At 37.7% G+C, this 71,512-nt stretch overlaps 2 protein-coding genes across 2 annotated transcripts; both read right to left on the bottom strand.

Moving 5' to 3' along the window:
- Nucleotides 1-19,360: 19,360 nt before the first annotated feature.
- Smp_130230 (rac gtpase, putative) lies at nucleotides 19,361-41,664 on the bottom strand (the record flags this gene model as incomplete). Its single annotated transcript, XM_018792400.1, has 4 exons — nucleotides 41,532-41,664; nucleotides 41,212-41,476; nucleotides 40,914-41,146; nucleotides 19,361-19,456 (listed from the first exon to the last, which is right to left on the bottom strand). The coding sequence occupies exons 2-4, from the start codon at nucleotides 41,387-41,389 to the stop codon at nucleotides 19,361-19,363; spliced, it is 507 nt and encodes a 168-aa protein (XP_018644134.1). The 5' UTR covers nucleotides 41,390-41,476; nucleotides 41,532-41,664.
- Nucleotides 41,665-55,760: 14,096 nt separating this feature from the next.
- On the bottom strand, nucleotides 55,761-56,606 carry Smp_139870 (hypothetical protein; the record flags this gene model as incomplete). Its single annotated transcript, XM_018792398.1, has 1 exon — nucleotides 55,761-56,606. The coding sequence occupies one exon, from the start codon at nucleotides 56,604-56,606 to the stop codon at nucleotides 55,761-55,763; it is 846 nt and encodes a 281-aa protein (XP_018644220.1).
- Nucleotides 56,607-71,512: the final 14,906 nt, after the last annotated feature.

The following is a 71,512-nucleotide window of genomic DNA, read 5'->3' as shown; positions in this document are numbered from 1 at the left end:
ACAATAGGACGAAACGGCCGTCCAGTGCTTCCACGTTTTCCATGGTGGTCTAACTTCAATTGACTCATGATTTCAACTATGAAAATAATGAAATCTGCACAAAACCCCTACTAAATACGAATCTGATAATTGAATTATGAAGACAATAAATGTTGCAGCAGCCCCTGCATCAATAGACATCAACATATACAAAGGAAAGGGCAAGATCCACAAATACAACACGAAAAACACCAAAGCAGTCACACTTGATGGAGAAACTTTGAAAGAGGTGGAAACATGCACGTACCTGGGAAGCATCGTTGATAAACAAGGAGGATCGGATGCAGATGTAAAGGCAAGGATTGACAAAGCAAGGACAGCATTCCCACAATTGAATAATACATGGAACTCAAAACACCTGTCAACCAACTTCAAAGTGAGAATCTTCAATACGAACGTCAACACAGTCCTACGGTACGCAGCTGAAACTTGGAGGACTACTAAATCCATCATCAAGAAGGTACAAGTATTTACCAACAGTTGTCTACGCGAAATACTCAACATTCATTGGAGAGAACAAACCAGTTTCCAGATGAAGAGGAAATTATAAAAAGATGTTGAAAGTGGATGGGAAATACAATAATGAAATCACCAATGTGCATCACGAGGCAAGCCCTAACTTGGAATCCGGAAGGGAAGCGGAAAAGAGGAAAGCCAAAAGACACATTACGCGTAAGTAATAATTGAATTCATGATTTGAATAAAGCTAGACCACCATGGAAAACTTAGAAGCACTGGACGGCTGTTTTAGCCTAGTACAGGATTTCTCAGCAGTGTGCATCCATGATTCTACAACAAAAGGGACTCGAACACAGGACCTTCGGTCTTGCGTGCAAATGCTTAACCTATAGACCACTGAGCCGGCATCCAATGGTCCCATACTAGGAAGAAACGGCCGTTCAATGCTTCTAAGTTCTTCACGATGGTCTAGCTTTAATCAACTCATGAATTCAACGATTAAGTGACTTAAGTTAAATATCACAAATAACTACATAGTAACCCGTATCTTGTTAAGTTCAACATAATCAACTGTTCTCAGAGTCCTTTCGTGAGAAGAAACGCTGGAACAGCTAGTAGCTAGATATAATTACCATTTGAGTCCAATCGTAATAGCGAATATATCCGAAACAACAATTCTTAGATTACATAAAATGTAAGACTTTGGATATCAGATATCATAAAGTGTTGGGGCTATTGTTAATTTTGAAGTATCACAATCTCATTGCATTGACAGTCCCAACCAAGTAGATTTTTAAGGTATTTACTCAGTAATGGAATGATAAAATAGCCAGACGGTATCACGAATTGATAGGAGTTGAAAATGTTAATCATTGGATTCCAAATCAGTAGTCTAAGGATTAAGCGCTCACAAAGATACTCGAACGTTGTAAGTGGCGAGGGATAATACGGGTCTTCTTGTTGTCACGAGCGGCATCGCCAGCCAACTCAAGGACTTCGTATTAAACGTTAAGCGCTACACACAAAATTTTCGTTTCATTTAATTGTGTGAGTGCTATGATACTGCCCGGGTGCTCAAACTGAAGCAGGTGGTTTTCTTAGAGAGCCACACCCAGAGACTTTGACCTAACGGTCTGATCCACAAGGCAGTGGAGCATCGTAAGGAGATGATATCTTATGGTAGCCGGTGAACAACGATTGGTTCATACTCCATTTGTTCCCTCAGGATCACCCCGTAGCCAACTTTTAGCCCCCAAATGCCCTGGTACGGCCGAGAGTGGAATCATGATTTTCTAACTCCCCTAGATGGACTTTCCTTGCCCACCAACCCGGTTAAAGCACTGGATATTTTAGCTTTTCGTCCTCTCAATTTCGTAAACAACACTCCCGCCACGAGAAGGCAGTGAGTAGGACTTTCCTGACGGTGGCTATATACGCGTGGCTGTGTGAGAACATTTCGAGAGAGGGTGGGCCTCTCCCCACTCTCGGCCGTACCAGGACATTTGGTGGCCAACTTTTGTTCTATTAACTTTTACCTTATTAACTTATCTCATTTTCTTTTTTCACTTTTTCATTGTAGTTGGTGGCCACTTACCGTCACAATTTGTGCTGTCGTCTTGGTACTTATTATAATTTTCTTCTGTCTATGTTGTTACGGTTGTTGTGGTTGTTTATTTGATATTTTATGTTGTTGTTGCGGAGATTAGAAAAAAAAATGGTCAACAATTTTCGAATTCTTATCTTTTATAACACTTCGTTTAATTACCTGATTATATGTTTGTATGTATTTATGTATGTATGTATGTAGGTAGGTAGGTATGCATGTATGTATGTATGTATGTATGTAGGTAGGTAGGTAGGTAGGTATGCATGTATGTGTGTATGTAGGTAGGTAGGTAGATAGGTAGGTACGTACGTAGGTACGTATGTATGTATGTATGTATTTATGTAAGCAGGTAGATAGGTAGGTAGGTAGTTGGGTAATATGGATGTATGTATGTATGCAGGTAGGTACGTAGGTAGGCAGGTAGGTTGGTATGTATGTATGTATGTATGTATGTATGTATGTATGTATGTATGTAGGTAGGTAGGTAGGTAGGTAGGTAGGTAGGTGGGTGGGTGGGTATATATGTATGTATGTTTGTGTTTCATATAATTATTGATTTTTGAGATTTTTTTTATCAACAAATGACATTTTATTATGATTTAATTGTTTGTGTTTATTTTTAAGTTCCTATTTATTGTTATATTTGCTCAATGGATAGAGAGAAAATGTTTATGTTTTTATTTGTACAACTATTTAACTGAGTTTTTCTTTTCATATGAACTGTTATATACATGTGTAATTGAAAACAACTTCAGTGTATTCTTTGTAGGGATTCTTAGGCATTTAGATCACTGTCTAGATCTCTAACCTACGGATCAGTTTTAGAATTATTGGATCTGAATATATACATTACTGTTACTCAGTTCTATATTCGTTTGTTTCAGTTTTCATAGAAATAACCTACAGATTGTATTATTTTGTTGAAAAAGTTTAACTACTCATAAGTAGTTTGACTTTTTATTTAGAATTAAGTAGATATTGGCTACTTAAGAAGATGGTTGAATTTTGAACTTTACATCAACGAAATGGTTGCAGCTAGGCAACAACTTCTTACTGCATGCACACTGCTTTGAAGTCTCATACTGATACGAAGTAGATGCCTAGCTATCCATTGGTTATCCAAGTGAATTAATTCCCTTATAATGAATTTCATATAAATAGTTTGCTTTTTTATTTTTTACTGAATTTAGGCGTACGTGTAGTTAGGAAACTGAAAACTATACACATTATTAGCAAAGATGGATAGTGGCTAGAAGTGGAATCCAGTTTGACACGCGTTTCGTTCTATTTAGGACTCGTCAGGTGGATGTACCTGTATCTCAGAGTTGATGTTCACTCTGGGACTCGAACACGCATTATTATTGGCAGTAAAATTCAGGAAAACATTGAACTGCCACTATAGTTTTAAGTCTATAATTATTGCGTTGAAATAAATAAAGGATGAGTACGCCGTGCGAATACAACTTCAATTTTTTACACCTAGGAATTTAAAAGGTTTGATAAACTGAAAGGAATTACCTGTAAGGATGGCTTGTTGGTAAACTCTAGGAAGCCTCAACAAGCCCCAGAAAGAGCCGAAGACATTCCATCCAATCACTGCTAGGGGAATATTATAGAATGTTGACGTGTAGCTTCCCTATTGGATAGATAAGAATGACCCCCTATGTGCCTATTGGTTGTCCGAAATGATGATTTACTCTCGGCCAAAAACTATAAATACATGAGATTTCTGTACTCTATTTTGACACTGTTTGGGGAATAAAATTCCTACTTACTAGTCTTCTCTCTTCTCTCTTGTGACCTTGAGGGTTCGATCGTTCAAGTAGTCTAGTAGTACGCGGCATAGTAAGAATCAAAGCTCTAGATATAACATTACCAATGATAAAAAATGAATAAGTAGAGTTCATATGTCACAAAATGTAAGGATTTTGTAGTTGTAAGCTTTTTAATATTGATAAAAGTAGTTTCATGGGTTGTGGGAGAGAAAAAACGAACAAATGAAGAGGAAATTAGAGAAAGATGTTAGAAGTGAATCAGACATACATTAAAGGAATTACCAAACTGCATCACAAGGCAAGCCCCAACTTGGACTGCTGAAGGTAAACAGAAAAGTGAAAGATAAAATTATACACCGCGTCGGGAATTGGAAACAGACATCAAAAGGCTGGATGGGAAACAGAAATCATTGTCGAAGACAGAGTTGAATGGAGAGTGCTGGTGAGCGACCTATGCTCCTTCACGAGGGGTAACACGCGTAAGTAAGTAGTTTCATGCGTGCATTTGTTACTGTACATCAGACTAAACCGATTACTTTTGTATATGGAAGCAACCAGGATTCCGTACAATCTTTTAATTAGTATATAATGATTCATAAGCTCAAATTAGTTGATATAATCTCATACGATGAAATATTTTCTTTCAATTAAGCCGTCGTTTTCATGATCGTACATCAGTCCATATGTTTTTTTATGATAATAAAATAATTATGGTCAGAATAGGGTTTGTGGAGATTGTAGTGATTTTATTAGAAGTTCCATACTAGGACGAAACGGTTGTTCAGTGCTTCTAGGTTTTCAATGGTAGTCAAGACTACATCGACTAATGAATTCAACTATTAAAACTAATACAATCTCCACAAACCCGATTCTGATCATAATCATCATGTCCTCATTAATGACTTGCTCTAAGATGATTTCTTGGAGTTCTAGTGAGAAGCCATGACCAGTGGAGTTCGATTCGTGTTGGGTAGAGATAAGTATTTACCTCAGAAAATAGGTGATTGGTTGCACAGCCATTAATGGATCGATTAAAGTTAGACATTAACACCACTGGATGCCGGATCAATGATCTTGAGGTTAAGTGTTCATGTGAGAGTCCGAAGGTTCAGTTTTCGATCCCCCTTGGTGTTGTATCGTGGATGCTCACTGTTGAGAAGTCCCATACTATGCTAAAACGGCGGTTTTTAATGGTGGTCTGGCTCACACTGACTCATGAATCTAACTATTAAAATAAAACAATTAAGAATTCAACGGTTGAATCTAAATTTTGTCAAAGAATCAATAAAAGCACCATTCGAAATCTGGGAACACTGAAGGAATGTTTCATTTTAATCGGGAATGAAAGAGATACCGACGGATAGGATTAGATGATTTCGTGCTGTATCATGAATGAATTGACTTGAGAGGTATAAACTACTGAATATGACTTCAGTGGTTTAAAAATAATGCCTGAGTGGTAGTCCTGTCAACACATACAGATATCAATAAACCTTAATCAAAATTATCAGTATACATTAACCAGGATAGAGTAGATAGATGATTCCTGGTTGACGTCTTATGCTCTACCAGATGTAACAAACGTAAAGAAGGCAATCAAAATCCACCACTATATTTAAACAACAGGACAATATGAACCGTTAATAGTAGTACCTAAACAAAGTACTAACATTCATGTTGCATATCAAATTATCATTTCACTTCTGAAGCATAACAAACTATAGAGCCAATCAGAATTTTTACATCAAATTGCCTTGATTCTAGAATAAATTATAAATGCTAAAGAGTATTCATCCTCTTATCATTTCCACTACCACTGATACTGTCGTAGTGTATGCTACTGATATTGATAGATATAAGTAGTATGTAACACTCATCGAAAGTGTAATGTCTAATAGTAGAAGGTTAACATGATCGAAAAAAAGGGAGAATGAGAACAGTGAATGATTGGTGTGTATGCAGGTTGATAGGTAGGTAGGTAGGTAGGTGGGTATGTATGTATGTTTGTAGGCAGGTAATTTTGTAATTTTGTACTCAAATACACTCGGTTGTACCTATTTGTGTTCTCATTCACTACATTGTTACTACCATTTATCTTGATCATTTCATCTAGTCATGATGATATAATGTAGTCATTTGAACTGATCCACATATGTTCCAGATTCTACATTTCAAAAGAATGTTCTATGAAAAACTAAAACAATGTCCTGAATACACTTACTTACGCCTGTTATCCCTAATGAAGGAGCGTAAGCCCAAAACCAGCACCCTCAATCCAGCTCTTTTATCGAAAATCCTTTCCAGTACTTTCCAGTTTCTATTCATCTTTTTCATGTGTGCTTTCAATTCCCAACATAGTGTGTTCATTTGCCTTCCTAACTTCTATTTCCCTTCAGTATTTCAAGTTAGCTTTTGTCTAGTAATACAGTTTGATGATTTTCATAATGCATTTATTATCCACTTTCAACATCATTTTCTAACTCCCTCTTCATCTGAAAACTGGTTTGTCTTCTCCTATAGTAGGTACTTGCTGATGCTATCCCATCAACGAACATTCAGTAGTAGTAGTAGTAGTAGTAGTAGTCGTAGTTGTAGTAGTAGTAGTAGTCGTAGTCGTAGTAGTAATCGTAGTAGTAGTAGCAATCGTAGTCGTAGTAGTAGTAGTCGTAGTTGTCGTAGTAATAGTATTAGTAGTAGTAGTAGTAGTCGTAGTTGTCGTAGTAATAGTATTAGTAGTAGTAGTAGTCGTAGTCGTCGTAGTAATAGTATTAGTAGTAGTAGTAGTAATCGTAGTAGTAGTCGTAGTAGTAGTAGTCGTAGTCGTCGTAGTAATAGTATTAGTAGTAGTAGTAGTAATCGTAGTAGTAGTCGTAGTAGTAGTAGTAGTAGTAGTAGTAGTAGTCGTAGCATTAGTAGCAGTAGTCGTAGTAGTAGTAGTCGTAGTATTAGTAGCGGTAGTCGTAGTAGTAGTAATCGTAGTAGTAGTCGTAGTAGTAGTAGTAGTAGTCGTAGTAGTAGTAGTAGTAGTAGTAATCGTAGTAGTAGTCGTAGTTGTCGTAGTAATAGTATTAGTAGTAGTAGTAGTAATCGTAGTAGTAGTCGTAGTTGTCGTAGTAATAGTATTAGTAGTAGTAGTAATCGTAGTAGTAGTAGTAGTAGTCGTAGTTGTCGTAGTAATAGCAGTAGTGGTAGTAGTTCTCTACGTTTCTGCTCCATGCATTCTTTAAGTTCCGTTGAATATATAAGGCCTAATTTATCTACATATGTTTAGATCATTCCATTAACCTAGTATAAAGCTTATTATTTACATAATGAATAGTTTAGTTTATTTAACTCGCTATTTCTATGGTGTCTATTTAATGTTTTTACATGAAATTACGAAGTACTAGTGTGAAAATTTGGAACATTTGACAAAGTAGCCTAATTTTAAACAACAAACTATTATGGGAGACAACAAACCAAATCCCAGCGGGGGAAGAAATGAAGAAGATGCGCTGGAAGTGGATAGGATACATATTGAGGAAAGCATCCAATTGTGTCACAAGACAAACCCTTACTTGGAATCCTCAGGGTCAAAGGGGAAGAGGGAAACCAATGAACACATTACGCCGAGAAATCGAGACAGATCTGAGAAGAATGAACAGCAATTGGATAGACGTAGAAAGGAAGGCCCAGGGCAGAGTAGGTTGGAGAATGCTTGTCGGCAGCCTATGTTCCATTATGGGTAACAGGCGTATGTAAGTAAGTAAGTTGGAAATTAATAGTCTATGTTCTGAACAACAGCTGATCTGTGATATAAAACTATCTTGAATAGCTTTTGAGTAAGTAAGTATCTAACAAGAAAGAAATAATTCTCAATTATCTTTTCAATTATATCAACTCAAATAGAAGCAGATATGAAAAGAATGAATGTTAACATGAAAGAACTGGAAAGGATTGTTTGGGACAGGGTTGGATGGAGAATACTGGTGTGCGGCTTAAGCGTCCGCTGATGAGGCCAAAGGCAATTGGTTTAATTCCTCGTAGTTGGGTTGTGAGTGTTCGTTGTTCAGGAATCTCGCACAATTGTACAATGTTTCTTAGTTTTCAGTAATTGCTTAATCACATTTAGTTTATGATGTTACCGATGAAAAATATAAAACTCAAAAGTCATTTATTTTCATTGATTAATTATCAATTGAAGCTAGACCACCATGGAAAAACCTGTAAGCGCTGGACCGCCGTTTCGTCTCATTGTGGGACTCTTCAAAGGCAGTGCGCATCCACGATCACATCTCGTGAGACTAGAACCCAGGAACTATCAGTCTCGCTCGCGAGCGCTTAACCTATAGACCACTGAGTCGGTCGTCAACCAACGGTGTTAATAACTAACTTCAACCAATCCACGAAATTGTGCTACCAGTGCGCATCCACGATCCGGCTCAGTGGCCTAGAGGTTAAGCTCTCGCGCGCAAAACTGATAGGTCCTAGGTTTGAATCTCGTGAGGCGGGATCGTGGACGCGCATTGCCACTGAGGAGTCCCACAATAGGACGAAACGGCCATCTAATGCCTCAAGGTTTTCCATGGTGATCTAGCTTCGATTGATTCATGATCTCAACTATTAAAATTACTATAATATCCACAAAAACCCCTTCTGATCTTAATTATCAGTTAAACATTCATTCTCTAATCATGTGTTCACATTATTTGATAGATCTAATAACGAGAAAATAAGAATAATTTGTCAATACTAGTCATATGATATATAATAGTATAATAGATAATCAACTAAACACTAGACTAAATAGTAGACTATACATACCAGATTATGATATTAGATAATTAGGTCATCATTATTAGATCATCTGATATGTAACTATACAGTATCTGATCAATAATTGAAAATTACATTATAGAGATAGAATAATGATTGACTAATAATGTAATATCAAAGAGTATAGGACAATTAGATTAATGGTTTGAAAGAGTTGACAATGCTATTTACTTCAATTGGTATTGTTTGTTTGAATCTTCCCATCAATGTGTTAGGACTGCAACTGGTCAGTCTCTTATTGGCCATATGTGCATACTGTGCGGACTGCCTCGATAGTGCCTGAAATCACAAGCATTATAAGAGAAGATGGATGGTGGTTATCAGTGGAATCCAGTTTGACACTTGTTCCGTCCTATTTGGGACTCGTCAGGCTGTATTGAGGCAATACGCAGAGTATGCACATATACCAATTAGAGACTGACCAGTTGCAGTCCTGAGCATCAATGAAAAGATTCAAACAAACAATACTAAATGAATATAAACTTCACCTCATTGCACAAGCAGGTAGCTATCAGGACTCAGTACCTGAGTGGATAACGCGATAACGTTTAAAGCGAAAGGTACTGGGTTCGAGTTGTGGAGTGAATATCAACTGTGAGATGCAGGTAAATCTAGCTGAAGAGTCCCAAATAGGACGAAATGCACGTCAAACTGGATTTCATTGCTAGTCACTATATGCCAATAACAGACTGATCAATTACAATCCTAAACATCAATGGGAAGATTCAAATAAACAATATTAAGTGAATTTAGTGCTAGACAGTTGTTTCATGTTGTTATGAGACTCTACAGAAGTACAAGCTGATATATGGTACATTGGGAACAGAAGATATGGCGGGTATAACCAAATTCATTGTCAAATACAAGATTACAGAATCTCGTCATAAAGTATGAGAAATATACATTAAGTACTTCATTTGCAAATCTTCGATCAATCGTCCTTCACATTTTGTATGATTCTACCGAATCACCATTCCTTTCTATATACCTTTCTGTTTCGTTCAACAATATCTTCATAGCCTTCTACTGTCATTCATTCCACTTCTAATTAGTATTACATACTACTTATATCGATAGACATAAGTAGTATACACCACAAACTGACTTTAAGTTTCGTTCGAAATTTGTACATATTGTGCTTAATTTCAAATCTTAGTCTGTTCACAATAATATTCAATGCATTAGATGATGAATGTCCAAATCTTATTCGGTATAATTTTCTTGTAGAACCTTTAAAATTCACCACGAAGCAAATTATTATCAACAAGGAAGATCTGATGCAGACGTAAAGGTAAAGAATGGAAAAGCAAGGAAAACATTTCTACAATAGAAAAACGTGTCGAACTCAAAACAACTCTCTGTCAACCAATATCAAACTCACAATCCTCAATACGAACGTCAACACAGTTCTGCTGGAAGCATTTATTTATTTAAACACATAAATATCGGTGCAAGGAAGCACCAGATAAATATGCGCCACACAAATCTCATTTGATTTGTGTGAGGGCTATGATACTGCCCAGGTCCCCAAACCGAAGCACGTGGTTTAATTAGGGGGCCACAACCGGAGCCTTTGACCTGAAGATCTAGTCCACAAGGCAGTGGAGCATCGTGAGGAGATGCAGTCCCATAGTAGCCGGTGACCAACAATTGATTCATACGCCATTTGTTCCCTCAGGATACTGGAGCCAGCCCATGTGCACCATTGGTTTGGAATCAGGGTTTTCCAACTCCCCTAGGTGGACTTTCCGTGTCCATCAGCCTAGTTAAAGCGCTGGACATTCGCTTTTCGTCCTCTCAATTTCATAAGCAACATCCCCTTTGAGAAAAGGCAGTGAGTAGGACTTTCTTTGCAGAGGCTATATACGCGTGACCATGTGAGAGCATTTGGAGAGGGAGAGCGGACTCTCCCCACTCTCGGGCGTACCAGGGCATTCGGGGGCAGTTCTGCTGTATGCAAATGAAACTACCACAACCATCATCAAAACGGTCTACGCAAGATACTGAATGTTCGTTGGTCGAATACCATCAGCAACAGCCTACTATGACAAAGAACAAGCCAGCTTCCAGATGAAGAGGAAATTGGGAAAAGACATTGGAAGTGGACAGGACACACATTGAATAAATCATCAAACTGCATGATGAGTCAAGCGCTTACTTGGACTGCTGAAGGTAAACAGAAAAGTGAAAGACGCAAGAACGCGTCGTGTGAAGAATTGGAAGCAGACATGAAAAGTGTCATGTCCCGAAGAGAATTATGAATGGTAACTTTTGAGAACTATTTCTGGACCAATATAATACGCATATTTCCTATTGTATAATTGTCAAGTAACTTAACTATTCCTTTTATTATAATCTTTATTTTGACCCATAGACTATTACTGTACGATTTACCGTACTTCAGTTATGCTCCAGTCTATTAATTACTGTTCCCCTTATTCACAGCCACATTTGGCTGAATCTTGTGCAAATGTTATTTTCCTATTTTATGGTACGATGTGGTCTGTTTGTTTGGTATATAAACCCAGTATGCTTGAAATAAACGATTCATACCGCAGAGACTGTTATTGATGTTCTGGACTTAACTGACTGGGCTGGGCAGAAAGCAGGACTGACAAGTACTGTAGACTGCTCATACGAGTTTCGTGTGTCATTGGTCCGATTGATAATTCACTGTATTCTAATTGGCGGCATCGTCAAGTCATTTATTAACTGGGCACTCAGGCAGGCAGGCTACAAGTTATCACAAAAAGGATGAATAACAACTAGAAACAAGTGGAGATGATTGTCAAGGATAGAGTTGGATGGACAATGCTGGTGAACAGCCTATGCTCCTCCATGAAGGATAACAGGCGTAAGTAATTAAGTAATTAAGTAAGTATACGGTTTAACATTTCTGTTGAACAGGTAAAACAATGCCTTCTACTTTTCAATGATATCCCATATGATGTCAATTCATGATAAATACCAACTTTTTCAAAGTATATTAATCCCTAATAAAATCGATTAAGTAAAAAAGAAAGCTACTTACCTACCTTCCTACCTACCTACCCACCTACCCCCTGAATTTATGATGCAATTCATTTACTTAGTTACTTGATGTATGACATAATAATTGTACAGTATGCGAATCGATTGATTCCTAATAAATTAACCTTTTCAATATCAAGTTATTCTATTCGGTATATTACTAACTAACAAAGATATAAGTAGTACTGATTAGTATCATTCCTAATAAACTTTCATTATGTAATATAAATGAATTATAGTTACCTATCTGTTTGTATATGTGTTTGTTTGTATGTTTGTATGTATGTTTGTTTATGCATGGTGATTAAATGTAGCGTTGTATTTAAAAATGAATTGAATATTGAATTGATAGAAATGGTACAGTTTATGTATCCATGATATTAAGCATTCAGTTATGATTTCCAATTATGGAATGGGGGGGTGGTATTATGATTATGATTATTGTAGTATCACCTATCATCTTGTCGATTATATATGGGGTATAGCAAAAAAAGTAAAAGATGGATTATACATATAGTTTAGTGGGTTTAGTGGGTTACTTAGAGGGTTGATTAGTGGGTTTACTTTCCTACACTTGAAGTGTATATCATTTGAAATGTTTATTAGTAAAAGAATCATAATCATATTTATGATAAGGCTACTTTACATTGATTAAAGATACTTTTATCAGATATATAACAATGTAGATTGATATAGAAACATGGTAAGATGAACTTATTGATGAAATCAACTTAGTCAGTGATAAGTAAAGATGGATAGTGGCTAACAGTAGAATCCAGGACGTAGGTTTCATCCTATTTGGGACTTGTCAGTTGGATGTACCTGCATCTCACAGTTTAATGTTCACTCTGGGACTCTAACCCAGTACCGTTCGCTTCAAACTTCATCGGTGCTGAGTTCGAGTTGTAGAATGGACATCAACAGGTACATCCAGCTGACGAGTCCCACGTAGGACGAAACGCGAGTCAAACTGGATTCCACTAATAGCCACTATTCATCTTTGCTTATAATGCTTGTGACTTCAGGCAATATCGAGGCAGTCCGCACAGGATGAATCTATTAGAGTTTTCTACAAGTTAATCTGTCATTTAAATCGATAAATCACTGACATACACATTCGCCCAAATATATGTAGATTAACCGTATCCTAGATCCTTTATAAAAGTACTCATAACAAACTAACATTAATTATAATACAGAAATTCAAAAGGCATCATGTGATTAGTTCGTTCACAAAATATAGTCTCACTTGGTTAAAGTTTCTTCCTCATTCTTATGGTGATTGACTGGATTATGAAGACCTCGACATCTGAGGGGAAGCATGGAATACAATGGACATCTCAGAATCAATTAGATTATTTGGACTTCGCAGATAACCTAGCCATCCTATCTCATACACACCAAAAAATACAAACGAAGACAACAAATGTAGAAGCAGTCTCTGTATCAGTAGGTCTCAACATACACAAAGGAATGCACTATCGATGAACAAGGAGCATCCGATACAGACGTAAAGTTAAGGATTTGCAAAGCAAGGAAAACATACAGAACTCAAAACAATTGTCTATCAATTAATATCAAAATCACAATCCTCAATAAGAACATCATTACAGTTCTACTGTATGGAAATGAAACTTCTAGAACTACCACATGCATTACCGAAAATGTACAAGTATTTATAAGTAGTTGTCTACACAAGATACCGAGTGCTCGTTAGCCGGATACCATCAGCAACAAACTGCTGTGGGAAAGAACAAGCCAGCATCCAGATGAAGAGAGAATTAGGAAAAGATGTTGGGAGTGGATAAGACATACATTGAGGAAATCATCAAACTGCATCATGAGGCAAGCGCTAACTTGGACTGCTGAAGGGAAACCGAAAAGTGAAAGACAAAAGAACATACTACGTCTAGAATTGGAAGCAGACATCAGAAGGATGAATGAGAACTGGAAATGATTGTTCATAACAGAGTTGGATGGCGAATGCTGGTTGGCAACGTATGCTGTTCCACGAGGGGTAACAGGTATAAGGTAGTAATGATTATAGATTTTTCACATTTCATAAATACCCTCTTTTAATAACAACCTGTCTCCTTAAAATCATCTAGTCAAATATCATAACTCATTAATTTCTAACAAAGAACTTTCCACTGAACTATGATATGTATATCTGAGAGAGGTAGTTTAGTGATTAAGGCTTTGGACTTTTAGTCACTAAATCCCAGATTCTAGCCCCACTCTAGCTACTTCGATTTGGACAATCAGGTATTATCATCAGCCGTCACAGTTAAATTGTAGTTATTACTCAAGTACCTAGTAATTGAGATAATTACAGTTCTAAAATATACAGATATGTATATTATTTTACTTACTTACTTACCTACTTACTTACGCCCGTTACCCCTCATGGAGAAGCATAGGCCGCTCACCAGCATTCTCCATCCAACTCTGTCCTGAACAATCCTTTCCAGTTGTTTCCAGTTCCTATTCATCCTTTTCATATCTACGTATCATGAACTGATCTTAGTTAAATAAACACTGAAGACCAGGAAACATTGAGTAGCCGATTACTTCAAACTATGTATGTCAACCAACACCAAGATCTGAATTTTCAATACAAATGTCAACACAGTTCTACTGTATGGGACGGAAACCTGGAAAACTACGAAAGTCATCATCCAGAAGATAAAAGTGTTTATTAACAGTTGTCTACACAAAATTCTTCGGATCCATTAACCAGACACTATCAGCAACAAATTACTGTGGGAGACAATGAACCAAATTCCAGCGGAGGAAGAAATCAGGAAGAAGCGCTGGAAGTGTATTGGGCCCACTTTGAGGAAATCACCCAATTGCGTCACAAGACAAGCCCTCACATGGAATCCTCAAGGCCAAATGAGAAGAGAAAGACCAAAGAAAACGTTACGCCGAGAAATCCAGACAGACATGAGAAGAATGAACAAAAACTGAATTGAACTAGAAAAGAAGGCCCAGGACAGAGTGGATTGGAGAATGCTGGTTGGCGGCCATTGGGGGTAACAGGCGTAAGTAAGTAAATGTATGTATATCTATAATCAAACAACATATCTAATCCATATCTATATCCAATCAGTCAGTTATATTACTCAATCATTATTATCTCATTTCACCTTACTCCTGATTGGAATGATAATAATCTTTCCCCTACACAAAGATTATTTCATTCAGAAGTTTTCTTCTATTTGAATCGGGATAGGATCATAAAAGTTTCACATTACAAAAACATAAATAAATGAAATATTACAAATAGAAATTGTATTTTCATAGTTAAAATCCTCAGCACTGCTGAAGAGTCCCATAATACGACGAAATGGCCGTCAAGTGTTTCCAGGTTTTCCATGATGGTCTAACTTCAATTGACTCATGATTTCAACTATGAAAATACTGAAATCTCCACAAAACCCCCTTCTGAAATAGAAATTGATCGATAGTATTGTTTATCTTTACACACACACACACTAAAATATACTTAGTGATTATTCAATGAAACATGACATGTAACTGGTTGATTTTGTTTACATTTAATTATATAATTTGAACTTAGTTTTGACAATGAAATATACATTATAGAACTATATTAAGTGTCCAGTAAAGATTTAGTTTTATAATCGATATGATATCCTGTAAAGTCTCTATGTCTCTCTGTCTCTCGTACACATACACACACACACACACATACACATTGTTTGCTTATTGTTGGTGGAGTTTTGTTTTCTAAACTAGATGGTTTAGTCGTGGAGCTTTTATCGTTATTCTGAACAACATCATCAGCACAAACTTCAAATAGTGTAGTGTGATATACTTATATCCATATAAGTAGTATATGGTGATGATCAGACATCGAATGTATTTTGGCAGATGCCATGTCATGTAGACCTCGAAATTGATTGGTTATTGTTAACCTTAAACCAATGAGAGGTACTACTAAAATAAAGAAGTAAACAATGACAGGTTAAAGGTTAACAATAACCAATCAACATCGAGATCTACAAGACAAACTATGAACCATATGTAGAGAAATTCGAACACTTCACTACTATCTGAAGTTTGTTCTAATGATGTCATTCAAAACAGTGATGAAAGCTTCATGACCAAACCGTCTAGCACAGAGAAAATTCAAGACTTACTATCTTAAATTTGATTGATTCATTCACAAATTATAGTCTCACATCTCGAGTTATCAAATTCTAGTTTGTATTATCCGATTATTTTAAAGTTACACATTTATTCTTGTTACATGATATTGACTGCTTTCTTGATTAAATTTAAGTGAATTTTTATATGATTAGTGAGTTATTTGCTCTTGTAGAGTGCTACACTTCACACTCTAAACATACACTGCTGAGGAGTATCATAATAGGACGAAACGGCCGTCCAGTGCCTACAAGTTTTTCATGGTGGTCTAGGTTCAATTGACTTATGATCTCAACTATTAAAATTACTATAATATCCAAAAAAAACCATTTTGATAATAATCAACATATGTTAACTAGTGACTGACTTCAAGAAGTATTTCTAGGAGTCCTAGTGAGAAGCAGTGACCAGTGGAGTTCAACCAGGTCTGTTGTGAGATAGTAACTCACTGAAGACAATAGTGGACGTGTCGCTCAATTTCATGGACTAATTGGAGTCAAACATTAACACCGTCTGATAACGGCCAGCTCAATGGTCGTGAGTGAGACCAATAGGTCTTCGGTTCGAATGCTGCGAGGCAAGATTGTGGATGTACACTGCTGAGGAGTCCCATAATAGGATAGAAGTACACGAAATGTATGACCTTAGGAAGTTCATATAACCTTGGGCACTATATTAGCTAATCAGAATAGAGTTTATTGTATTGCTGTAATTTATGATTTTTTTTTTAAATGATAAATTTACAAGGGATAAGAAGGTTTGAAATGAATAATAAACTTTTTCATATGAGTTATATGAGTTTTGTAATGAAGGGAAAAGTGTAGTATCAGTTTATTTGTTAAGCCCATATACTTTATCCTAGCTACTGGCCAAGCCAATTCGCCTGTCATGAGTCATATTTTGATCTTGTTCATTATTCGCTTATTAACCTTGGCTATACTTTTATATGAGCATACATGTGTACACTTCGTATCTTATTCATCATATGTCTGTCACTCATTTTTGTCCGACTATAAATGTTGATTAACGCTTGCTTAAATCGAGTTGGCTTCCCAGCCATCTCCAATACGCATTATTTTCGCTTCACTCTCGAGTTGGCTTCCCAGCCATCTCCGAAGTGCGCATCATTTTACTTCTCTCTTCCGTTCGCTTCATCGCTCTGATTCCCTGGCCTGATCAATGAGTGTAGAAGATATTCGTATTCTCAATCCATTCTCGTATTTGACTTATTTAACTCCGTTATTCACCAACGCGGATAAGTCATTTATTACATACGAGGATAGACAGTACGTACGATCAAAAAGGAATCAGATTTAAACTACTACAACCTATCTGGTTGGCCCGACATGCGAACACGCCACAACAAAAGATTTATGGTTACAAATTTGAGTAATGAACTAGAATAAGAAGTTGAGATTAGTTTTTTTTAAGGTTAGGGACTACAGATAAAGTTTTCATCATAAACTGACATCAAATATAATGTAAGGATTAGTGTTTGAGTCAGAGTTGTTGACTTGAAATCTTCTGAATACATTATTTCTACCAGATTTTCAATAGACTCGTAAAGATGAGATATTTACTCTTGACCAAACAAAGACAATAAATGTAGAACTATGGGAAACTAGTGAACATTAAAGGAGCCGCATATAATTCACTTGGAATATTGAGGTATTGGGATGGATTCTGAGAATTATGATGGAGCCTTCAGAAGCTCTAAAGGATTCAAAGAGTTTTCATCCAATCAAAACATGATGGAACTTCTTAAAATATTAATGTGACATTCTACAATTGGATAGTAGCATAACATGCCTCTTTGTGACTTGACTGAATTGATATTATAACAAACGCTAATATCTATATATACTCGTGATTTTTTGTACATTTTGATTCTTACACAACAAACAGTTTTCCAGTTTTCTTCTGTCTTCTTTTTGTAACTGTGTGGGTTCTATATGTTCGAGTGTCGTAGTCGTATACCGTATTCTGCTTTAATCAAGTAGAGAACCATAACCAAAGGACATACATTTGTGAAAACTTTCAGTTAACTGTGAATATACACTTTTTGACTTAGAGTAAAGTTATCAGCAATGATATCATAGTCAAGAAGTTTTTCAAACCCAACACTTACGGTCAATAATTTGCATACTAAATATATGAGCACCTTGTGTATCGATGTGAAATTTTCACTAAACCCTACATTTCAAGCTGTAACGTCAACTATCCTCGTATTTTTCATTTACACAGTTCGGTTATGGTACAACAAGGTGTTCAGATAAAACACTTACGGATATCTCTATGATGATAATACACAGTACATTCATCATCATCATCATCACCATCCAAATCATCAACATCCAAATCATCATCATCATCATCATCATCATCATCGTCATCATCATCATCCAAATCGTCATCATCATCATCTTTTCTAAACATATTCATAGTTTGATGATGATTGGCTATTAAAAATGGAACACTTTGTCACTTATATGATTATTCTAATACTAAAAATATCGGTGAATAAACCTTAGTATAGTCATATTACTATATTTGATGTAAATCATTATAGAAAATTTCTTCTAATGACATTGTTTTAATGGTTACGTATATGAGTGAGTACACAGTGTTTTCACATATAGAATAGATAGAATATAGTTAGTAATAGGATTATGGAAGCACAATTGTTGATGTTTAAGACTTATCAACTAGATAACATGATGATTGATTCAAACGAAACATAATAAGTTTGGAATATCGAAATGAATATCAACCCTGAAATATGACAGGGAAATACAATCCACTTATTCCATATAGATTGAAATATACATCCTGAATCCCACTACTACTCATTGACACACACACACACATCTATTCTACATAAAATTATGATATAATGATGATTAGATTAAGGTAATCCGAATAGATAAACACATATTCCAACTCATATTGATAAAATGTTACTTCAAATATCATTATTTATTTATTTATTTAAACACATAAATATTGGTACAAGGAAGCACCAGATACATATGCGCCTCACAAATTTCATTTGATTTGTGTCCTACTCAATGCCTTCTCGTGGCGAGGGTGTTGTTTACGAAAATGAGAAGACGAAAAGCGAATGTCCGGCGCTTTAACCGGGTTGGTGGACAAGGCGAGTCCACCTAGGGGAGTTGGAAAATCCTCATTCCAAACCAATTGTGCGTATGGGCTCCAGTATCCTGAAGGAACAAATGGCGTACGAATCAATCATTGATCACCGGCTACCATGGGACTGCATCTCCTCACGATGCTCCACTGCCTTGTGGACTAGACCTTCAGGTCAAAGGCTCCGGGTGTGGCCCCCTAAGAAAACCACCTGCTTCAGTCTGGGCACCTGGGCAGTATCACAGCCCGCACACAAATCAAATCACTTCAAATATCAACAACGACATTATCCGAATAATCATTATGATTTAATAGTTTAGTTGATTGATTTCAGTGGACTGCATTCTGTAAACTGAATGTAAGTTTCATTATGAATTGAAAATCTATCTCTAATATACATTAATGATTTCATCTAAAATAAAAACAATGACAGTATAACAATAATAATCATTCAGTGTTCAATACAATGAACTTCTAGACATTTATACACAGAATGAATTCGAACTTCATCTACATCTGTTTGAGTAATTGTCATATAAAAAGAGTATAAGTAAAAGTCATGTACTTGATAAACAACCTTAATTAGATAACTGTTAAGTCGGCTTCCAGAGAACTCCAACAGAGCCTCCAGAGGCTCAAAAAGAGCCCTAACCAATCAGAGTACGACAAAACATTCTGGAGTTCCAACGTGGCACGCTATCATTGGTCAGTAGCAATATATGTCGTTAATTGGATTGGCTGAATTAGGATGTTGATTTAACTTAAGCAAACATCTATAAATACCTACGATTTTCTGTACAAAAATGAACCTTGCAGTAAAGTGTTTCTCTGATACCCGTGTCTTCTCTCTGGTGTTCAAGTCGCAGAGTAGTGCTAGTCCTGAGGTTATCCGAAAAGCTTAGGATCTGAATATAGCGTTCGACCTACAAGACATATCAATAACATATCTGAAAGATATAAAGTATATTAAAGATTCTCAAATCGTGAACAGAAAAGTTTCATTCATTTCACATATCAAATTATTCTATTCCAGAATAACTCTATTCATGTCAGTGGTTAAAGACAATCTCTTTCCATTGGTTAATAATTATCGTTGTTGAATATTGTCCGTAATTAACACATTGAAATCAGTTTTATTATACTGTAAATACTCACTCCTTCAAATCATTATCATTGTTGATGTGATTTGTCTTTTATCGATTGATTTATCAGTTTCATAATTATTTCGATAGATCAGAGGGGATTTTGTGGAGAATTCAGTATTTTGCATAGTTGAAATCATGAGTCAATTGAAGCTAGAACACCATGGAAAAGCTTAAAGCCCTGGATGGCCGTCTCGTCCTATTGTGGGACTCCTCAGTGGAAGTGAGCATCCAGGATCCCGCCTCGCGAGGTTCGAACTCAGGACCGATCGGTCTCACATGCGAATGCTTAACCTCTAGACAACTGAGCCGGCCGTCATACAACGGTGTTAATGTCTAAGTTCAACTAATCCACAAAATCGAGTGATACATCCACCATTGTCTTCAGTGAGTTACTATCTCACAACAGACCTGGTTGAACTCCACTGGTCACTGCTTCTCACTACAACTCCAGGAAATACCTCTTGAAGTCAGTCACTAGTTAGCATATGTTGAATAATATCAGAAGGGGTTTTCTGGATGTCATAGTAATTTCAATATTTGAGATCATGAGTCGTGGATGTGCATTTCTGAGGAGTCCCAAAATAGGACGAAACGGCCGTCCAGTGCTTCCAGATTTTCCATGGTGATCTAGCTTCAATTGATTCATGATCTCAACTATTTAAATTACTATAATATCCACAAAACTCCTCCTGATATTGATAATTATCCCTGTTGTATTCAGTTGTCACATCTTCCAATACTATTCCATTCTTCATTGAATCAATTCATACTTTTAACTAGATATTTAAATCTGATTTAATTTTGTTTATATTGTCTTCTATCAGGATCTTAATCTCCCCCTAATCTTTTTTTTCTTTCTTATGCTCACTAGTGACTGACTTCAAGAGATATTTCTTGGAGTTCTAGTGGGAAGCAGTAACCAGTGGAGTTCAACCACGTCTGTTGTTGAGATAACAACTCACTGAAGACAATTGGTGAATGGTTGCTCAGATTCCGTGAATTGGTTGAAGTTAGACATTAACACCGTTGGATGACGGCCGGCTCAGTGGTCTAGAGGTTAAGTGCTCTGGCGCGAGACTGTTAGGTCCTGGGTTCGAATCTCGCGAGGCGGGATCGTGGATGCGCACTGCCACTGAGGAGTCCCATAATAGGATGATACGGCCGTCCAGTGCTTCCAGGTTTAGTTTGGTGGTCTAGCTTCAATTGACTCATGACTTCAGCTATGAAAATACTGAAATCTCCACAAAACCCCTTCTGATTCTTATTCTCTCTTACATCCATCTACTTTTCTTCTAACACATTCATAATGAATAATTTAAGCTTTTAACAATCACACTTTGATTGATAGGTGTTCTTAATAGGTTCATAACGATCTAGATACATATGTAATTCTTTGATTGATGTATAACTGAAACATTGTAATATATTGCTAAAGATAGTTTAACCTTCATCATATAAAGATTGATGAATATAGATTATTCTAATCTATTGAAAACGACATAGTAACTGAATTACTTGTCAATGAAACCTGATCAACAGTACCCATGATCAATCAATCAATCAATCACAAATACAGAGGTGTGTAAACAATTCTATTTATAAATTGTTACGTTTATAGCTACTAAAAATATGATATTGAAATAGATAACAGTTAGGCAACTGATTAATCTCACTTGATAGTAATTCTTAACATGAAGTGGTTTCAACTGGTAGGCTGGAGTTTTGATAGAAGTATAAGGGTAGTTATCACTTCTCCGCTGCTTACACTATAGAAGAGTACTTCTTTCTCAGATTCCTGGAAAGAGATCTGGGAAAGATGTGGTCTTTGTGGCTTAGGAATGTAATAATTGAACCCAAGATTTAACTCTTTAAGGCTGGTCATACATGTCCTATTAGTGAGTAGATTTAAGCGAGTTAGCTACATACTTTATAGGCCTTACCGCCAGCTACAAGAATCTATGGGGTAAAGTGTTCAGTTTACAAAAATCGTCTCTTCTAACCTCCTATTTTTCATTGTGAAAAGACAGTATGAATGAAAACTCTAGTGGTCTAAGAGAAACACCTAACTGCTACCACATTCCTATACTACTGGTTGTGGTCATCGAGCAGACCTCAAGGAGATACCTCATATCTACTAAATAAGCTTCAGATCAATAGTTATTAACCTCAAGAAATAATGTCACTTTTTGATTACGTCATCAGAAGTTTTCTTTCAACTCATATTATCAATTAAGTAACAACTTAAAGTGTTATATTGAATAGGCCAATTCTAAACATTAAGATAATACTGAATGACACTATCAGTGAGATTATATAATCAGAATACAGTTACTTATTGTTTTACATTCATTTTCTCATAATTATTCAAAACAATCCGCTGAAACAATTTTTCAGAAAGAGCTATCAGGACTCAGTAGCTGAGTGAAAAAACGTGATGGCGTTTGAAGCAAACGGTACTAGGTTCGAGTCTCAGATTGAACATCAACTCTGAGATGCAGGTACATTCAGCGGACGAGTCCCGAATAAGACGGAGTGGCGCGTCCTGGATTCCACTGCTAGCCAATATCCATCTTTGCTTATAAAGCTTATGACTTCAGGCAATATCGACTCAGTCCGCACAGGATATACATATGTCAACAAGAGACTGATCAATTACAGTCCTAAATAACAATGGGAAGATACAAGTATAAAACACCAAGTGAATAGAGCATATTTCACTTTTGGTCAATGTTAAAAAATTCTCAAACTATAGATTATTGAAAATATAATGATCTCAAGAAGTATACTATTCATCACATTCACTAAGTATTGTTTGTTTGAATCTTCCCATTGCTGTGTTAGGATAGCAACTGGTCAGTCTCTAATTGGCATATGTGCATCCTGCGCGTATTGCTTAGAAATAGCATTAATTCACAAGCATTATAAGCAAAGATGGATAGTGTATAGCAGAGGAATGCAGGACGCGCGTTTCTCCCTATTTGGGACGAACCTGCTGGGTGAACCTGAATCTCAGAGTTGATGTTCACTCTGGGACTCCAATCCAGTACTGTTCGTTTCAAATGCCATCGCTTTATCCAGCTGACAAGTCACAAATAGGATGAAATGCGCGTCAAACTGGATTCCACTGCTAACCATTATCCATTCTTTGCTTATTCATCACATTATACTGCAAAACTATTTATCAGTACATAACTGAAAAAAAATTAATCTTATTAAATTTTAATAAACATTTTAAGGTCAAACAACATTTTTATCAGTTTTTTATATAGTTGAGATCGTGAGATCATGAGTCAATTGAAGCTAGATCACCATGGAAAACCTGGATGCACTGGATGGCTGTTTCGTTCTATTGTGGGACTCCTCAGCAGTGCGCATCTACGATCCCGCCTTCGCGAGATTCGAACCCAGGACCTAACAGTCTCGCGCCGGAGCACTTAACCTCTAGACCACTGAGCCGGCCGGCATCCAACGGTGTTGATGTCTAAACTCAACCAATTCCATGATGGTCTAGCTTCAATTGACTCATGATCTCAACTATATAAAAAATTACTCAAATCTCCACAAAATCCCCTTCTGATTTTTATCAGTATTGACTAAATTGTAACCATGTAGGAAAGGTATTCAAAGGTATTCATAAACAGTACAATGATTATTTCATTTACTTCACATTCAGATTTGAGTAGTAAGGATAAGAGGCCTACTGCCTATTATATTTCTTTTCTAGTATGCTTCTGTGAGTGTCTAAGCTTCTTCGTGGAGTTTCATTAACTAGAGAACTATATGTAATGGAAAGAATACTGGATTGATGGGAACTCTTGGAACTATCATATAGATTATAGACAAAGAGGGATGGTGGTTAGTAGGGAAATCCAGGAGACATGTTACATCCCATTTGGGACTCATTGACTGAATGTACGCTTGCATCTCATAGTTGATGTTCACTCCACAACTCGAACCCATTACCGTTCGCTCCAAATGCCATCATGTTATCCATTTAGCTACTGAGTTCTGATAGCCAGTTGCTTGTGCAACGAGGTGAAGTGTGCATTCATTTCATCATAGACTTGTAGACCGAAATAATTTATTACTCATACTGTAGCGAATAGGAACACTAATAGGGACAACCGAATGTATTTGAAGCCAAAATTACAGAACATCTTAGAATCATACAGTAAATAGTTCATTTGCAAAATACCATTCAATTGTCTCAAACTTGACTGGTCTTTTTGTATACATCAGTCAATCGTCTCAGATTTCGTTGTTTCTACATTTTCATGCTAATTGCTTTCCGTTTCCGTTCTTTCCTTCTCAATCTTCTACTGAAATACATTTCTATTCCTGACTATCGTTGTATACTACTTATGCGAATATAAGTAGCCCACACCATAATATGTGCATAGATTATTATAAACTATCACATTATGATAATGTTGTCCTTTTTTAATTGTAAATCACCATTTTAGACTGTTGAAATTTTATCGTGTTCGATTTTAATTCAACTTCGTGGATTGGTTGAAGTTAGACATTAACACCATGGCCATGGATGCCGGCTCAGTGGTCTATCGGTTAAGTGCTCTGGCGAGAGACTGGTAGATCTTGGGTTCGAATCTCGCGAGGTGAGGTCGTGGATGCGCATTGCTGAGGAGTCCCACAGTAGGCTGAAATGGTCGTCCAGTGCTTTCAGGTTTTCTATGGTGGTCTAGCTTCAATTGACTCATGCTTTCAACTATGCAAATACTAAATCTCCACAAAAAAACCCTTCAGATTTTAATTCAGACTATTATATGGACTGGTTATTAATAAAATTAATCCTATTGGTTGATTTATTTTAGGGGTTAAACCAATCAGAATAAATCATTCAACTATTTTCCTATTTTAAAGTCAAATCATGAGTCAATTGAAGCTAGACCACCATAGAAAACCTGAAAGCACTGGACGACCGTTTCGTCCTATTGTGGGGCTCCTCAGTGTCAGTGCACATCCACGATCCCGCCTGGAGGGATTCGAATCCAGGACCTATCAGTTTAATAAAACGCATAATGATAATATAGAGGCTTAATGAATGCTGGAAATAAAAGGAACATAGAGATGTAATCATTCATTTAGTTAATAATTATACAATAAAAATATAAACAATAACAATCTGTAAGATAAATTCATTTTGTATTGTTTTGGTTGAATCTTCCCTTTGATGTTTAAGACTGCAATTGATAAGTATATGCTATTGGCCAATACTTAGATTTGTTATTTCCAACGCAATAGACACGTACCATAGACTCAGAAAGTTAACGCCGATCCACTAGCCAAGTAGATGACGCTTTGAATGTTTAAAATGAGAAAAGTACGAAATTGAAGTGCAGTGTGATGAACATAAACACTGAAATGCAAATACATCCAGCTGACAAGTTTTAAACAGGATAAAACGTGAGTCTTGGACCCCATCACTAGTCACCACTTAGATGCAACTGTTAAATTTAGTCAGAAAAAATTCCAACTAGAAATGTTAATCATATCTCCAAACAGACCTGGTTGAACTCCACTGGTTACTGCTTCTCACTAGAACTCAAGGAAATACCTCATAGAGCCAGTCACTAGTGAGTATATAATCATTATCGGAGGGGGGTTTGTGGAGATTTTAGTAACCTTATATAGTCGAAATAATGAATCAATTGAATCTAGACCACCTGGAAGCACTGAACGGCCGTTTCGTGCTATTGTGGGACTCCTCAGCAGTGCGCATCTCGCAAGGCGGGATTGTGGATGCGCACCGCTGAGAAGTTAAACATTGATTTAATCAATAAGATGTTACAGTCATTTCAATTATTCTGTGAAAAAATTTCTTGATTATATGGTTAAATTAGATGAAACAAAGAAAGGTAACTTACTGTGTCCCATCTTTAACAAATCTTACGTTCATCTGGTCACTATTAAGTGATCAGAGGTGGTAGAGAGGATAGCCTACATGACCTAGGTATTGTACTAATAGAGACTTGTCATCAAAAAATGCTTACAATGTTGAAAAAATTGATGTCTCTCGGGAGAGTTAAATCCACAATACATAGCTTTACAGTTGGGAACATTACCATCGAGCTATGCAACAAGTTACCAATGTCCTGTAGGACTGAGATCTTTAAAACTGATTGGTCACTGAGTAGTAATCAACACTATATCATTCTACTACGACAACTACTGTACTTATTTATTTATTTATTGAAACATCTAAATATTGGTACAAAGGGGAACCAGATAAATATACGCCACTAGTCTCATTTGATTTGTGTGAGGGCTGTGATACTGCCCAGGTGCCCAAACCGAAGCAGGTGGTTTTCTTAGGGGGCCACACCTGGAGCCTTTGACCTAGGGGTCTGATCCATAAGGCAGTGGAGCATCATAAGCAGATGCAGTCCCATGGCAGCTGATGACCAACGATTGATTCTTACGCCATTTGTTCCCTCAGGATCCTGGAATCAGCCCATGTGCACCATTGGTTTGGAATCAGGGTTTTTTCCAACTCCCCTAGGTGAACTTTCAGTGTCCACCAACCCGGTAAAAGCGCCGGACATTCATTTTTCGTCCCCTCAATTTCGTAAGCAACACCCCCGCCACTGTGGGAAGGCAGTGAGTAGGAATTCCCTGGCAGAGGCTATATACGCGTGGCCATGTGAGAGCATTTGGAGAGGGAGAGCGGACTCTCCCCACTCTCGGCCGCACCAGGGCATTTGGGGGCCGGAATTAGCGTAAAGGTTTTCGTCACGAAATAACATTACTTATAATATCAAAGTGTTAGTTCACCATATGGATAAATGAACTTAGAACCAGAATGTAAGATTTGTTATTTTTAATTTCATTAGTTCGTCTACAAATATAATTTCGCTGTAGTTTCTAATTGTAATAAAGTTACTCAATCCGTATCAGCTAGTTGTAATCAAAATGGATGGTAAACTTGTGAATTGGGTTCAAATGGTCATATATCATGTCATTGTAGTAATATATTACACTGACATGAAGACGCTGGTTCGAATAGAGGAAATAAAAGAGGTATCTATGGAAGAATATTGGATTTCAGAACCTGTAGAAATATAGAGTAAATGCATCTACACCTCTGTAACCACTTCTGAGTCATATCACCCATCTCCATTCATAATGTGCTGAACCAAATCAAGTGATTTACATCCACCGATATGAATCAGACCGACAATTATTTACCTCACAAACTCGTGGCAGATTTTGTTTAGGATATACTTAGTCTCCTTTCCTCATACACACGAACAAATGCAGATGAAGACAGCAAATGTAGCAGCAGCCTCCGCATCGATAGGCCTCCACATTTACAAAGGAAAAAGCAAGATTCTCAAATGCAACACGGAGAACACCAACCCAATCACACTTGATGGTGAAACCCTGGAAGAGATGGAAACATTCACGTACCTGGGAAGCATCGTTGATAAACAAGGAGGATCGGATGCAGATGTAAAGGCGAGGATTGGCAAAGCAAGGGCAGCATTTCTACAATTGAAGAACATATGGAACTCAAAACAACTATCAACGAACTTCAAAGTGAAAATCTTCAATACGAACGTCAAGACAATCCTATTGTACGGAGCTGAAACGTGGAGAACTACTACGACCATCATCAGGAAGGTACAAGTATTTATAAACAGTTGTCTACGCAAAATACTCAACATCCATTGGCCGGATACTATCAGCAACAGCGTTTTATGGGAGAGGACAAACCAGCAGGTTCCAGCTGAAGAGGAAATTAGGAAAAGACGTTGGAAGTGGATAGGACATACATTAAGGAAATCACCAATGTGCATCACAAGGCAATCCCTAACTTGGGATCCGGAAGGGAAGCGGAAAAGAGAAAGGCCAAAGAACACACTACGCCGGGAAATAGAAGCAGATATGAAAAGGATGTTAACTGGAAAGAACTGGAAAGGAAGGCTCAGGACAGGGTTGGATGAAGAATGCTGGTGAGCGGCCTATGCTCCTCGACGAGGGGTAACAGGCGTAAGTAGCCTCCTTTCCAAATTACTTTTTATTATAACTTGAAATATTGATCTATATCACGTACTGATTTCACTAACCCGACTTCTGACTATAATTCCTTCCATCCCTCGTCTACTATTCCGTCTGTAGCCTAATGTCCTAGACTTGATCAGTTACACGTCCTGATGTGGAAAGTTAAACATAAATCAACGCAAGCTACATTCCTAGTCGTTCGCAAGCCCTTTCCTATCCCCCCGCTGTAAGTATGAAGTCGACAACTAGCTCCTACCATATGTTTATTTCGATTACTCCGCCCAGCCAACATTTCAAACATCCATTAGCTTGTGTACGCAAATTATCGGACCTCACGGCACACCAAATAAGAAATCATATATTGTATTATTATCATAAGCAGTATTAAGACAGGCCATATCACTCATATATTAAATGCCTCACGGTTGACGAGACCTCGCACGTATGTGGAAAACGCCTAGTTCTTAACAATTTGTTACAAAAGAGGAAGGTTGGATGACTGTTTGGCAGGAAGCGTCCATACTAGACAACTTAATCTACATTTTCTATAGCTGTGAAACATGGCACAGGACAGTACAAGGTGTGTAGACTGCTAGTGTCTAATCATGAGTATATTCGAAGCTGTTCGTGTATGATAGAGTTGCGGGACGAGTGATAGCAAAATTAGATGAAACGCACCAATAAGTTTGTGGTACAGATAGACATTATGCACACCCTATCTAGAAAAGATCCAAGTTGTAAAACTCCCAAGGGCAACTAAACAACATACCACTAACCCAACAATTCACAATTAGTCTGAGCTAAGTCCGAAGGCGTCCTAGCTGAGGCTCGTGCAATAATCGCAGTCGCTGGTGAAATACCTTAGGTGATGCGACTTAAATCTGGTAACTGGCACATATGTATTCATAGCACATCGACTTTAATCCTAAGTTTGGTATGTTGTTCAATACTTCCCACTCCCCTTTCGTATTTGTACATGTCGAACCGCATTTAACATCTATATTTTTCTATTTAGACTTTTCTAATATTAGTGTTGTTTGGTTGTATTATTAACCGATTATCTTACAGTATGTGCTACTGGCAACGAAATATTTACTACATTTACTACAACATACCACAGACCAGGTCATTAGAATGTGAGAAAATGGTTGATGATACACTTTTCTTATCTTCGTTTACATTGTTACTAACATTTGAAGGAATCCTCATAAGTTAAGCTTGATGTCGTGAACTTATAAAACCGTGATCTGTCACCAGAGATGACATGGCGACAGAAATCGAGCGATCTTCTAACGGACGCAACATTCTGTCCTACCCAACTTTTAGACAAATTCTTACGCATATTTTTGTCAACCTTAAATGGTTGGCTACGACTGTGGGTCAAGTCAATCTATCAGTAACCATCCGGATAGTAGATCAAGAATTGGAAAGAACAAGAGACCAAAAACAATAGATGTTTCATTAAGACAAGAGGTTAGCAATTGACCATAGCCAGAACTCATGGTTGGTCAGTATGTACCTACTAGACATCATAAAATTCACCTGAAATTCATTCACAGTACTCAATTACCCTACTTTTGCCCAGTATGAAGAATTTATTGGATCTGAGATACAAAATTAGCACCGACATATCATAAACAACAGAGTTTAGGTCACAGCACACACACACACACACACACAAGTTGCTGAAATACCTTGAAAATAGAATGCAATCTGCAAATGAGTTACCACGATTCTAACCTAAACTCAAAACACAATGAATCTAGTTACTAAGATATAAGTAATTCTACACCGGTAGAAGTTGTAAAACACATCTACTGACTTGCTCCTATGTCGAGCCCGATACATCAGTTCATGTCAATACGAGATCAACTACATTATAAATTGGGGGGATATAAGTGAGAATGATGAGTCAAATATTAAATAAACTGTATTTTGTATAGAGAAACAAAAATGAAATTTAACTTTATGCGATGGGAACTCTTGGTATATTTCAAGATATTCAAAAGTTTAGTCATATGTTCCTCATAGTTCACCGATGTTACAGAACTAATTTGCTTCACCATTAAATTGGATTTGAAACTCTAAGGTTCTATGGATGGTGCGTTCATGCTTGTACTTATACGCTATTAAGTGTTGTGAAACAAAATGAACCCCCAGATTTTCAGATATACGTAGTAAATATGACCTAGTAGGAATAATGATCAGTACTTTAGAAAACTATATGTGCTAACAAGTCATCTAACTTAGTAAACTGACTATACACGAATAGAGTGATGGAATTATCAAGACGAATACCAGAGTAATAAAAATAAGGCATATAGGACATGATTTAGAGACAAATCAGCAAAATAAAAGGTATCCAACAACTTAAGATCTGAACGGAAACAAGGAGTGAAGGCACGTGGGTTGTTGTTATCAAATGTGAGTCTGGTTTACTACTGACCATCCTAACTTGCTAGTGTACATTTATCAACAGAGTTCAATATAATTGTTAATGAGTTGATTGAGGATTAGTGCCCCACCAAGGCTGGATATGATTTTTTATAACTCGCAAATCGTGTCAACAGTTTTACTCTTACTTATAAATCATCCGCCTTCAAATCTTTCTAATTAACCCATTTACCAGGCACCTGAGAATGGTCAGTCAGTCAGCTACATCGTAGGACCAGGCACACATATGCATCGGCCTAAGTTGCCATACCTCGTTAGCACAACAAGATGAACACCGGATTCATAGAAGTAGTCAATTTAGTGGTGGTAGTATATAAAAGATAGGTTGTATATAAGGATATAGTATAGGAAGAAAAACAGATATGAAGCAATTTTAATGTTAAGGTTTAAGGGAAGATAAAGAGTGTATACACCTACGCCATTGTAATCAATTCTGAGCCAAGTCACCTAGAGTCTCTAACCATTGGTTACGATAGTCACGCGGACTCCAACCAAGTAGTCTACATCTGCCAACATGGCTCAGACTAGAAGTTAGTGACTTCAAGCACTGATGCCACGTTTTGGTTTGGCTGCCCCTAACTCTTTTCCAGCCATCCCCTACACTATTCACAGCAACTTGAGAATGGCCAACACTAGGGGTGTGAAAACTCATCGTACTGTTGAATCCCCCAACCCAAAGTAGATAGGAGTAGGGGGGTTCAAGAAAGGAATAAACAACCAAACACATTGACCACTAAGCAACCATCATTCCACCATTCATTTACAATACATATATTGGACCAAAAATAAAAAGCAAGCAGTGAAAATTATATTAAAAAGTTAGTCAGTCAGACAATTAAATATGCGAATAATGATAATAAAAACAAATTCATTCAAAATATAATTAAACGGTTACAGCAAGAAAAAATCACAAATATCGGTTTACCTTTTTTTAAGAAAGAAAAAGAGAAAACATAAAAGATAACGAAAAGCATTCTGTGCTTGTGTGTGTACTCCACACACACACACACACAATTTAAAAACAAACAAATGACTTGATTAATAGAGATAAATACAGAAATATGCATATATATATACATACATAATAAAAACCTATATTCTCCTGGCTACCATTTGTTCCATAGGCATCTTCTATAATGCAGCGGTGATGATCATCAAGAACTAATGTGTAATGAGTGTAAATAATTAGTCACTTCAGTGATGCATAACTTGTCATGTATCAGTACCAATAGAGAATGTGATTGTGATCAATTGATAGATAATTGGATAAGATAATCTGTCTTATGGTTTTAATTTCTTCAAAAGCGTGCATTCCACATACACAATAAAAACAAAACGATAGATCTCGCAGACAGGCAAAATTACAGAAAAAGAGAATGTAATACGATAACAAAGGTCAAGTGAAAACTGTGTGTGTGAGAGAGAAATAACAAAGACAGACTGGACTTACAGGTAGTTGTTACACTGAAATACGGTAGCATCAATTTACCATCAGAGTACTATACCATCTATCAATCAAAAGATACTTTTGAAAATTCACTCTTTACATTGGATGGAACAAATGAGCAGTGTCAAGTAAAACGCCATCAAAAAAGAATCGAGTGCGTACAAAAATACTGGTTTGTAGTTGTCTCGAGTCGAATTGCATTGTATTTTTATGTTTCATAATATGACAATAATCACAAGAGAGAAGTAGAACAATTCAAATCTAACCAAGAAAGAGATTATGTATATATGTATAGCTAGCATGAGGAGGATGGAGGCAGTGGCGACGGTTCTCTCAGACGCAATTCCGAGAGAGAAAAAATTAGGCAACATCAAGTAAGAAGATAAAGAGGCACGAACTTGATTAAAGAGGGAAGCACGACGACAACATGTGTGTGTGTACGATTCAGATCACAAAAACAATATTCACTGGTCTGAACTTGAGAATAAAAAAGAAATTACAACTCCAATACAAATATTCATATATATATTACATAAATTAGCTTCCCTACACTAGTAAACTTATGAGAATATGCACGGTCTTTCATGTGTAAACATAAAAATGAAAAGGAAAAATCAGGACTGAGATTCAAAACAAAGGAAAATGGAGAGAACAGTCGGAGTTATAAGAGAGTATATTGTCTGTTTGCGTGTGTAACTGTGAATAGTGAATATCAACCGGATAATTAGAAAACATGGTTGTGTTACTACAAACACAATGACCTACACACACACATGCATAGGATTGTGTTGGTGATTGTGGCAACTAGTCAGTCGATCGACAACGAGTAAATGTGAAAATAAACTAATTATACAACATAATAAGCTCACATACACACACTGTCTCGCCCGCTTGCATGTTTACTCTATGGAAGCATCCATAACAACAACTGCAGCAATATTATTCCAACATTAAATTAATTCACATGAACTATGTTTCTTTTTCTTCCCTTCAGGCATCAGTACTGCTCGAATAGCTTCGTCGAAGACATCTTTTAATCCAAACTGAGTTAGAGCAGAGCATTCCAGGTATTTCACAGCTTTAATTTCTCTGGCCATCCTGCAACCCTGAATTATAATAACAACGGTCAATAAAGGATAATCAAATGACAGTTTAAAGTCTAAAATAACACTATACTGTTACTACTCATGGTACAATTCCGCTAATTAAAAAACACATTTACTGAATACTGGGAATGTGTGCTGACAATCCCGTACTGCACTACCTTATACTCAGTTCACCCCAGACCGCAACTGCTACCTAGACATGATACTAGAGATTGGATGTCGTGATGACCCAGTCGAGCTACATCACATGGAATACGGTTTTTCGGGGTTCCATCATTCCAATCAGATCAGTACAAGGGTTGTTTCCCCTAGACAACCAGCATTTGAAGCGATCCTTCAGTCCTACATCAAAAGGAGGTTAGAAACGATTGATTCTAAAACAAAATTCCTACATCTAGTTAACCTATCGGATAGTTATGGACTGTTCCATATCACTCAAGACCAGACACTTATGAGTCAATTCAAAAATCTTTTCCTTAGAAGTAAAACAAACAGGTTCGAAATTTATGCTTCGGATATATTTGTGGTTTATGTATGTTTTTACTACTACAAAAACAAATGTTGAAGGCAAACTATTTAAATGCATACTAATTACTGAAACAAACAACCGCAGAAGTTCATTACTAGACTTCATAATAATAAAACAGAACTACAAACGTTTCACGTGATATACAGACAATCAGTCACAGAGCACATGATAGACACAAAACCATGATATTCTGTAGCAAGTCACACATTGCAGAGTATATCGGTCAAACCGAAAGACAAGGTCCCCTTGAGAGCAAACTACGAACAAATCAATATCAGAAAAAGAGACCACTGTGAAAGCTTACCTAGGCTACCAAAAAGCTTTACAGAAATCAAGAAATTTAAGGAATGTTCAGTCGCACTATAATCTAAAGACACGGAGTCAACTTATTAACGAATATTTCAAAAAGTATAAAGAATAGCTTGTGATGGAACCATTTTACAAAAAAGGAATAAAAGTTAAGCGAGGAAGTAAATCGCCTCAAAATGGATTCGACTTGGCAACTTTTCATTACCTAGTACGGTATACACGCGTGTAACAAGGATTGCACAGATATATATAGGCAAAATTAAAGGAACTGTAAATTTGATTAAAACAACATACTTCACATATCACTCATAGATGCAAGTTTTGTATCATTTAACAAATGAAGGCCTATCTCTGAGAATAACTGAACAGTTATCTGTAAGCCCCGATATTAGTAATCCAACTATTCTACTATTTCCATAAAACTATTTCTCCGGGGATAACACATTAAACGACCACGGGTGAAACACATATATGCCTTATTTTGAATTCGAGTAGCCATCGCGAGCTTTTTAGCATTAAATAAATAAACTCACTATGTGGGGACTAATGACACTACCCGGTTGCCTAAACCGTAAAGGGTGGGGCGGGATTCAAACCAAAGACTTAGCGGCCGAAATAGCCTCTAGCCACTGCCTTAGCAACAAGTTTGTAATAGTGATTCTACGGTAGTCACCGATCTTACAATGGATGTCACTGAGTTGATACTACAAGGTAACAATGTAAACAAGTAACCACATCAAGGTTTCTACACTGGCCGTTCATTTACACAGTTGCTCCGAAGTCAAACTTTACTACATATTTTGTGTTTGATGTCAAGCAAAAACAGTACAACTTGTCGATATAACAGGACAGATATATTGAAAATAAAAAGCGAATTTTATGAAATACACTTAAAAGCCTACAAATAAGATGGACGAGTGGAGAAGTATTTCCACCTCGTTTTGTGCAGCTGCTTACTTCACATTCAAAATATATAGTATATACGCACCTAAATGATTTATGATTAAATCGTTCTGCTTGATCACGACAGTCTTTGAGATGCTATATTAAGTTGACGCTTACAAGCGTTTTAAGAATACACAGGGTGAAGTGACATGGAGTAAAACCCTGACTCTTTGTAATAATCTATTTATTTATTTATTTAAACACATAAATATTGGTACAAAGAAGCACCAGGTACATATGCGCCACACAAATCTCATTCGATTTGTGTGAGGGCTGTGATACTGCCCACGTGCCCAGACTGAAGCAGGCGGTTTTCTTAGGGGGCCACACCCGGAGCCTTTGACCTAAAGGTCTAGTCCACAAGGCAGTGGAGCATCGTAAGGAGATGCAGTCCCATGGTAGCCGGTCACCAACAATTGGTTCATACGCCATTCGTTCCTTCAGGATCCTAAAGCCCATGTGCACCATTGGTTTGGAATCAGGGTTTGCCAACTTTCCTAGGTGGAATCGCCGTGTCCACCAACCCGGTTAAAGCGCCGAACATTCGCTTTTCGTCTGTTTAATTTCGTAAACAACAGTAATGCCACGAGAAGGCAGTGAGTAGGACTTCCCTGGCAGAGGCTATATATTCGCGTGGCCATATGAGAGCATTTCGAGAGGGAGAGTAAACTCTCCCCACTCTCGGCCGTACCAGGGCATTTGGGGGCCTTCGTAATAATAGACAAAGATCACAGACTACTGACAGGACGAAGTGGTAGATTAGTGATTAAGGCATTCAGCCCTCAACTACTGACGTGCAAGCTCAAACCCGGTAGTTTGGAATCACGGTTTCACAACTCTCCTAGGTAATTCTTCCTTACCGACAACCCGTTTTAAGCGCTGGATATTCACTTTTCGTTCCCACGACTATGTAAACAACACTCGTGCCACGAGAAGGTGGAGTAGGACTTCTCTGACAAGGATTATTTACGAGTAACTAAATGAGAGCATTTTAAGGGGAGCGGGCTTTTCGGCGAGACAAGAATTTATGGACGAGCCAGTCAGAAGCATTTGAGGGATTTCAAGGTCATGGCGCCTATCTCATTACCTGACGCTCGTGCAGAACCGGTTCAAAGAGGAAGACGTGATAATTAAGCGGCTACAGTAAATAGGAATACTAAGAAGTTCCTTTGTTTGTAATTGCGGTTATCAAATGACTTGTAGACTGTGCAGAGTACCGTGATGTCAGTCAGTCAGCTACAACGTAGGATCAGGCACATATATGCATCGGTCCAAGTTGCCATACCTCGTTAGCACAACAAGATGAACACCAGATTCATAGTAGTTAATTTAGTGTTGGTAGTAGTATATAAATTATAGGTTGTATATAAGGATATAGTACAGGAAGGAAGAGAGATATGAAGCAATTTTAGTCTCAAGGTTTAAGGGAAGATAAAGAGTGTATACACCTACGCCATTGTGATCGATTCTGAGCCATGTCACCTAGAGTCTCCAACCATTGGTTACGATAGTCACGCGGACCCCAACCAGGTAGTCTGCATCTGCCAACATGGCTCAGACTAGAAGTTAGTGACTTCAAACACTGATGCCATGTTTTGGTTTGGCCGCCCCTAACTCTCTTCCAACCATCACCAATACTAGTCATCATAGCGCGTCGTGGTAATCGGTGTTCAGGCATACGTAACACATGGCCCAACCATCTCAGTCGATGAAGATTCATGACCTCATCAATTGATTTACCATCATTCCATAATACCCTGCGTCTAACCTCACTATTACTTACCCGGTGATCCCAGCAGATGCGAGCAATATTTCTAAGGCATCTGTGGTCAAATACTAGTAACCTACGAGTATCTTCTACTCTTAATGGCCATGTTTCACAGCCGTAAAGTAGAACAGAGCGAACTGCTGCGCAGTAAACTCGTCCCTTAATTGATAGACGGATATCTCGTCTACGCCATAGGTGACGTAATTCGGCAAAAGCCAAACGAGCTTTTTGAATCCGTGCTGAGATTTCGTCAGACACCAACCCATTAGGGCTGATCAGACTTCCAAGATAAGTGAGGTTATCGACGCGTTCGACTACTTCACTCCCTATCCTTAGTTCGGGTGTTGACGCAGGCCAGTCCTGGAGTAACAATTTACATTTGGATGGGGAGAAACGCATCCCAAACATCCTGGCATTATTACTGAGTTCTAACAGAAGACTCTGCACTTTGCCAGCGTCTTCACCAAACAGGACTATGTCATCTGCGTATTCTAAGTCGCTTAGTGGTCCCCCTGGTAGGAGATCAATTCCTGTAGATTCAGTCGAAGAGAGTGTTATTTGCAGCAACAGGTCTATAATGAAGTTAAACAAAAAAGGGGATAGTGGACAGCCTTGACGGACACCACTTGAGGTTGCGAAATCATATGACAGTTCGCCATAAGCTCTCACTCGACTGGTAGTGTTCGAGTAAAGAGCCTTCACAAGGTTTATGTACTTCTCAGGTACACCTTTCAATGATAGACACTGCCACAGAACCTCTCGGTCTACAGAGTCAAATGCTGCTTTCAAGTCAAGAAAAACTATCATTGTCGGACGCCGATAAGCGTGTCTGTGCTCTAAAACTTGACGAATGGTGAATATGTGGTCGATACAGACACGACCAGGTCTGAAGCCAGCCTGATTTTCTCGTGTTTGCAGTTCACGAGTCTTAGTTAGGCGCCCGATAATTATTGAGGCTAGTATTTTAGATGCTATGTTAGTCAGACTAATCCCTCTATGGTTATCGCAGTATGATTTTGACCCCTTTTTATATATTGGGACAATCAGTGATTGTGACCAGTCGGATGGGATTACATCCGTCTCCCAGATTTTAGCCAGAATATTAGTCAACCTAATCGCTAAAATTGGACCACCATATTTAAAGACCTCTGGGGCCAATCCATCAGGACCAGCTGCTCTTCCTCGTTTCAGATTACCTATAGCCTTTTGAACTTCAAGTAGGGTCGGGGGGCCTACTTCAATGTTCCATTCAGGTTTTCTGGGAATAGTGGGTAGTTGTGCAGTAGCTGAAGGCCAGCTAAACTGCTCCTTAAAGTGTTCCGCCCATCGTTCTAAACGTTTAGGTTGAGAGCAGATAAGGGTTCCGTCTTTTTCCGAGATTGTCTCACTTACACTTGACTTCTTAATTCCGGTTTCTTTTATTAGTCTGAATAGTTGCCTGGTGTTGCCTACAGCCGCTGCCTTTTCCATCTCTTTTGCTTTCGTTGCCCACCACTGCTCACGATCGTTCCTTAGACTTTTAGTTAACCTAGATCTAATTTGTTTACGCTCTTCGTCGTGTTCAGAGCCTGATGGGATGAGTTTACGCGAATCCATCAGTGAAATAGACTTAAAAGAAATCCATTGGTTTTTTGGAGCCCTATGGTTTAAATGACCAATAGATGTTACTGCTGTTTCCACAGCTGTTCGTATGTCTTTCCAAGCAGCATCTGGGTCAGTCTCGTTTATAGAACTGCCTAGATGTGAACTCAGTTGTTTCTGGAATTCGCATTTGGCTTTCTCGTCCTCCAGTTCAATCCTAATGGGCCTTCTTAGTGTACTTTTCCTGCGTCCATTGAGGCGCAGACAAATGCGCGCTCGTATTAAAGCGTGATCAGAGTCTAAACAAGTATTCCAATACGAGCGACAATCTTCTATTGAGCCTCTCCAACGATGGCTGATGACAATATGGTCTATTTGAGTCCATCGTTGGTTTGGTGCAGGTGGTCGCCATGTTAGACGATGTCTCTCCTTATGTTTAAAACTAGTGCTTGCTAAAAATAAACGATTGTCTGAGCATAGTTGCAACAGACGATCACCATTATCGGTTCGTTGAGCCGGAATACTAAAACACCCACCTAAATGTCTTTCTGTTTGATTTAAGCTGCCTACCTGGGCATTAAAGTCACCCGCTACGACTACTATGTCTGAGCGCTTAGCTTTCTGAAGAAGCTCAGAGAGTTTTCTATAAAAGCCATCTTTTACTTCATCATGGCTGCAGTCAGTGGGAGCGTAGGCAGAAACGACGAAAAGGCAACGACGTGTGTCCCTATCCTTCCGAGTTCTTACGGAGCCATTTGGCCGGACAGCACACAGGCGACTGTTAACGGGGATCCATTCCAATAGTGCCTGTTCTGCCCTTGTACTTAGTGCTATGCCTACACCTGCAAGTCCACGAGAACTAGCCAACGGGTCGCCAGATACACGGAGGGTGTATTTCGTCGGCTGTCCATTTTGGCGAGGTGAGGTCAAGTGAATGACCACACTAGGATCCTGTATGCGTGTTTCGGAGACACAGCATACATCAATGGTACGAGATTCTAGGGTTTTGGCTAAGAAGGCCTGTTGACCGATTTGGCATAGGGTACGTACGTTGAAGGCTCCAATGTGTAGTTTGGAGCGAGGTTTTAGTAGACCTGGGACAGCGTTTCGCGCACTAGAATCGTTGGCCATGGTGACACTTGAGGAGGAAACCGAGAGAGGAAGTTTAGTGTTGAAAGTCAAGGTAGAAGGAATAGTAGGAAGTGAAGAAGGAGATTGATTATGAATACAGTGGTCTTGAGTGTTGTTAGAGGTATGAGGGCAGTTATCACTTACCGGTTGCCCACACCGTGGAAGGATTCTTCTAGAGGTACCTGAAAAGGAAATTGGGTTAGAAGTGGTCTTAATGACCTGAGAGCGTGACCGCAGTGCCCAAGGGACAACTGCTTGAGGTCGGTCACACACGACCATTTTGTGGGTAGTTTTTGTGTTAGCTCCGTTCTTCAAAAAAACCTTACCGCCGGAGACGGATATCCGTGGGATAAGGCGAGGTGTGCATTTTTAGGGTCGACCTTTTCTAACCCCACCCCTCCTTGTGGGAAGGCAGCATCGCTGTCATGCTGGTTGTCTGAAGGAAACACTTTACTGCTGTCACACCTCTGTACAGTCAGCAGTGCGACTTCGCCTTCGGACCTTGGGTTTGCTGCTTTTAGTCTCACCGCTCTTCAACCGACCTGTCTGGCATGGTAGGACCTCGAGGAACGATTGTTCCAGCCAGTATAGCTCGATTGCTTCATCACGATAGGCAAGCCCGACCACCACGTCAAGGTAGCAGCAACGATCGGGGTACCGTGATGTCCTTCGATGTGACATGTTGGAGGAAGACGTTTGCTAGAATAGGAACCTTTATTGCACGATCCAGATTGAGACTAAGGCATATTGTAATAATTGCCGCAAACTGTATAATAAAAGCATCAGTAGCATTGGTTGCAATGATCGCAAATGTTACTGAAGCTCCGGCTTTTTAGTGGTATGAGTACTGTAGGGACATATCCATGATAAAAATGACAAACTTACACAACCGGAGTACACACAAAGAATATTGAAGCTATGTGGTCGAGGCTGAGAGTTTTTGTGACCTTATCATGGCTCCAGAGACTGACTATTATGGAGCCATATAGATGAATTACTCTAACTTATGCATTACGATTTCAGAACCTTCGAACCTCTTTCGAACCTTGACAAGTTTTTGAACCATATAGAAGTGTGTCCACTTCAATCCTTTGATTTTGAATAATATATTTTTACACTACTGACTGTTTACTGATAGATTAATATTTCTCAAGGTCACTTAAGATTCGTCCAAAGGTCTTCCACAAATTCTGATTTCGCCGACGATTCACCTTGGCATTAAACTACTACTTCAATATATGTATGAACAATCATGAATGCTAACCTGACTTCACGTGACTAACAACATACTAAGAGACATGACATTCTGATTCTGTTCAAACGTACACTTTGAATACCACTGTTACAAACTTGGATTAAAATCATAACTATAACCTTTCATTTCAGTTTACTTAATGAAACTAAGTGAATTTTTTATGAAGTAGCAACTAACCTCTGCATACGTGACTGGAAACGTTGTTGATTTTAGGCCATTAGGACTATCCCGAAGGTCTCGTTTAGTTCCGACAAGAATAATAGGAGCTCTTGGAACATATGCGGATATCTCCGGATGCCATTTACTACGAACATTCTCGAACGATGTGCGACTGACTAAGGAGAAGCACACCAAAAACACATCAGTTTGTGGATATGAGAGTGGTCTTAGTCTGTCATAATCCTCCTGACCTAAAGATAATATACGTGTTAATACAATCACGAACTCGAAAGTATTTAAGTATATTTTTACTTACCAGCTGTATCCCACAAACCAAGGTTCACAGGTTTTCGGTCAACCATTACGTTGGCAGAATAGTTATCGAAAACGGTTGGGACGTACTCACCAGGAAAGGCATTCGTCGTGTAGCTAATGAGTAAACAGGTCTTTCCGACAGCGCCATCACCGACAACCACACATTTGATGGCTTGCATGAGTAGCAAGAAGCAGACAATGTGACGGTTTGCGTTTAGCCAAAAGATACTTTGTGTATTAGAGGAACATACAGAGTCGTGTGAGGACTGAAAAGGGGAAAAGAATGAGAGGTAAGCTAGCAATCGAGGACAACAAACTTACATCCAAGCAATTGAAAACACACGAAAATAACACGAGAGTGAGATCAGGATAATCCGATAACCGAAAACAGAACCCGACAGTTCACCTAAGTACGCACAAACCTAAACCGAAAATCGCTTAACATCCGCGGTCACTGTGATTGTGTCCGTTGAAACAAAATATGTTACTTTATCCGAACTGAGACTAAAAACTGTCTGCAAACAGCCGTTATTATTTTTAATTTCGTCAGTTTTGACTAACGCTTCTCAACTTGGTTTCATGACTATACTTATGCTCCACGTTGCAATAATTTGATAGAAAACTAACAAGCGAAGAGATTTTGGTCAGTCAGTGATAATTCTACACTTCGACTTTAGTAAGGCCTTCAGTGATGCTTCACACAACCCTCTTCTCCTATAGCTTTCCTCACTTTGTATACGAGATCCCCTATTACCCTGGTTCAAATATTTTTCAACAGAACGTAGCCAGATCGTTCGCGCTGGACCTAGATATGGAAGCCTGTTAAGCGAAAGCTTCTTCTATTCCATCCAAAACCATTTGAACTGTTTGAACTCTGTAAAGTTTTCCTTTTTGCTGTAGACCAACAACGGTTTATCCATTCTCGTCTTCTACCGAAGGAAGCCATACTCAAATGTAATTGAAGGAGACATAAACAAGTGATACGAATGGACCGTGTTGAAGAACCTGTCACTGAACTTCGATGAAAGCGGATTCCTTTACTTTGGCCTCAGAACTAACCTAAATCTAGTTTGTCACTGATGTGAGGGTGAGAAAATGAGCGATTAGTGCTTGCTTAGTCAGACTAATAGGTAGTCTGACAAGTATTAGATGAGTTATGTTTCATAACCTTTATTATTACTGTGATAGTTGTCGGATTTTGGTGCGGAAACATACTTACGTTCTAGTTGAGCCAGTCACATGTTCTTGACCTGGGAGAGTATAAAGTGTAGATATTAGTCTAATGAAAATTAACAACCCGTTCTCGGTGACAAGAAAACGGAACGCAATAAAATAGAAAACACGTTTTAAAAATCAATATTATTTGTGACTTCGGCCTAAGGTAACCTTACACAGGTGTTATCGGGTATTATTTAAAAACAGGTGAGAGCTAAAAATAGCAGCATGCGGACCACGTTCAGTGGATATCTCAGGAGGAAGAACACGTGTCAGCAGCAACACATGTATTTCTCGAAAACCGAACGAGTTTCTGTTACAAAAGAGAAAGCTTATTTACAAGATAGCCTGGCATATCTTTTTTTATTCTCTTCTACGTATGACTTTTTCTTCTCTCACTGGATTTACCCTTTTTAGCCTGGCAAGAATAAAGTTGTTCGCATTAATTTTGATAACATATGATGACTTTCAATAATGATATATGGCAATTATCTTAACTTTACTGAGCATATTTCATGTCATTTATACACAGCATTAAAGCTCATATGACGCATGATAATTTTCAACAACAGTGAATCAAGATTATTATGATTATATAAAAATCCAACATATCTATCCTTGAATATGTTATTTTATTTTTTAAGTAGTTGAAGGCAATAATTTAATGACAACAGGTGTTTGATGAAAATTTACTAAAGCTCTCTTAGGTTAGCCAACAGAAAGGATCATCTCCAACGACTCAAATAGCTCAAGGTAATGCATCTCTGCCCGGGTGCATTAAGTTAATTGTTTTCATTATCTACCATGTCAGTGTCTACTTTGCCTGTAGCTCTTCTTCGACTACTACGGGTCCCAAGCCTGGGTAAAGTAGGAGGATCAGTCAAGTAGTCAGTAGCTTTATCCCCTGGAAAATAACACTACCAAGAATGGGCTAATCAGAAAGAACAATCAGAATCATCTTAATTCCACCCTGGGAGTAGGTGGTTCCTCATGTAGAAGAATTATAGCCCCTCACGGTGATTTCTGAGATTATTTGGAAGTCTCGAGGCCGGTACCCCTCCCAACAGCCAGAACAGCTATTATTATAGGCACATTGGGTGTCCAGACGATGTGGGGGATTAAAAGGACCAGTCAAATAGCAGTGAAAAGGTGGAGATACAACTTAGCGGCGCTTAGAATGAGTGAAACCCATTGGACCTGAGCTGGACTGAAATGAATAGACTCGGGAGATTTGCTGCTGTACTCTGGTCTTGAGGAAGATAATGCTTTGCGTATACAAGGATTTTGTATTGACATTATCCAATTATTTAGCTGGCCTTAAGATGCCCATTCCATTCTAGGGCTCAACTCTGAGTATTTTGATTACTTTTCATCTTATGTTTTGATTACTCCTGGTCATACGACACTTTCTGTAACTACGACTCAGGTTATAAAATACAGTCATCACGGACTTAGGGTCATGTATTTAATCGAGTTACGTAATGAGTCACATTCCATGCTTCTGCTTATTCGTTCCCAAGCTGTCTATATCATATCTATTTCCTTTCTAATTACTAGTACGTTCTGCAAAACCAAATATTTATGCATAACTGAACATTTGTCAATTGTAATTATGCATTACCTTTTGTATCTGATCAGTTGACACGAATAGCGGAATAATTCTTCACTTTTGACGAACTTTATCTATTTTCTAAAAACAGCTTCTTTATTTCTGACTTTGGGATGGCTACAGAGGCAGGTTAGTAAACTCCTGGTAGCCAGGCAGAGCATGGGAAAGTCCTGCCTCACCAACATGCAGTTGGGTGGCCCGCTCGCTACATTTCGTTAAACATTCTTTTCTCACTTTTTTATCTTCTATTCTCTTACTATCTATGATCTCCACGCAGAGGGCGCGTACAACAATTCGTGCAAGGTAATTTTTGGAAGCAAGCGTTACTGAGATAAGACAACAAACCAGTAAATTATTTGACGTATGATGAATATACCTAAATATTGATTGAGCGGTTGTCGTCATTGTTTGTGCTAGTGAAAAAGGCCAAACACTGAACGAGTTAGTTTTGAGAAACTGAACTAACAAGCTCTTCAGAGTTTACTAACAAGGTTATCAGCTTTTTGAATTTGGTAAAAGTGTCACAGTTACGACTAGTTATCAGCAACCTGTTCCACAACAAAGCATACCACATTGTAAAATAAACTTACAACGCATTTGTTTTTGGTATTTTACGGTGAATAATGTATATGTGTTGTTCCTTAGTCTGTGGGTTGGGCCATAGATCATAGTTCGGCAGGTTAGAAATGAGAGTCCTTTTATTGTTTTGTAGGGAGATATTAGATTTTTCCTTAGCCTACGGTGCCATAAAGGTTCTAAAGTGAGGTGCTTACATCTGTCTGTGTAATCGAGAGTGGAGTCACTTCCTAGCAGTCGGCGTGTGGAGTCAAAAGTGTGAATACCAAAATATCTGGAATATATGTAAAAAGACTATAACTAAATGTCGTACCATATACGAAAGACAGTTGACATATGATAGCCGTTCTTGTCCGAAACGATTGTTCTCGTACGTCAAACGGAGAACAAGACGTAGTGATGGTATTCTCCCATTACTGATACGCGAAAATTCAGATTCACTAGCCGAATGAGATCTGGCAAAAGCTGAGACTTTGTCAAACTATTTCAGCGAAGTCTATTCTACGTGTATTGTTAAATATATTTTTTCTAATTACTTCACTGAGATACCAGCCACAGGACCTGTACATGTGGCTGAGGAAACTATCCTTCAACTTATCACTAACCTAAAACCTTGTAAGATACAAGACCCCAATGGGTTACATCCAGGACTGCTGTCATGACTTGCGGATATTATTTCAAGACCACTCGCAATGCTCTTCAACATATCCCTTTCACCCACTCAACACCGTACAGATTGGAAAGATGCTATGGTCAGTCCCATGATTAAAGATAGTAAGAAACAGATCGTGTCTAACTGCTGACCTGTTAGTCTAACAAGCACAGTAGTTAACTTACTTGGGTAGACAATTCGGATTAAGTTAATAAGCCACACAGAATCGTATAAGCTGTTAACTCCCGAAAAATACGTGTTCCGAAACAAGCATTCATGATTGACAGACTTGCTTACTGCTAGAGAGTATTGAACAGCAGCCCTAAATAACCGTTTGTCTGTTGATATGATATTCATAGACTCTAGCAAAGTGATTGACAGGATTTCGCACTTAGGCCCTATGCAGAAGCTTTATGGCTCGGAATGACAGGTGCTGTACAGGAATGGGTAAGAAACTCCTTATGTGACCACAAATAGAGAGTAAAGGTTAATGAGAACAGGTTGCCAATACCTATCCGTAACTGTGACACCTTTACCAAATTTAAAAGGCTAATAACCCTGTTACTAAACTCTAAAGAACTTCACCAACTATTCCTTGAACTCCCGCCTACCTATGAGGCACTTTATTATGGACCGCCCAATATCTAGACGGAACAAGAATATAACGAACTCCATTGTCGTTAGTATGAATATAGCCAAACTAAAGAAAACATGCTTTATCCTTCCCCACTATTTATTGATTTTTAACCATGGCCTTCCGCTCCTAACCCTCATTTTCAGTTTTCGAATCTCTCTAATGGATAAATCCAAATTATTCTTCCTAAGTGTCATGTCCTTTTATTTTTCTTATTACAAGTAGACAGATAACTCACTAATCTTATGGATGCTGACCAACTAAGGCCGATCAAAAGAAGCTCATATGTCCTAAATTCTTGTGAGTTGTTCAATGTTTTATTTTTCTTACCCTGAAAATTTTACAATATTTACTATCATATCCTCTGGTCTGCTATTAGCCCTTACCATCTCTTAACCACATATAATCTGACTTGTCTCTTCTAACCTTTACCATTAGTTATATTCATAGTAGTACGATATATTAAATGGATATCTAACCCATAATACAAATGCTATTACCATCTGATTTGCTTGTAACATGGAACTTGTAGAGACAGTGTATTCCAAATATGGTCCTTGATAAAAGCAATATTCATACCGACCACAAACGTAAGAGAGCCTAACATCATAAAAGGAGGGAGGGTGGCGTTACTGATCAGCAAACATGATGGTGGGGAGATAACTTCAATCCACCCGTGTCTGTGGGGCAGAACATATTAAATTACGGCTCCTTATGTCAAGTGGGATGTCACAAACCAACGGTATTGATGCGAAATTATTCATGCAAAATACCACTTTGAATCATGTTAAAAAAAAGCTGAATTGGTTCCACTTCCTACCAAGTAATCCTAATACAAGCAAACTAGACAATTGGCTAAAAGCGAAGCCCACTCTATACCCTATAAAATCTGTAAACAAAAAAAAAGAGAGTTCAAACAGCTTCGAAAAAAAAGGGAGACAGCCATTTGTATCGGAATACTGTTTTCAGCACTTTATTTTATAATTACACAATTCCATACTTCCTTCTGAACTACCTTCATTTATACAGTTCCTTACCCACTCATACCTTGCCCACACTTATTTTTCTTTAACACATTAGTATGTTCTTACCTAATAAATACTTCAGTAACAGACAAATAGACTAAATGGTTATACCTTAACTATTCCTCCATGAAAATTGTGTGCTCTGCTTTTCGTCCTTCCTTTTTCTTACACTTTTTTCAGCCTCCTGCAGATACTCCACCGAAAACAGAAATGGCACGGGTGACTTCGTCCTACACCGTTATTAATGCTTCCGATATTCTGGAGGGATATAAGTTCGAAACTTCTAAAAGCCCCCAACTTCGCATGTATCTATTCTCGACTATCAGTTGTATGTTGCAACGCTACCTCCATAAAGTGCGCCAAGTGTGATATTGATATTGACATGTCCCTTATGAAATCCATTTACATTCATATCTTATGAAATATCAACCCAGCTGAGTAATTTTCAACAGTGAAAATTGTAACTTCTTTAACAATTTGATCTTGCCTGTAAACCGGCATGCCTCATGTAACAATGTTATTTGAGAATAAATTATTATTATTAGAAGCCGTCCGAATTGTGACCGGTTGAAAGTGGTGTACCCCAAGACACCATCTTAGGCCTCCTACTTTTCCTTCTCTACGTTAATGAATTACCGCTATCGCTTAAGCGGTCGATATTAATGTTTGTGGATGACGCCAAAATCTGGAGAACAATAAGAGGTTAGAATGATCATGTTGATCTTCAAGCTGGCCCAGACGAATTAGTTAGATGGGCTCAAGGTTCGGGCTTGGAAATCAATTCTAGAGAGTGTGCTCATGCACATTAGGCATGGTAACAGGTACCAGTACACCAGTGACGGTACATTTCTTCCATACTTTCAGGAATATCAAAACTTAGGGGCAATAACATGTCAAGACTTGAAAACAACTACGGATTGCAACTCAGCAGCTGCCAAAGGGTTTAGTGCGTTATGGTCACTTTGCCAAGCATTCAAATGCTTTGACGAGGAAGTGTTTCTAATTTTATATCCCACCTATGTACGATCGCACTGAGAGCACTGTATCCAAGAAGCTTGTCCACGTCTGATTAAGGATACCAGCTCATTTGAGTGTGTTCAGTGTGTGGGAACAAAATTAGTGAATGGTCTTTCTAAATTCCTTTATTATGAGAGCTTAAAACATCTAAACCTTTTACCTTCGTCGTATCTTAGGACACGAGATGACCTTATATTGGCATTTCGTATCTTTAGTTAATTGGGTGTTAATATGTCTCGATTTTTCGCTCCCTCCAGCACTAATAAACTCTGAGGCCATGGCAAGAATTTTCACAAAATGCAATCTAATAAACTTAAAGTGGGGCACCGTTTTTCCCACTGAGTGCGCAATGACTGGAACGCCATAACCGAACAGGTGGTGTTAGATGATGTCAGGATGTTTCTCTACCAGTTTCTCAATCAGCAAATATCTTAGAACCTTGTCAACCTATCTGAAGGTTTAGCGACACAATTATGCTTACAACTCACTGGTATAAGCAGTCGAGAAAATCCCCTGCAAAACTGAAAACACTGTCTCATTATCAGAAGAGGGTCTTGTGGAGATTTTAGTAATTTTATATAGTTGAGATCACGAGTCAATTGAAGCCAGACCACCATGGAAAACCTGGAAACACTGGACGGCCGTTTCGTCCTATCGTGGGACTCCTCAGCAGTGCGCATACACGATCCTGCCACGTGAGAATCAATCCCAGGACCTACCAGTCTTGCGCCAGAGCACTTAACCGATAGACCACTGAGCCGGCATCCATGGTGTTAATGTCTAACCTCAACCAATCCACAAAATTGCGCGACTAACTTCCATTGTACTGAGGTAGATACCTGTCTCTACCTGGCATATTTAGCTCCACTTGTCTTGGCTTCTCATTAGAACTCCAGGAATTACCTCACTAGTGAACATATGAACTTACCCCAACATTGATCAAGGTTTATTCCATTATCATAGACATGAGTTGAGAGTTATACTCCCCTTGGTTACAACTTATGTTCTCCCTCATAATCACATAAGCATCATTCACTGTTTATCATCTTGTGAATATTTACCTAACCAGAAGCACTGTGCAACTCCACATCACCTATATTTGTGGCAAATAGGCTTTGTCGATTTTAACAACTTTTGATCATTACATTTCAAATAAGTCGTTTTTCACCTTACGCTAAACTTCATACTTGCGGCTAGCTTGTATGCACCATCAGCTGGCAAGTATGAATATAAATGATTGATTTTTTGCACATCAAAGCATTAAGCCTAGAGCATGTTTCTAACGAATACACTCATAGTTAACGAATTACTGTCGGCTGTCTGTCCGAAATTCACATGGGCGCCATGTTTTACGCATTAGAAGACTTTTGATAACAATTCATTTGTGCTAGTAGTTTTGATAAATCCCATGACGGTTAAATAATAATAAGGTCGAGAAAATCTCCCCGCAACTAAACAAACCATATTAAATTTGACTAACTAACTGGAACACTAGTTGGAATACTTCCTCCTTCAGTTAGCCTTCTAATGCAAATGCATTTGAAAATCAACTCATATGGACAGTATACCGGTATAAACGTCAGTCGACTTTGCAATTTGAACCAAAAGTAATATCGATGTCAACATCGACACATTGATTGTTTTCTATTTCTAAACACAAAATGCTTATACTGCCCATGGGTTAAGCTATTAACCAGCGGCTGTTACTACGCATTTTACTGCGGTTCGTTCAAATATCTCTACACTAAATCATTCTTAATTACTATAACCCACCTTTACCTAACTTTTGAACATCCTTCAAGTTTATTTTCATTTCTGTGTATCAACAATGAAACCAATAATTTTGTAATTGTTACACGTATTTCCCGGTCAGTTGCCGCCGCCTTCCTTTTTAGTTTATCTTTGAGTTTATCAATACCGGGAGGATTATTATTTTCTTGGTAACCCCCAGTGCGCAACAATCGTACTCACTTTGGTATGGAATCAACGTGACGTTGATTCCGATAGGGTAGTAGTGTAAGATCCATTTTAAACGTTTCGTATGTGAAAATCCCTCCATGCATACATTCATAACTTCTTAATGTTTTCTTTATTTGTACATTATTGTTAGTATTTTTGACGCCATTTCAGATTGTGATGTTTCATTTCATAATGGTTTTCTCATTCTTTCTGTCACTTTCACTAGGCTTCTATGTTTCTTCTTGAACTGTATCTATGTTGTTTTAATTGACATTTTTTCCTGGCGACTGCCATATTGATTGTTCCCTCTTTGATTGTGTTGCTTGATTTGACAGGGATTGTGCATTTTGGTTATAAATAGGAGCACTTTCCCAGAATTTGAAACACTTTGTGTTATAAAGCAACCTCTCAAACAGAATTTTACTTGATCTATCCAGAAAGGGCAGAATAACACTTACTTTTTGGAGCGTTCGGTAATTTTCTTATCAGTTTGTGTAGTTATTGTAATTTAGATCGATTATTGTGGAAACAATTGTTAGTTGAATAACTGAGTGGTAATATTTGTTTAGGCAAAATTGTAAATTTGTATTTATGATGAAATTTAGAACCGTTGTTACCCTAATCACCTTGTTCTGATTTCGATTGGGTCGCGCGTTACTACATTTATTCCACGGATAGTTATTCTTCACCCAAACCTAGTTTGGATTTTATAAGTAGCGTAGTGGCATCGGTTTCTAACCACATGACCCATGAAGCCGAACATTTAGTTACTCAAAAGATTTATATTTAACAATTAACACTAACAAAACGTCAACAATGGTGAATGACAGAACATTCAACAGTTCATTCGGATGACATGACTCAGTCTTGCAGGTGTGGTCATTCTTGTGTAAATTATCTCCAGCCTAAATGTGTTTTTCGTGCCTATAGGTAACCCTCGTGCTATTGATAGAAGAAACCAGAGAAGTAGTGAATAGGTCTTTATTTCGATCTTCGCGCAGTCACAGTGGAGCGTGGGATTATTTGTTCAGACAAACAAAGGCTCTCAACATTCCATATAAGATAGTAGGGAATATAACGCTTACAAAAGGTAAGGAAGTGAATGAATACTTGAACAATACTGTTTTAGCATATGCCTGGTTGTTTGGGGTCAACTCTTAACCAACCAACCTGAGCTGTTACATTAGCTTCCCCCTAGAATCGACTTCCGTAGGAACGTCGGTTCGATTAACCTATCTATCGATAACACCTTCGTTCTATTTCTCATCCCAAGGCGAAATTATCAACTCGCTCACTATTTGACTTACAATCAGTTACGACTAACGCTTTCAATGATAGTCCATGGATGTCTCTTCATTTACCAGCTTGTCATCTTTGTAGCATGTGATCTTTTCTACAACTATCGCTGACGGTTTGCTGCGTGCTTTCAAGAGAAAGTGTGAGAATGTGGAATAAGAATATCTGAGGAAGTGCCGCGAGCGGGCTACCCAACACCATGTTGGTGAGGTACGATTTTTCCATGCTCAGACCGGCTATCAGGTGTTTACTCACCTGCCTCTTGAGTCGCCCTCAAGTAAAAAGTAAAGAAGAGTCTACTTCAAAGGTAATGGTGAAAATCAAGCAAACCTGAAGAACTGCTCCACTGCCTGCCTAAAATAATAAGATACAAAATGGAAATACATAAATGCAATTGATAATTGTTCCGTTCATGTAAGTGCTTGGCCTCCAGAACGGATTGGTATTCTGGAAGGAAATAAACATAGTGTAGATATCTTGTGCACGAATAACCATGAAAACAGCAACAAAAAAAACTCTTTTGTAATGCGTATATGTAAAAGGGTGAACTTGCTAGAAGTTGGGCTCTTTAACAAAATCGATCAAGTGCATGACCTTGAGCCAGTGATGACCGCTTTTTACAACTAGGTGCGTAACCAAGGGTGCATCAGAGTAACCCACAAAACGGAAACGAATATACGGTTAAGAAGCAAAAAAATTGTGTTGAGTATGCGGATCAAGTACAGTTGTGTCAAATACTCTTTTTACGTTATTATTAAACCGAGAAAAAAAGTATATATATAAGCTATTGACATAACATGTCTTTTTTATAACGCTAGTGTTAAGTTCCAGGGTTTTGTATGGGCCACTAATAATAATTGGTTTAACGTTAACATAGCTACGATAGTCATATCGTCAGTTCAATGTTATGATTACTTAACAGTTCTTTTATACGTTGTGTTTAAAATTAGGTATGTGGAATCAACGCGGCTAAGATAGTATCCTTACAGTAACGTACTGTAACATATCTTCACGGTTATTGATTCTTCAATGTCAGAAGTTTAAAAAAAATGATGAGAACTTTAATAAGTACTTGACCATAGTAATTGTATCAAGCTACTAAACATATCTTCGACCGAAAACTTTTAGAATTAGTTCATATGGTATATATGTATAGCCAGTATAGTTAATTAACCAGAAAAAGAAATTATAAAACTCGCCTGGGTTGCTTTTTGAATTCGTTGTATTTGCCAGTGTAAGTTGTACGAGTTTGAATAAAATCCTCAGCCATCGTTTCGGAATACCTAGCTTATGTGTCCAGTATTTAAAAAAAAAATTTAACATAACACTTATATATCAAAGGTAAAAGTTCTGGGGAGTTGTATGTGAGGCGGAATGAAGAAAACAAAATATTTTTAAGTAGATGCAGGGTCTGATTAGCTACGTGGTTAGATTTATCCTGCAGTCGAAACTGTCAACATCCTTGACTGACTAATCGGATGTGCCCAGCGAACCGTTTTAGTCATTTGTAAAGATTTATCATCTTTATATTTTGATTCCGTAATGGATTTGTCAGTTAAACGATCTAACAACACGTATGGTGGTTCATGATCTAGATAAGCCGGCTTTAGCCTATCAATACTTACTGTGTCGATGTTTCCATGTTTTTCTATCACGAAATATTTAGATTTTCTTGAGACGACTTTGAAAGGACCTTCAAATGGAGGGCTGAGTGGTGCTTTTATTTTGTCACATCTTATCCATACGTGCGTGCAATTGCTTAGGTCTTTAGGTATATATACGGCGCGCGATTGTTCACGAGTATTAATCGGCTTAAGTTTAGACATGTGATCTCGTAGTTGATCTACATAATTTTCTATATTAAGTTTTTGACTGTTAGTATTAGGGTTAATAAATTCACCTGGTAGTCTCAGAGTTGTTCCGAAAACCAGTTCCGCAGCTGAACACTGTGCGTCAGTTTTGACAGATGTTCGTATTCCCAACATAACTAACGGTAGGAATTCTGTCCACTGATTGGGGTTTGAGTGAGATATAAGAGCGGTTTTTAGCTGACGGTGAAAACGTTCTACCATCCCATTAGCCTGAGGATGATATGCAGTGCAGCGTATCCTATTGGAGCCTAGAAGTTTAGCCAAGTTATTAAATAGTTCGGATTCGAATTGCGCTCCTCTATCCGTCGTTATTGTTATAGGTGTACCAAAAATGGTTACCCAGTTCTGCATGAAAACTTTGGCTACTGTTTCCGCTGTGATGTCCGCTATCGGGATGGCTATAGGGAATCTGGTAAATCGATCTATGCATGTAAAAAGATAATTAAAACCGTTTGAACGTGGTAAAGGACCTACCAAGTCGATATGCACATGGGCAAAACGTGCATCTGGTTGCGAGAAAACACCTATGGGTGAATTTGTGTGACGATTTATCTTTGATTGTTGACATGCTGAACACTCTCTAACCCATTTGTGTACATTCTTCTGTAAATTCGGCCATATATATCTGGCATTGATTAGTTTTGTTGAAGCTTTTGCGCCAGGATGAGACAAAGAATGAAAGTTATTATATATCAACTTTCGCATACTTTTGGGAACGAAAGGTCGCGGCATTGCCTTGGTCGTGTCACAGTAGATTAGAATACCATCGACAGGTGATGGGAACTGTTTTAAATTAAGACTTGAATTGTTTGTTTTAAGCAGGTTTTGTAATTCTAAATCCTGCTCCTGTTCGTTTCTCAACGTCTCGAAGTTTACTGTAGACTGCTGTAGCACGTTTATTTCTAGCCTAGATAAAGCATCTGCCGCCTGATTGTCCTGACCTTTGACATGTCGGATATCGCTTGTGAACTGTGATATATAGTCAAGGTGTCGGACTTCTCGAGGTGAGTATTTATCAGCTCTCGCTTTTAGTGCATTCGTTAGTGGTTTGTGATCCGTAAAGACCATAAATTCCCTGCCTTCTAACATGTGTCGGAAGTGTTTAATGGTTAGGTAGATTGCAAGAAGTTCTCGCCCGAAGGTAGAATACCTTGTCTCTGCTGGAGCGAGTCTTTTTGAGAAGAAAGCAATTGGTTTCCAGGCGTTTTTAACCAGTTGGTTAAGGGTACCGCCTACTGCTTTATCAGAAGCATCCACCATCAAAGCAAGTGGGGAAAGAGAATTCGGATACATCAACGTAGTTGCTTGAGCTAGTTTATCTTTAAGCTGTTTGATAGCTTCGACAGCGTCAGAAGACAGTTTGAATTCTTTTGGTTTTCCTTTTAGTGAATCTGTCAAAGGTTGCATTAATTGTGCACAACCTGGTATGAATCTGCGATAAAAGTTAATTAGACCTAGAAAACTTCTCAGTTGTGTTAGAGAACTAGGTATGGGATATTGTTTAATGGTGTCTACTTCTTTTTTGATCGGTTTAATCCCTTCTGGGCTTATTGTGTGACCGAGAAATTCTAAAGTTTGAACACCGAAAACACACTTACTTTGATGTATGTTTATTCCATGTTCATCCAGTCTTTTTAACACTGTTTTTACATGCTGTTCGTGTGATTGCAAATCGGGGCTGGCAATTAACAAGTCGTCTATATACCCCTGCGCAAAGGGCATATCTCGAAGTAGATTGTCTATGTATCTTTGAAATGTCTGTGCCGCATTTCTCAGGCCGAATGGCATGCGTATAAACTCGAATAAGCCAAAGGGTGTTGTAATAGCTGTCTTGGGGATATCTTCATCCGCCACTGGGATATTGTGATATGCCCTGACTAAGTCAACTTTAGTGAATATGTTCATACCCTGTAAACCGTTTGTGAAATCTTGGATATGCGGTATTGGGTACCTATCTGGTACGGTTTGACGGTTGAGGGCTCTGTAATCCCCGCACGGTCGCCAGTCACCTTCATTTTTCTTTGGGACCATATGCAAAGGGGATGCCCATTGGCTATCAGAGGGACGGATAATACCCAGTTGTAGCATATAATCAAACTCGGCCCTAGCGATTTTGAGCTTATCTGGTGCTAGTCTCCTGGGTTTTGCAAAAACCGGTGCACCTTCGGTTTTGATAGTGTGACTTACTTTTAGTTTGTCTTTAGAAGGCTGTGGGTTTGGTTTAGTTAAGTTTGGAAATTCCGCGAGTATATCTTGGAATTTCGCTGTTGTTACTGGAGGAGTTTGAATCAAGTTAAGAGAGCTGATGTGACTTTCTTTGCCTTTTGTGTAATACGAAGTTTCTTTTAGTGTTAATCGCCGTTTCTTGGTGTCAACTAGAAATTCGTATCTCTCTAGAAAGTCCATCCCCAGTATTGCCAGATCTAAGTCGGCTACCGTGAAAACCCAAGGGAATTGCCTCCTGAACCCCAAATCTAGGGTTAAGTTTTTCTGCCCAAATGTCGCAATTTTAGTTTTATTTGCAGCTTGAAGTGTAATTGATGATGTTTCTCGACTAATCTCAGTTTTATTTTGAGGTATGATGCTAAGAGCAGCGCCAGTATCCACCAAGAAATTCAAGCCAGAGTTTCTGTCTCTAACATAAAACAAGCGACTGTTTTGGCGCCCCTCCTCAGTCGTCGCGACCTGGGGAGGGGTTACTCGTTTCCCGCTGTCTTAGAATTATGCTTAGGCCAGGCGCATGGTTGCATGCACTTGGTTGAGTTGACACCAAACTTCCAGTGGTACCAACAAAACTGCCCAGGTTGTCTGGACATTTGTGACCTGTTTTGTGACTTGGATCGTGGTCGTTGTGGTGACCTGCTCCTGTTTCTATGACCCATTTGCATTCTGGTGACAGCCTCAGTGAGACTCTTAACACTCGCAATGAGTCCTTCTATGACGGGGTCTTTTGCTGATTCTACTTTTTGTGTGTGATTTATTGTGCCTGGTCCAGTTGGAGGACCTCTCTCCATTATTCTATCGGCTATACGCGCTAAATGAGATGATGAGGTTTCAGGATCTTGTGCATCCAAACAGTGTTGGACGTAGCATGGGAGAGCTTGTATCCATCCTTGTTTTAGGACTGCTTCACCCACCGTGTTATCACCCATTAACACTTGGAGGTGACGCAAAAACTGTGACGGCGACCGATCACCTAGTGTTTCACCTTGAAAAAGTCTTTGGATTCTTTGACTATCTGATAATGATAAACGGTTTATTATCTCTCGTCTTAAGATGGTGTATGGTTGTGGTGATGGTGGATCTAAAATCAAGTCACGGACTTCTTTGGCAACTGAAGGAGGAAGGATAGAACACAAGTCTCTATAGCGAATCCCTTCAGATTTGATATTGTGTCTTGTGAAATAATGCTCTAGTTGAGCAAACCACAACTCAGGATCACTACGATCAAATTCTGGAAGTCGGGATTTCGTAGTTATAACAGTGTCTATCACCACTGGTGACAAATCCTCCAGATTATGGGTTTCTATTGAGTCTGACATGAGGTATGTGACAAATATAGCAATAAAGTTAGCACGAAAAATGGTTACTATAACACGAATAACTTAAGATAATACGGAATAAACTAGTTATATACTCAACTTAGTTTACGGATAATCCGGTCTACTTTTACGATTAAGTAAAAAAAAAAAAAGATTAGTAACAGAAATGAGGTTAAATTGTGTTCAAAAAGGGCTCACCACTTTCGTGCCTGTAGGTAACCCTCGTGCTATTGATAGAAGAAACCAGAGAAGTAGTGAATAGGTCTTTATTTCGATCTTCGCGCAGTCACAGTGGAGCGTGGGTTTATTTGTTCAGACAAACAAAGGCTCTCAACATTCCATATAAGATAGTAGGGAATATAACGCTTACAAAAGGTAAGGAAGTGAATGAATACTTGAACAATACTGTTTTAGCATATGCCTGGTTGTTTGGGGTCAACTCTTAACCAACCAACCTGAGCTGTTACAGATTCACCTAGGGGAGTTGGAAAACCTTGATTCCAAACCAATGGTGCACATGACCTCTAGTATCCTGAGGAAACAAATGGCGTATAAATCAATCGTTGGTCACCGGCTACCATAAGATTACATCTCCTTATGATGCCCCACTGTCTTGTGGATCAGATGTTTAGGTCAAATGCTCGGCGTGTGGCCCCTTAAGAAAACCACCTGCTTCAGTTTGGGCACCTGGGCAGTATCACAGCCCTCACACGAATCAAATGAGATTCGTGTGGCACATATATATCTGGTGCCCCTTTGTGCTTATATTTATGTGTTCAAATAAATAAATAACTTTCATTGATTCCTTGTTAGAATAATAATTGAATAACTTCTAATTATTAAATGACCATTGGATAATTTGGGGAATTTGAGGAAATCCATTGAATGTGATAAATGCTTCTATTGGAAAATGTCATTCGATCGTGTGTACAATGGTTTTCATACTTTTCCTTCAGTGACTGGTTATTACTGGGACTACGATCGTTTACATGGATGATGAGTAGGGTGATTTGAAAACCATAGCTTCAAGTGCATTAAAAATGTGGATGCTTGCTATCTATATGAGTATGTTGATTATTCTATTCGCTCATTTATTTATTCCACCGATCAGATTCACCAAGTGGACGATAAGTTGTCATGTATGGACTATTTTTTCATTTGAACAGTTTTTTCACTAACCGCTAGATGACCACTACTTAACGTTTTTCCCATAGTGGATATCTTCGAACAATCTGTCACTCAACATCAATCTGTTTCTGATGACTTTGTTGAATTGTCTAACAGTTCTTGATCTTCATACAGACTACCGTTTTCAATTGAACAATAGTTTAATTAGATTTCAGTACACAAAGAGACTGATGTGAAAATAAATAAATCAACTGATATTCTAATGAATATTTGAGTTTGAATAGAGCAAGAACAACTGTGGTGTGTGCTAGTGATGACGACAGATATAAGTAGTATGTATGTGTTGTCCTGTCCACGCTATCAAATACTTACTCGTAGTCAATGAAGTTGATGTAGAGTGATGAATTCCATTCAATTGGTTGTTCCACAATGATGCGTAGAGTTACGATTCGGTCTGTGCACCCCCTATCACTATTTTGTTTCATTCAAACTATTTAAATATTCTATTACAATCAAAATAACCCTGAATGTGTGATAGTTGACATGTGTATATCCAACACCATTACATTGATGATATATTATTATTGCTTAATTAAGTGTAATTGAGAATTCGATGAATCCAGAAAGAAAGAAAATGGATAGAATAGACGTTTTAGCTAACAATTCAGTTAAATCCTTCAACCATTAGGCGGCAGGTTTTATTAATACTTCAAACTGAAATATTACTAATGTGGTAATAGATTTGTCAGTCAGTGGGAGAGTAGGCAGAGACGACGAAGAGGCAACGACAAGCTTCCTTTTTAGTCGGACAGCGCTACCACGCACAAATCTATCATAATAGATTGTACTTGTCGATGTATTGAAAAGCTTGCTATTCAAGGGAATTCTATTGTTGGTAAAAGATGAAAACCAACTATAGAAATGTTCAAGACTTTCCTTTTAAGATGATAGCTGTTTATGAACATTTACTAAAGGTTTGTCCATACATACATCTATGTAAAGAAGCTTTCGTGTAACGTTCTTAAATGTCTCAGAATTCGATATTCTTATCATTAAGTAAACGTTTATCAACGATGGTTGTTAACCACCAATATCTTATGAACAAACGTATATTGTGATAATGATTTAACTTGTATGTTGTTTATTTCTAAATCCTTAAAATTACTTATTTGTGTTTGAATTTTCAGCAACTACTTATCGTTCAACGTTGACGAACAGTTAACAGTTAACTTTAGTATTCCAGTGCAATTTACGTCCCATGTACGTACGTACGAAGTTCTACGTTGTGACTTACTGACTGACTGACGTCTCATGTTATTGTGTTCACTTAATACAATGTAAGTATTATTTAAGGTAATACTTCATACAGTATAGACGTCTCCCATTTGATCTATTTCACAAACAAAACTACTTAAAAAAGTATTGATAAAGCATTATGTTTATGGCTTAACAATAGAGAGACGAAATATTCATCTTGTGAATATCATATATCTTATATAATTTATGAGTTGTAGTATCATATTCGGTGACATTTTTTGTTATATGGATATGTAATCATTAAACAGAAATGTTGACATCATTGTTTGTTAAGTAGTATGCCAATATTTCAATCAACTACTGTTTTACACACTTCCTATATGAGTGCCAGAACTAGTCATTTATATAAGAAAACCAAGAATAAGACGGAAGCCTTTACTGGCTAACTGAATGAAGAATATACACACAAGTTATTTTTGTAAATATACAGATATAAGTCAGTTAGAAAATTAATCAATAAATTCAACCATAAGCTTATATCTAATTGTATAGAAAGTAAAAGCAAATCTTGAACTATAGAGTAATCCTTCCAGCTTCATTCTCTTACCATTTAGCTTATTATGTATGATTGCTTCATTGTATCACCTTTTGTGCTTTAGGGCTCAACTGTAGGGATTAAGTTTGATGTTACATCAACACATTTTGCACATTTTAAACTATCGTTGCTTAATTATGAACATATTACTGTGTTTTATACCAAGTGAGACCGAATTATATACAAATGATGACTTGTTATCTGTTATACGGCAGGGGTATATATATATATATATCTGTATATTTATATCGTCAGATGAGTTTCTGAGTAAAGAGGACAGTGGAAGATAACTGGTGAACACGATCTTATCAGTGCGTAGTGATTTTCACTCTTGTGGAATAATTAAATATCTTAGTCCAACTTGATGTAGATGTTGATGATTTTGTCCAGAACAACAATGAAACATTGAAATGAAAATATTCAATTCAGAGAATGTAATACCATCAGAAAATCTAATGTACATCCAATACCAATCACACACTTTGTTGGTTATAATTAACAAAGAAAAAGTTTAATTCCCTAAGAGGTTTTCCTGCAGTGTGTTTCCTACGTCCAGTAAGACGCAGACAGATATATGGTCGCACTAGAGTATGATCTGAATCTAAACATGTGCTCCAGAATGAGTGACAGTGTTCTATCGAGCCCCTCCATCGGTGGCTGATGGCGATATGATCTAGTTGGGTCCAACGTTGGGACGAATTCGGGGTTCGCCATGTCAAAAGATGTTTTTCCTTATGCTTAAAGTTAGTATTTGCAAGAAACAGGAGGTTATCTGAGTATAGCTGCAACAAACGGTTGCCATTATCTGTTCTTTTAGCCAAGAGACTATAAGATCCACCCAGGTGTCAAATATTGTTCATTTTTAAAGCACATGTATTTAGACATTCTGATGATGATAATGATGATTGAACTGTCAGTTATGATTCAATTCATTGAAAGGTTGAATTATTTTCAAGCTTATGTAAATTGATATGATGTAGTGAAAAGAGACTTTGATAATCTGAGATGTGATGTAGTTCATATTAATTTCACAGTTTCTACATTCTGCCTCCATTCAAATAAATCAAACCATTGATCTTACATTATTGAGAATCTGATTGAATGAAGTCAGTCACAGGGAAAGTGGTTAGTTGGTTAACATCTGAATAACTATGAGACTAGATGAGTCAAGTTCGAATGTTATAGTGAGTTTTAGTCTCCTTAAAATTGGAATAATGTCTTTCTGATGAATGCTATATAGATCAAGGGTTTCTCACTGACTACCTTCAAATACATAACACCATAAGTGATTTATTATCGACGAATAGATTAGTGTTCGATACCACTTAGGAGTGTCACAGTGAATGCTACCATTCCAAACTTCATATTATCTCCTTGTTCGTTTTGTTTTTTCAAATATATCACAGAGTCAAAGTAGAATGGAATATTTATAATGTGAATTGGCTTGATAGAAGCAAACCACCAATTTGATTAATATTGGTGGCCTTTGCTTCAACTAACTACTGAACTGCATTGACTTAATGATTGACCATCTAACTGACATAAAACTGAATTACTTTTTTAGTTTTAGTACAAATTTTATTATGAAAGAAATCATGGGATATTAGCTTTTTTTCATCTATTCTAGCTGACAGATTCTATACTGTGATCTAAACTACTCGAGTAGTCACTTGGATGACTTCAGTTGAAGTTCATTGTTCTTTCGTTTCCATACTAATCGTTCTCAGTTCTAGTTCTCTTTTGTTAGATATTCTTAACCTCCTGTCACCATACACTTCATTTTCTGTTGATAATACATACTACTTATATCTGTCGACATCAGCAGCACACACGACAAATCAAGTCTTAGTAGTAATATCTTTAGCTTTAGCACAAAGTTCTTTGAAGATTATATATCTATATATATATGTATTGATAGGTTAGTAGCAAATACTTTATCACTTATTATTGGGAATTCAAGGAATGGTTATAATTTACATAGGTTATTGGTCCGTTGTATGATATTTAAATAAAGATGAGGTTTATTCTAATTTTACTGGGCTTTAATCTAACTACTGTACAGTGAAACATATTCTGGGTTAAAACGTGAATAGAAATAGTGATAGTAAGCGATGGTTTAATAAGCTCAATTTAGTTGTTCAATATAAACTCTTTCTCTTCTCTACTCAACATTGTTAATCCAGACATAATCCATCCCATTTGATCTGATGTTGCTGTACCAGGAAATAATGGTGTACCAATCAACATTTCACCTAACATGTATTCTAAACTCCATATATTAACATCTTTTGTATAATCATGACATGGATGCTAGGGGAATTTCTGGAAGGCGATTCCAACTTGTTGCTACGTAGTCAGTCAATGCTGGAGGTAATGTTTAACAGTTGATTTTGCCTTTTCACATTTACTTCGACCTTTCAAAGAACATGCTAAACCGAAATCACACAACTTCACTAAACAGTCAGAATGCAGAAGAACATTTGATGGCTGTAGTGTATGTAGTACTGAAAACAGGCAAAATATTGATTATTGATAATCATGGCAGGAAAACATGTGAAGTGATTGAAGAATGTTCCACTGTTAAAGTAGGAAGTGAAGGACTCCTACTTATGAAGAAAGCATTTGAGTAAATGTTATAAGCTTGTTCAATCTTTTGCAAGAATGTACACTATTTTCGTGTTATTGAACCAAATTCAAAAGCGACGTGCACGGAATAAGTGTGTTATAAATTGTCTGTCTTGTGGAACCCTTCATCTATCTTTCAAAGCAACCAGATTGAAACTGAAAAAAGTGGCCAACCTTTATGAAAGATTTCGATATCAAACAAGTCAGTAAATATTGAGAATTCTGAAGTGTAAATTATTGAATTTTAACTTTGAATGGACAGCCAAAAGATTTGTTTCACTTCATTTTCTGTTTATAAAAGTAGTAATGTTTTGTAGAATGAGAATTTCACTGATGTTTTTTCTGCACTTGTGTGTAAGTGTGTGTAGGTGATTGTCAGTCACATAAACAACATCTCATTATAAGAATGTGGTATGTTTTATTCTGAACAACATTCATATTACGTCTACTATAGAGGATAGATACAATAGAATACCATATTATTTGATGAATGAGATAGAATGAGGTGATAGACGACAACAAAGTAGGATCATTGATATTTCTGTAAACAATTGAGGTCAACAGAAATATGTTTGTGTAATTAAAGACTCCTATAATTAATACTGAGAAGAAAAGATAATGAATTCTACTTTGATAATTTTATAGGATGTATTAGAAATGATAGAAGTTGGTGTTATGTTATATTGAATCCAGTAAATCCTACCTTGTAGCTGACTGACTGAATGTCTCCTCTTCGCCTACATTCGCTTGATTCCCTTGATCGTCTGTCTGAACCAGCTATCGTATAGGATATAAGTATTTGAAATCCATTCTCATATTTGAATTATTTAATTCCGTTATTCACCAACGCGAGTGAGTTCGATGATTATCTAGGAATATAGTGGAGATGTATGGTTCAATAACAGTCATTTATTCAATCATCAAACGATCTAATTGGAGTCAGATAAAGGGCGATTAAATGTGATGAACTGAACAACAACCACGTCGACAGCATAATCGTCCGATCTAATTGGCTTCAAATTGGAAGGCCAATAAATTACTAACTGAAATATTTCCCATAAATAAGAAACTACACAGTTTTTCATTTTATATGCAGCTATATTATTTTATACATTTGCTGGATGAAAATATGAAAAAATATATTATTTTCACATGCATATATATACATAATCTCTTTGACTTTCGACGTCGATCTTGAACATTCGATGTATCAGCTGAATAGATTGTAAGCAATTTAACTCAATGTAAACTTTTGAAGATCTTTGGTGAAGGAAATGTTTCTCTAGGGTAAACATTTTGCAAAATACTGAAACTGTAAAGCTATTAGGGTTTTATAACCAATGATCAGTGAGTTAGTCAGTCAGTCAGTCGTAAGCAATGTAGAGAACCTGGGATATTTATGCATTGTGTAGTATATTCATGGACTGAGTAGAACGTATCACTGATTCATTACGTGAAGACACTGATGGAACGTAACCAAAAACGTTTAGTAAATTTGAGACAATTCATGTCATAAATGGACGTCAATTGTAGAAACGATAAAAACTAGAGAATAACAAAAAGTCATAAACCAGATTAATGTCAAGATTTCCAGATATCACGTCATGGATCTCATCATTCGATAGATTAAGACTTACTCGATTGCGGAAAAATATTATAATTATGGTTTTCGAGTGTTTATTCGTTTGTAAACCACTTGCTTACTAATCCTAGTGCTATACTAAGTTTCATTGAAGATAGTTATATTTTTTCCACTTGAAACATACAGCTGTTCAAAAATCTACATTATCGCACGTGACAACAACGGAGAAGGAGAACTTAGAACAGAATTGGTAACAGGCATAAGTAAGTCTTAATTTTTTCTTTTGTATTGTTTTTTATGTCTATATTTCCTTCACAGTTTACGTTATCTCCTTTCCCTTGGTTGCCATATATAACTAATTTCCCCTCCATGTACTCATATGAGGTAATAGTAACTCATACGGACACCTCCCTACTACACTTTACATTGACGATGACTGTTACTAAAGTACTATGTAAAAAATAGTTACGAGTGCACTTGGTCAACTGGACAGTAGTCGGAATAATAATCAAAACCATAGTGATCAAACGAATGAGTGATAACTGCTTGACTATTATGTAAATGTATTTATTTATTTAGCTATTTATTATTTATTAATTTGAATACAAATATTGAACAAATGGTACACCATATACATGTGTGCCGCACATTAAATTTATATTGGGTCGTAGTGTATTATATTTCTAAGGCCCAATATAAACAACACCACCAATGGTTGTGGAGATCAAATGACAATTCAAGAAATATAGTTAATCAATAGTTATATGAAGGGAATATGAAGCATATAATAAAGGAAAAGAAGTGAGGCAATGTTTGGAATGCGGTGCGTAAAGTGTGAATTTGCAGAGGCTTTTCGAGGACCGAATAATTTTAGTTTGTGTCGTGGCCCCTAGGTGCGATTGTGTGGGAATATTGTGACTCATAAAACAAAGAGACTGATGTGAAAAAAAATCAATGAACTGATATTTTAATGAATATTTGCGTTTGAATAACTCTGCCTGTAGCTCCTCTGGGGGTTACTGCCGGTCCCAAGCCCGGGTAAAGGAGGAAGGTTGGGCATGGGGTTAGCGACCCCATCCCGTAGAAAATCAACTCGCTAAAAAAACTCTAACCAGAAAAAATCATTCAAACCATTCAAACTCTGCCCTCGGAGTTGAAGGAATAATTATGACGTCTCATTATGAAAGCCGAGTTCCTTCGGAAGTCATGAGGCCGATGCACCTTCTTACAACCAGAGCGACAATTTTTATAGGTACATGGAATGTCCGGACAATGTGGGAGACCGGAAGAGTCTTCCAAATCGCTGCAGAAATGAGAAAATACAACCTGGAGGTTCTTGGAATCAGCGAAACACATTGGACGCAGGTTGGACAACAAGGACTGTCTTCAGGAGAACTTCTGTTATACTCCGGTCATGAAAAAGAAAATGCCCCACATACACAACGAGTTGTATTGATGCTGTCCAGAAAAGCACAAAATGCACTTATTGGATGGGAATCTGATGGACCAAGGATCATCAAAGCCTCCTTCAAAACAAAGAGAGAAGGCATTACAATGAACGTCATCCAATGCTATGCGCCTACCAATAACTACGATGAAGACGCTAAAAACCAATTATACGATAGGCTGCAGTCAATCTTCGAGAAGTGCTCAACCAAGGACCTGACCATTCTGATGGGAGATTTCAATGCCAAGGTTGGAAAGGACAACACTGGATACGAAGACGTCATGGGACAACATGGACTGGGAGGAAGGAACGAAAACGGTGAGAAATTTGCAAACCTATGTGCCTTCAATTAACTGGTCATAGGTGGCACCATATTCCCACACAAAAACATACACAAAGCCACTTGGATTTCACAGGATCACACTACACAGAATCAAATCGACCATATCTGCATCAACAAAAAGTTCAGGAGGACGATGGAAGATGTGAGAACCACGAGAGGAGCTGATATAGCATCCGGTCATCATTTGCTGGTCGCCAAGATGAAACTAAAACTCAAGAATCTTTGGACAACGGCGCGGACAACATCACAAAAGTTTAATACGACCTTTCTTCGAGATGCTGACAAACTCAACAAATTCAACATAGACCTCAGCAACAGGTTCGAGGCCTTTCATGATCTACTCAATGGAGAGGGGACTACCATGGAGAGCAGCTAGAAAGGTATCAAGGAGGCAATCGTTTCAACATGTCAAGAGGTTCTGGGCCAAAAGAAGCACCATCACAAGGAATGGATCACTGTTGGTACACTGGATAAGATTGAAGCAAGGAGGAACAAGAAGGCAGCAATCAATATCAGCCGAACCAGAGCGGAAAAAGCCAAGGCACAAGCCGAATACACAGAGGCAAACAAGCAAGTGAAGAGGAGCATCAGAACCGACAAACGTAAATATGTGGAAGATTTAGCAATGACAGCGGAAAAGGCTGCAAGAGAGGGAAACATGAGACAACTGTATGATACAACAAAGAAACTTGCTGGAAATTACCGTAAGCCAGAAAGACCAGTGAAAAGCAAGGAAGGCAAAGTAATAAACGATATTGCAGAACAACGAAACAGGTGGGTAGAACACTTCAAAGAACTCTTGAATCGACCAGCTCCACTGAATCCACCCAACATCGAAGCAGCACCTACGGACCTCCCAATCGATATTCGCCCACCAACAATTGAAGAGATCAGCATGGCCATTGAACAAATCAAGAGCGGCAAAGCAGCGGGACCAAACAACATACCGGCAGAGGCACTGAAGGCAAATGTAGCAGCGACTGCCAAGATACTCCACATCCTCTTCAGTAAGATTTGGGATGAAGAACAAGTACCAATAGACTGGAAAAAAGGACTTCTGATCAAGATATAAAAAAGGCGATCTGAGCAAGTGCGACAACTACAAAGGCATCACTCTTCTCTCGATACCAGGAAAAGTCTTCAACAGAGTATTGTTAAACAGGATGAAGTATTCCGTAGACGCCCAACTTCGAGATCAACAAGCTGGATTTCGTAAGGATAGATCGTGTACAGATCAAATCGCAACTCTACTTATCATTGTGGAACAATCAATCGAATGGAATTCATCACTCTACATCAACTTCATTGACTACGAGAAGGCATTTGCTATCACAAACGCAACAACAAATGGAGGAGGAAAAGACCAGTGTAGCAGCAGCCTCAGCAGCAGTAGGTCTCAATATAAACAAAGGGAAAAGCAAGACTCTCCGATACAATACAATATGCACCAATCGAATTACACTTCACGAAGAAGCTTTGGAAGATGTGGAAACCTTTACATATCTGGGCAGCATCATTGATGAACACGGTGGATCAGATGCAGATGTGAGGGCGAGGATCGGCAAAAAAAGAGCAGCATACCTACAACTGAAAAACATCTGCAGCTCAAAACAATTGTCAACCAACACCAAGGTTAAAATTTTCAATACAAATGTGAAGACAATTCTACTGCATGGGGCGGAGACGTGGAGAACTACGAAAGCCATTATCCAGAAGATACAAGTGTTTATTAACAGCTGTCTGCGCAATATACTTCGGATCAGATGGCCAAACACTATCAGCAACAAGTTACTGTGGTAGACAACAAACCAGATACCAGCAGAGGAAGAAATCAGGAAGAAGCGCTGGAAGTGGATTGGGCACACCTTGAGGAAATCAGCTAATTGCGTCACAAGACAAGCCCTCAATGGAATCCTGACGGTCAAAGGAGAAGAGGAAGACCAAAGAACACAATACGCCGAGAAATAGAGACAGACATGAGAAGAATGAACAAAAACTGGATAGAACTAGTAAAGGAAGCCGAGGACAGAGTGGGTTGGAGAAAGCTGGTCGGCGGCCTATGCTCCATTAGGAGTAACAGGCGTTAGTCGTTAGTCGTTAGTCATTTGAGTTTGAATGGAGCAAGAACAACTGTTGTGTGTGCTAGTGATGTTGACAGATATAAGTAGTATGTGTGATCAATGGAAAGTGTAATGTCTGGCTGCAGAAGGTTAAGAAGATCAAAGAAAAGAGAAGGAGAACGAAGAATGATTGGTGTGAAAACGGAAGAACAATGAAGTGTGAGACGATTGAGTGATAGTTGCAAAAGGAGCAGTGAAGTTTTGGGCAATTGATTGATATTTTGCAAATGAAGTATTTACTGTATGGTCGTCATATTTTACCAAGATGTTCTGTCATTTTGTGTTCGACTACATTGGATTGTCCCCACTTGTGTTCTTGTTCATAAACCTAGGATTTTAGTACGAATGAATCCGGATTCACCAATTAAATTAGTAATAATACTAGTATTATTAATGGAAGAATTTTCAAGCATATTCGAATGGTTGAATATTCACACACATGTTGAATAGTATGAGAGTTTTCACTTCTGGTAACTCACCAAAACGACTTTTAATGCCAAATAACAGACCTATCGAAAACGTTTAATTTCTTGAAAAAATCGGTCTACCTCACTCAACTGTTATATTTAACCTTAATCAATATCCAATGAAAACATTCATTTGGTCAGCAGTAAGATGTATCTACCTAGAGTATTCGGTAACGATGAATTCACTTTTCATGGTGTCATAGTTAGTGTGACGAAAAGAAGAATCGCATGACAAACATTTCTCAGTGAGTTGACCACATCAAGGCAATATTGACAAGTGAATACTTGTGGATACACAAGATTGGTTCAAACGATTTAATGGCAGCTGCTGCTTCAAACCGTAGTAAATTCGACGTTGTTTGTCTACTAATTATCTTGAAGGACTTGAAGATGTGAACACAATGGTCACTGTGAAACAGATGAGGACTTATTCAATATCATGGTATAAAGTTGTAAGCAGCTGACAAGAAACCGCAAACCATGGTGAATTTATGATGCTCTGATATGTTGATTGTCCTCACTTCAGCAAAATTTATAAATGGGGAAAGTTGAATGAAACGTCAGAATATTGCCAAATACAAACTATCTATCTAAAATTGTCTCAACAAGTCGTTTTGATCACAAAATTGATAAGAACTAGTTACTAATAAGTAGTAGAAGTAGTATAGGTAGAATACCTGATCGACAGAATTTCATATGTATTCAATGAGTAGACAATCAGGACATCGACAATTGTGCTTTGATCAATAAATATGAACATCTGTGTCCTACAAGGTGTCAGCTGTTTTTCGAGTAACGTAGCAGTTGATTCTCATGCTGGAAAGTTGAGTGATCTGAGTTTGCATAACACGAGGAGTATTAGTTTCTTTAAGATTGAGAGTACACTTTGTGTAGGATTTAGTTTGTCCCACAGATATACTACTAGAACTGTAAACGCGATATTGGCGATCCTAGAGTCTATGTGAAAGCTATAGTCAGAACAAGGAGAGCTTCGCTTTAAACTTTATCTGTCAGAGCAAGGAGAACTTGGCTTTAAACTTTATCTGTCAGAACAAGGAGAACTTGGCTTTTAACTATATCTGCTTCTAAACATAAAAACAACTAGATTAGTACAATAATTAAAGAATTACAGTCCTCAAGTGAAACGCACAAACATGCCGACCAGTATTGCTTGTCTTATCGAAGTGAATGAAATTTATGAGTCACATTATTATAATAGGATAAAAATGTCTTTAAATTGATAGGTTACATGCAACAGGGATAGTTTACAGACACATCAGACCAGATTGACGTGGTGGGAGCTTAAGCAACGATTTGATTGTTTAGTTATGGACATAACTAACACTTTACTGACTTGTAGCAACTACCACAAAACCTGACTTCACGGTTTTCTGTTGAGAAAAGAAGACAAATTTCAAGATCAAATGGTATGTCACAATGTATTGAACCTCACGTAAAGTTTGATCAATCTCACTGAGTGATGACATCCAACCTTAATTAATATTCAATGAAACACATACATTCGGTGAATAGTGAAATGTGTTTAAACAGAATATCGGGTAAAGGTGAGTTTGTCGGCCATAGTGATTGATATGAGACGATACACAGAAGGTGATGTGGATTATATAATCAGGATGATTGACCACAGCCTCATTCATAGACCAATATACACAGGACACTATAACAAGTTTAGTCTGAAAGAATGGATATTATCAATGAGCGTTGCGTATATTGATAAAGTAAGGATGTGAAAACTGGATGATTGTATAGGAAAACGACCAGCAAACTCATTTGAAATTGAGTGGTAAATGGTTACAGTGTTTATTCATAATTGGATCAAGACCTTCTATGAATGGACATCCAGAAGATTTGTAGAATGAGAATTTCGCTGATGTTTGTTTTGCGCTTACGTGTCAATGTGTGTAGGTGATTGTCAGTCACATAAACAACATCTTATTATAAGAATGTGGTATGTTTTATTCTAAGCAAGATTCATGTTATGCTAACTATAGAGGGGAGAGCCTAGAGAATTTCTGCAAACCATTGAGGTCAACAGAAATATGTTTGTGTAATTAAACACTCCGCTAATTTACACTAAGAAAACATAATGAATTCTACTTAGATAATTTTATAGGATGTATTAGAATTGATAAAAGTTGCTGTTATGTTATATTGAATGGGATAAATGGAAGAGAATTCCCAATATTTGAAATCGTATTTTTATCAAGGTCGAGTTACCATGATTCATGTTTACTAAATGTTACTGCTACTATCACTGGTTACATTGATCAGTGTAATGGTGTATAATAATTTGATAACCGGTCACATTTTATTGATGCAATTTTATGTTCATTTGAAGACAATTCTGTTGTTGATGAATTTGCGAAATTATGCAACAACCGTTCATTCGACCGCAGACGGTGACACTCCAGGAAACAATATTTTGGTTATTGTCAACATCTTTTTCATATGCACAACTCAACTTCACAGTAACCAGAATTACGTTTTCCAAATATAAACGAAATATAAATGGTCTTAACTTGTTCCGCTGAAATTATTGTTGATCTACGAAAGTGTAGACTGTTATTCAACCACCAATAATTGACTCACTAAATTTAGCGTAGACTAAATATACCTTGGACATTCTCTTATCATAATGATTAACTTGTATGTTGAATTACAGATGACAATCTAATCAACCTCAATTAGTAGGTGAAAATCATCCATTGAAATACTGAATTGGAAATCAGTCTTCTTCTTGACTGTTAACACTTTTATTAACTTTCAGGTTCAATGATTACTGTGGTCATTACAAATCTGTGTGTGAATCGAGAAACCCATTCAATTTTCAACATTTCACTTTCAATGAAATGCATTATCTTTCTGTTATTTCAATCATTGATTACATAAATCTACTCAACTGGACACATTCAGTTCCACTTTTACGTGATCAACTTTCATCTTAACATCTATTGACAGCCAGTGGTACAATATTGTGGGTCAACTAGAATTCATGTGGCATTCTTTAGAAGTTACAATTCCACATTCAACGATGATGGAATTGTCTGGCAGAACTAACTTTATTGCAATCAAATTCAAGCGTGAAGATGTGGATGTACACATCCAATGAAAACAGTTTGTGCTACTTAGATTATAACTCAACAATCCAAAACAATGAACCAATGACAATCAACTCATAGATTATTACAAGCAACAAAATGTTTGTTCATGGAAACGTGACCACACATTTTGAACAACAAATAAACTAATCACTTAGTTTAATGTATGGATAGGGTTCTGTAATTTCAAGCAACGATGGATAAATATCAGCCTATATACCTC

Source organism: Schistosoma mansoni (assembly GCF_000237925.1).
Source record: "Schistosoma mansoni, WGS project CABG00000000 data, supercontig 0307, strain Puerto Rico, whole genome shotgun sequence".
NCBI classification, from domain to species: Eukaryota; Metazoa; Platyhelminthes; class Trematoda; order Strigeidida; family Schistosomatidae; genus Schistosoma; species Schistosoma mansoni.
The sequence above is the reverse complement of the archived record's forward strand: the minus strand, read 5'-3'. Positions and strand labels throughout refer to the sequence as shown.